This window comes from Pseudophryne corroboree, chromosome 8 (genome assembly GCF_028390025.1).
Source record: "Pseudophryne corroboree isolate aPseCor3 chromosome 8, aPseCor3.hap2, whole genome shotgun sequence".
NCBI classification, from domain to species: Eukaryota; Metazoa; Chordata; class Amphibia; order Anura; family Myobatrachidae; genus Pseudophryne; species Pseudophryne corroboree.
In genome coordinates this window covers 186,570,900-186,642,988 of record NC_086451.1, presented here as the reverse complement: position 1 = coordinate 186,642,988, position 72,089 = coordinate 186,570,900, and positions in this window count along the sequence as shown.

Sequence of the window (72,089 nt, the reverse complement as noted above, 5' to 3'; positions counted from 1 at the left end):
TTGTGTCGGCCACTAGGGTCGCTTATCTTACTCACACAGCGACCTCGGTGCAAATTTTAGGACTAAAAATAATATTGTGAGGTGTGAGGTATTCAGAATAGACTGAAAATGAGTGTAAATTATGGTTTTTGAGGTTAATAATACTTTGGGATCAAAATGACCCCCAAATTCTATGATTTAAGCTGTTTTTTAGTGTTTTTTGAAAAAAACACCCGAATCCAAAACACACCCGAATCCGACAAAAAAAATTCGGTGAGGTTTTGCCAAAACGCGTTCGAACCCAAAACACGGCCGCGGAACCGAACCCAAAACCAAAACACAAAACCCGAAAAATTTCAGGCGCTCATCTCTAATTTTCACACGTGCATTGAGATTGATAGGGAGAGGACGTGGCTGGCGTCCTCTCCATTTAGATTATAAGATACTGAGAGAGATTTACTGGAGCTGACTAGGAGGAGTACTGTTACTGTAGAAGTGTAGAGACTGAGTGGAGAGAGTTTACTAGTGAGGACAGTGCAGTTTACTTTATAATCCGTTCTCTGCCTGAAAAAAGCGATACACAGCACACAGTGACTCAGTCACATACCATATCTGTGTGCACTGCTCAGGCTCAGGCCAGTGTGCTGCATCATCTATTATCTATATATAATATTATATATATCTGTCTGACTGCTCAGCTCACACAGCTTATAATTGTGGGGGAGACTGGGGAGCACTACTGCAGTGCCAGTTATAGGTTATAGCAGGAGCCAGGAGTACATAATATATTATATAGTGAGTGACCACCAGACACACAGTGCAGTTTATTTAATATATCCGTTCTCTGCCTGAAAAAAGCGATACACACAGTGACTCAGTCAGTCACATACCATATCTGTGTGCACTGCTCAGGCTCAGGCCAGTGTGCTGCATCATCTATTATCTATATATAATATTATATATATCTGTCTGACTGCTCAGCTCACACAGCTTATAATTGTGGGGGAGACTGGGGAGCACTACTGCAGTGCCAGTTATAGGTTATAGCAGGAGCCAGGAGTACATAATATATTATATAGTGAGTGACCACCAGACACACAGTGCAGTTTATTTAATATATCCGTTCTCTGCCTGAAAAAAGCGATACACACAGTGACTCAGTCAGTCACATACCATATCTGTGTGCACTGCTCAGGCTCAGGCCAGTGTGCTGCATCATCTATTATCTATATATAATATTATATATATCTGTCTGACTGCTCAGCTCACACAGCTTATAATTGTGGGGGAGACTGGGGAGCACTACTGCAGTGCCAGTTATAGGTTATAGCAGGAGCCAGGAGTACATAATATATTATATAGTGAGTGACCACCAGACACACAGTGCAGTTTATTTAATATATCCGTTCTCTGCCTGAAAAAAGCGATACACACAGTGACTCAGTCAGTCACATACCATATCTGTGTGCACTGCTCAGGCTCAGGCCAGTGTGCTGCATCATCTATTATCTATATATAATATTATATATATCTGTCTGACTGCTCAGCTCACACAGCTTATAATTGTGGGGGAGACTGGGGAGCACTACTGCAGTGCCAGTTATAGGTTATAGCAGGAGCCAGGAGTACATAATATATTATATAGTGAGTGACCACCAGACACACAGTGCAGTTTATTTAATATATCCGTTCTCTGCCTGAAAAAAGCGATACACACAGTGACTCAGTCAGTCACATACCATATCTGTGTGCACTGCTCAGGCTCAGGCCAGTGTGCTGCATCATCTATTATCTATATATAATATTATATATATCTGTCTGACTGCTCAGCTCACACAGCTTATAATTGTGGGGGAGACTGGGGAGCACTACTGCAGTGCCAGTTATAGGTTATAGCAGGAGCCAGGAGTACATAATATATTATATAGTGAGTGACCACCAGACACACAGTGCAGTTTATTTAATATATCCGTTCTCTGCCTGAAAAAAGCGATACACACAGTGACTCAGTCAGTCACATACCATATCTGTGTGCACTGCTCAGGCTCAGGCCAGTGTGCTGCATCATCTATTATCTATATATAATATTATATATATCTGTCTGACTGCTCAGCTCACACAGCTTATAATTGTGGGGGAGACTGGGGAGCACTACTGCAGTGCCAGTTATAGGTTATAGCAGGAGCCAGGAGTACATAATATATTATATAGTGAGTGACCACCAGACACACAGTGCAGTTTATTTAATATATCCGTTCTCTGCCTGAAAAAAGCGATACACACAGTGACTCAGTCAGTCACATACCATATCTGTGTGCACTGCTCAGGCTCAGGCCAGTGTGCTGCATCATCTATATATATTATATATCTGTCTGACTGCTCAGCTCACACAGCTTATAATTGTGGGGGAGACTGGGGAGCACTACTGCAGTGCCAGTTATAGGTTATAGCAGGAGCCAGGAGTACATATTATATTAAAATTAAACAGTGCACACTTTTGCTGCAGGAGTGCCACTGCCAGTGTGACTGACCAGTGACCTGACCACACTGACCACCAGTATAGTTAGTAGTATACTTATATTGTGATTGCCTGAAAAAGTTAAACACTCGTCGTGTGACTTCACTTGTGTGTTTTTTTTTTTTTTATTCTATAAAAATAAAACTCATTCTGCTGACAGACAGTGTCCAGCAGGTCCGTCATTATATAATATATAATATATACCTGTCCGGCTGCAGTAGTGATATATATATATTTTTTATATCATTTATCATCCAGTCGCAGCAGACACAGTACGGTAGTTCACGGCTGTGGCTACCTCTGTGTCTCTGCACTCGGCAGGCAGTCCGTCCATAATTGTAATACCACCTAACCGTGGATTTTTTTCATTCTTCTTTATACATACATAGTTACATAGACATCTTCTCTTTATCAACCAGTCTATATTAGCTGCAGACACAGTACAGTACGGTAGTTCACGGCTGTGGCTACCTCTGTGTCTGCACTCGGCAGGCAGTCCGTCCATAATTGTATACCACCTAACCGTGGTTTTTTTTCATTCTTCTTTATACATACATAGTTACATAGACATCTTCTCTTTATCAACCAGTCTATATTAGCTGCAGACACAGTACAGTAAGGTAGTTCACGGCTGTGGCTACCTCTGTGTCTGCACTCGGCAGGCAGTCCGTCCATAATTGTATACCACCTAACCGTGGATTTTTTTTCATTCTTCTTTATACATACATAGTTACATAGACATCTTCTCTTTATCAACCAGTCTATATTAGCTGCAGACACAGTACAGTACGGTAGTTCACGGCTGTGGCTACCTCTGTGTCTGCACTCGGCAGGCAGTCCGTCCATAATTGTATACCACCTAACCGTGGATTTTTTTCAGTCTTCTTTATACATACATAGTTACATAGACATCTTCTCTTTATCAACCAGTCTATATTAGCTGCAGACACAGTACAGTACGGTAGTTCACGGCTGTGGCTACCTCTGTGTCTGCAGTCGGCAGGCAGTCCATAATTGTATACTAGTATCCATCTCCATTGTTTACCTGAGGTGCCTTTTAGTTGTGCCTATTAAAATATGGAGAACAAAAATGTTGAGGTTCCAAAATTAGGGAAAGATCAAGATCCACTTCCACCTCGTGCTGAAGCTGCTGCCACTAGTCATGGCCGAGACGATGAAATGCCAGCAACGTCGTCTGCCAAGGCCGATGCCCAATGTCATAGTACAGAGCATGTCAAATCCAAAACACCAAATATCAGAAAAAAAAGGACTCCAAAACCTAAAATAAAATTGTCGGAGGTGAAGCGTAAACTTGCCAATATGCCATTTACCACACGGAGTGGCAAGGAACGGCTGAGGCCCTGGCCTATGTTCATGGCTAGTGGTTCAGCTTCACATGAGGATGGAAGCACTCAGCCTCTCGCTAGAAAAATGAAAAGACTCAAGCTGGCAAAAGCAGCACAGCAAAGAACTGTGCATTCTTCGAAATCCCAAATCCACAAGGAGAGTCCAATTGTGTCGGTTGCGATGCCTGACCTTCCCAACACTGGACGTGAAGAGCATGCGCCTTCCACCATTTGCACGCCCCCTGCAAGTGCTGGAAGGAGCACCCGCAGTCCAGTTCCTGATAGTCAGATTGAAGATGTCAGTGTTGAAGTACACCAGGATGAGGAGGATATGGGTGTTGCTGGCGCTGGGGAGGAAATTGACCAGGAGGATTCTGATGGTGAGGTGGTTTGTTTAAGTCAGGCACCCGGGGAGACACCTGTTGTCCGTGGGAGGAATATGGCCGTTGACATGCCAGGTGAAAATACCAAAAAAATCAGCTCTTCGGTGTGGAGGTATTTCACCAGAAATGCGGACAACAGGTGTCAAGCCGTGTGTTCCCTTTGTCAAGCTGTAATAAGTAGGGGTAAGGACGTTAACCACCTCGGAACATCCTCCCTTATACGTCACCTGCAGCGCATTCATAATAAGTCAGTGACAAGTTCAAAAACTTTGGGTGACAGCGGAAGCAGTCCACTGACCAGTAAATCCCTTCCTCTTGTAACCAAGCTCACGCAAACCACCCCACCAACTCCCTCAGTGTCAATTTCCTCCTTCCCCAGGAATGCCAATAGTCCTGCAGGCCATGTCACTGGCAATTCTGACGAGTCCTCTCCTGCCTGGGATTCCTCCGATGCATCCTTGCGTGTAACGCCTACTGCTGCTGGCGCTGCTGTTGTTGCCGCTGGGAGTCGATGGTCATCCCAGAGGGGAAGTCGTAAGCCCACTTGTACTACTTCCAGTAAGCAATTGACTGTTCAACAGTCCTTTGCGAGGAAGATGAAATATCACAGCAGTCATCCTACTGCAAAGCGGATAACTGAGGCCTTGACAACTATGTTGGTGTTAGACGTGCGTCCGGTATCCGCCGTTAGTTCACAGGGAACTAGACAATTTATTGAGGCAGTGTGCCCCCGTTACCAAATACCATCTAGGTTCCACTTCTCTAGGCAGGCGATACCGAGAATGTACACGGACGTCAGAAAAAGACTCACCAGTGTCCTAAAAAATGCAGTTGTACCCAATGTCCACTTAACCACGGACATGTGGACAAGTGGAGCAGGGCAGGGTCAGGACTATATGACTGTGACAGCCCACTGGGTAGATGTATGGACTCCCGCCGCAAGAACAGCAGCGGCGGCACCAGTAGCAGCATCTCGCAAACGCCAACTCTTTCCTAGGCAGGCTACGCTTTGTATCACCGCTTTCCAGAATACGCACACAGCTGAAAACCTCTTACGGCAACTGAGGAAGATCATCGCGGAATGGCTTACCCCAATTGGACTCTCCTGTGGATTTGTGGCATCGGACAACGCCAGCAATATTGTGTGTGCATTAAATATGGGCAAATTCCAGCACGTCCCATGTTTTGCACATACCTTGAATTTGGTGGTGCAGAATTTTTTAAAAAACGACAGGGGCGTGCAAGAGATGCTGTCGGTGGCCAGAAAAATTGCGGGACACTTTCGGCGTACAGGCACCACGTACAGAAGACTGGAGCACCACCAAAAACTACTGAACCTGCCCTGCCATCATCTGAAGCAAGAAGTGGTAACGAGGTGGAATTCAACCCTCTATATGCTTCAGAGGTTGGAGGAGCAGCAAAAGGCCATTCAAGCCTATACAATTGAGCACGATATAGGAGGTGGAATGCACCTGTCTCAAGTGCAGTGGAGAATGATTTCAACGTTGTGCAAGGTTCTGATGCCCTTTGAACTTGCCACACGTGAAGTCAGTTCAGACACTGCCAGCCTGAGTCAGGTCATTCCCCTCATCAGGCTTTTGCAGAAGAAGCTGGAGGCATTGAAGAAGGAGCTAAAAGGGAGCGATTCCGCTAGGCATGTGGGACTTGTGGATGCAGCCCTTAATTCGCTTAACAAGGATTCACGGGTGGTCAATCTGTTGAAATCAGAGCACTACATTTTGGCCACCGTGCTCGATCCTAGATTTAAAGCCTACCTTGGATCTCTCTTTCCGGCAGACACAAGTCTGCTGGGGTTGAAAGACCTGCTGGTGACAAAATTGTCAAGTCAAGCAGAACGCGACCTGTCAACATCTCCTCCTTCACATTCTCCCGCAACTGGGGGTGCGAGGAAAAGGCTCAGAATTCCGAGCCCACCCGCTGGCGGTGATGCAGGGCAGTCTGGAGCGACTGCTGATGCTGACATCTGGTCCGGACTGAAGGACCTGACAACGATTACGGACATGTCGTCTACTGTCACTGCATATGATTCTCTCAACATTGATAGAATGGTGGAGGATTATATGAGTGACCGCATCCAAGTAGGCACGTCACACAGTCCGTACTTATACTGGCAGGAAAAAGAGGCAATTTGGAGGCCCTTGCACAAACTGGCTTTATTCTTCCTAAGTTGCCCTCCCACAAGTGTGTACTCCGAAAGAGTGTTTAGTGCCGCCGCTCACCTTGTCAGCAATCGGCGTACGAGGTTACATCCAGATAATGTGGAGAAGATGATGTTCATTAAAATGAATTATAATCAATTCCTCCGCGGAGACATTGACCAGCAGCAATTGCCTCCACAAAGTACACAGGGAGCTGAGATGGTGGATTCCAGTGGGGACGAATTGATAATCTGTGAGGAGGGGGATGTACACGGTGATATATCGGAGGGTGAAGATGAGGTGGACATCTTGCCTCTGTAGAGCCAGTTTGTGCAAGGAGAGATTAATTGCTTCTTTTTTGGGGGGGGTCCAAACCAACCCGTCATATCAGTCACAGTCGTGTGGCAGACCCTGTCACTGAAATGATGGGTTGGTTAAAGTGTGCATGTCCTGTTTTGTTTATACAACATAAGGGTGGGTGGGAGGGCCCAAGGACAATTCCATCTTGCACCTCTTTTTTCTTTTCTTTTTCTTTGCATCATGTGCTGATTGGGGAGGATTTTTTGGAAGGGACATCCTGCGTGACACTGCAGTGCCACTCCTAGATGGGCCCGGTGTTTGTGTCGGCCACTAGGGTCGCTAATCTTACTCACACAGTCAGCTACCTCATTGCGCCTCTTTTTTTCTTTGCGTCATGTGCTGTTTGGGGAGGGTTTTTTGGAAGGGCCATCCTGCGTGACACTGCAGTGCCACTCCTAGATGGGCCCGGTGTTTGTGTCGGCCACTAGGGTCGCTAATCTTACTCACACAGCTACCTCATTGCGCCTCTTTTTTTCTTTGCGTCATGTGCTGTTTGGGGAGGGTTTTTTGGAAGGGACATCCTGCGTGACACTGCAGTGCCACTCCTAGATGGGCCCGGTGTTTGTGTCGGCCACTAGGGTCGCTAATCTTACTCACACAGCTACCTCATTGCGGGGTGGTCTTCTGTTTGCCGGCGGTCGGGCTCCCGGCGCTCAGTATACCGGCGCCGGGAGCCCGTCCGCCGGCTTACCGACACTTATTTTCCCTCGTGGGGGTCCACGACCCCCATAGAGGGAGAATAAAATAGTGTGGCGCGCGTAGCGCGCCACCGTGCCCGTAGCGTGGCGAGCGCAGCGAGCCCGCAAGGGGCTCATTTGCTCTCGCCAAGCTGTCGGTAAGCCGGCGGTCGGGCTCCCGGCGCCGGGATGCTGGTCGCCGGGAGCCCGACCGCCGGCCACCCGTAGTGAACCCCTCATTGCGCCTCTTTTTTTCTTTGCGTCATGTGCTGTTTGGGGAGGGTTTTTTGGAAGGGCCATCCTGCGTGACACTGCAGTGCCACTCCTAGATGGGCCCGGTGTTTGTGTCGGCCACTAGGGTCGCTAATCTTACTCACACAGCTACCTCATTGCGCCTCTTTTTTTCTTTGCGTCATGTGCTGTTTGGGGAGGGTTTTTTGGAAGGGACATCCTGCGTGACACTGCAGTGCCACTCCTAGATGGGCCCGGTGTTTGTGTCGGCCACTAGGGTCGCTTATCTTACTCACACAGCGACCTCGGTGCAAATTTTAGGACTAAAAATAATATTGTGAGGTGGGAGGTATTCAGAATAGACTGAAAATGAGTGTAAATTATGGTTTTTGAGGTTAATAATACTTTGGGATCAAAATGACCCCCAAATTCTATGATTTAAGCTGTTTTTTAGTGTTTTTTGAAAAAAACACCCGAATCCAAAACACACCCGAATCCGACAAAAAAAATTCGGTGAGGTTTTGCCAAAACGCGTTCGAACCCAAAACACGGCCGCGGAACCGAACCCAAAACCAAAACACAAAACCCGAAAAATTTCAGGCGCTCATCTCTAGTGCACATTACTATAAAAACGCCCCAAACCGTCCGCACCTCGTGGGTTTAGCTAGTGGAGAGGAGAGAGGAAGGTGTATTAGGAGTTGGTGAGTTTGGTGGAGTTTTTGGTGGATTTGGAGCGGAGTTTTGCGATTGTTGAGTGCTGTACTGTGTGTGTAAGTAGTCTTGTCATACTTGTGTAGTTTTTTCAAAGTTTGTCTACTTTTTTGTCCTTGTTTTTCTTTTCAAGTCTATTGTCATTGTTTGTGAGTGAGTGAGTGAGTGAGTGAGTGAGTGAGTGTGTGTGTGTGTGTGTGTGTGTGTGTGTGTGTGTGTGTGTGTGTGTGTGTGTGTGTGTTGGGTGTGTAGTGTGTAGTGGTAGTGGAGGAGTGTGTTTTCTGTTTTTTTTTCTCTGTGTTTTTTGTAGTTTGTGGGGATTATGTCTCAGTCAGAGGTCAGTGTGGTGGAGGAGGTTAGTGAGAGGGAGGAGGTGAGTGAGGTGGAGGAGGTGAGTGAGAGGGAGGAGGTGAGTGAGGTGGAGGAGGTTAGTGAGAGGGAGGAGGCGAGTGAGGTGGAGGAGGTTAGTGAGGAGGAGGGGGTGCCTGTTGCTGCGTTCTCCAGTGATAGTGATGGGCGCAATGTTAAGTTCAGCTATGCTGAAAACATGGCTTTGGTGCGGGAGCTGATGAGGCATCATCGCCAATTGTTTGGGCAGGATGCTGCCAAGGTGTCCTCACGTAGGAAGTCTGTCCTGTGGGCTAAAGTTATAGCGGCAGTGAATAGTGAGGGTGTGGTGAGGCGGACTGAGGACACGTGTCGTAAGCGTTTTTATGACATAAAGCGCCGTGTCAAGGCCAAGATGGCCAAGGAGGCCAAATTAGCCCGCCAAACCGGGGGTGGACACCCCTTCCGGGCTACTTATCGTGATTGGGAGGAGCCTGTGCGGTCCCTTATTCCTGCCGAAGTGGTGTCTGCGACTCATGTCCGGGATTCGGACCGACCAAGGCTGGATGGTGAGTTTGTTTAAATTATTTGTTGGTTATTGCATTGTTTTAATTGTTAATGCTGCTAATTGTTACTGTGTTTTTAAAAATGGAAACATTGTGTTGCTGATGTCGTGCAGGCCTGTGCAACCTGTAGCTGTAAATGTGTTTCCAAACTACAAGTCCCATCATGCATTGGCTGAGTTTTGTTATTAGTGAATGGTACATATGTTGCAGTGCATGCTGGTATGTGTAGTTCTAATACATAATCAGAGATCTTGCTTGTCCCTAACTGTTTTATAAAATATTTATATATTTTTTTTATTGATGTTTATTGTGTGTTTGTTTGTTTTTATTTTTGTTGTTTGTGTCAATTTGGGTTTACAAAATAAATGCAATATATTGTGCAGAAATAGCCAATGTTTCTGGATTATTTAGTGCAACACCATCTTAATTTAAGAATACACACCCAATTAAGTAATCCAGAATAGCTTAAACATAAAAAAGTTTACTTAACATTAGGTTCAAGATGTTTACATCACAATAAGGTTTTTCAGATAACAATGAGTATTCAAAGCATGGTCATAATGTTTTTTTAAATTTTTCAGTACAGTACGCCAGAGAAGCGCCACAGACACGACACAGCCAACTGATGAAGATGGTGGGAATGCAGGTAAGAATTCACTGTAGTCACATATTCTGCAAACACATAGAAGCACAAAATATTAATGTTTATATTTTCACATAGGTTCTTCTTCTGCAAGCCGCCCTCCTCTAAGGCGCCCATCACAGGGCTCTGTGAGTTTACCTAGGAGGCCCAGTAAGACACGTCGTGTGGAGTCTGAGTCTGCGGCTCCATCTTCACCACCCAGGCGGCGCATCTCCGCAGTGTTGCCCCAGCCACCACAGGCAATTTTGGCAAGTCCACAAAGTGATGAGCTACGATCACCTCAGCTGTCTGGTGAGTAAAAATTTAAACAAAACAAATTCAAAAAGTTTGACACAGTACATTTACTAAGATGTGAGTTCTATTTGAGATGGCATGTTGCCCGTAGCAACCGTTCAGATTCCAGGTATAGGCCCTCATTCCGAGTTGTTCGCTCGGTATTTTTCATCGCATCGCAGTGAAAATCCGCTTAGTACGCATGCGCAATGTTCGCACTGCGACTGCGCCAAGTAACTTTACTATGAAGAAAGTAATTTTACTCACGGCTTTTTCATCGCTCCGGCGATCGTAATGTGATTGACAGGAAATGGGTGTTACTGGGCGGAAACACGGCGTTTCAGGGGCGTGTGGCTGAAAACGCTACCGTTTCCGGAAAAAACGCAGGAGTGGCCGGGGAAACGGTGGGAGTGCCTGGGCGAACGCTGGGTGTGTTTGTGACGTCAACCAGGAACGACAAGCACTGAACTGATCGCACAGGCAGAGTAAGTCTGAAGCTACTCTGAAACTGCTAAGTAGTTAGTAATCGCAATATTGCGAATACATCGGTCGCAATTTTAAGAAGCTAAGATTCACTCCCAGTAGGCGGCGGCTTAGCGTGTGTAACTCTGCTAAATTCGCCTTGCGACCGATCAACTCGGAATGAGGGCCATTATCTTCTTGAAGGTGCAAAATAAAAGAGAATTAAAGTCTGATTGGTTGCTATGGCCAACATCCCATTTTAAATTTAACACCCATCTTAGTAAATTGATCCCACAGGCGTGCACAGAAAATGAATAGCGGGTTTCGCACCGGACTTAACCCCCCCCCCCCCCTCCACAGCATTATAGTGTTCTCACACCTCCCCTGTCCTGGATGTAGACTGCTTACCTGATCCGCTCCTCTGGGCCGTCCAGGTGAGCAGTCTATATCCAGGACAGGGGAGGTGAGAGAACACTATAATGCTGTGGAGGGGGGGAAGTTCGGTGCGGAACCCGCCAGTCAGTCCCTGTGCACGCCTGTGAAGGCACATATGTGTTTGTAAAGGAAAGATTCCTAGTTTTTTTTAACACACCAAAAAAAAAAGAATTTCATGAGTATTATTAAGTATGGCATGTTTAGGACAAGCAAAGAAATTTAATTATAACTAAACAGTGCCTGTTGGCCACCCCATACAGAACCAACCATCATGGGCGAGGACGACCAGTAGGAACCTGAACAACAGCCAACCTTTACACTGCACCTTACGCCCGTTGATCCTACCCAGCCAACCCAGCAGCAGGATATGCCCCAAGCCTCAGTAAGCCCCCAATTGATCCCAACTCCACCCCAGCAACAAATGTCCGCAGACTTTTGGAACAGTTGGGCCACACAACAGGCCCAAAACACTGCCTACCTGAACACACACACACACACACAACACCTTGCCAGTCTGCCCCATCATCTTCCGCACATTAGTCGGAACTCGGGCAGACTGATTGTTCAGGTAGGCAGAATTGCTACATCAATGGAGCAAATCAGGGCGGACAACACGCAAATGCTTGCCAATTTAACGCGAATCATCGATGAGCAACAGCGGCAGCAACAAGCCCTAACACAAGTCATCCAGCACAATCAGGTAGTGAATGAAACTTTGTCTAGGATTGTGGCCAGCCACACTGCCACAAATAATCAGCTGAATGCCAGTATTCATAACCTGAGCCAAAGCATTACTCTGATGGCAGCACAACAAGTCAGCTCCAGCTCCGGAACGACTACCCCTAGCCAGACCCCAGTTACCTCCCCTGTTCGACGATCAAGCAGAACACGGGCCAGCGACCCGGGTCAAACCTCTGCACCCAGCACACACAAAAAAAAAATATGAATAATACATGAAATTTGTGTAACACAATATAATTGTTACTATTGTATTCTCAAAAATTCCTGTGTCCGTGTCAAACATTGTAAAACACGCTATGTGTGTATGGTTTAATGGGGTAATGAGTGACACTGTTTTTTTTAATTTCATATCCAAAAATGTACAGACCAGTATAAAGAACAAACTCTAACAAAGAAAACACACATTCACACCTACAATACATTTAAGCAAAGTGGTTAGTCAAGGTGAATTATAAAAAAATAATACTTACAGGTAAAATACCGCTGAATCACTTCTTGCCTTACCTGCCTCCCTACATCTGTACTCACACTGTCACCAGATGTTTCTAACTCCTCTGCTTGCTGACTGTTTTCTTCATCATCATGTGGCAGATGTTGTTTCAAACACAGATTATGGAGAAAACAGCAGCAGAACACAATCCGAGTCACCTTTGAGGGACTATACAACAAAAGCCCAGCAGATTTATCCAGACACCGAAACCGAGATTTCAGCACCCCAAAACATCTTTCTATCACATTCCGCGTAGACTTATGTGCATGATTGTAACTGTGTTCAGCAGGAGAATCAGGTTGGGACAATGGAGTAAGTAGCCAAGAGTAGCAGCCATAACCACCATCACCTGAAAAACAGATATAGGCAACATTAGTGCATGTGTATGATGAATAATAACCCTAAAAAACAATGGAGTTTGAAGTTAACACACATACACACAACACACTTGGAACATACCCAGCAGCCAGCCATCAGGCATTTGTCCGTCCTCAAATTTATCGAAGAGAGATGACTGACTGAGGATGAAGGAGTCATGGCAGCCGCCAGGGTAACCTGCAACCACACTCATAATTTTAAGATTTGCATCACAAACCACCTGGACATTAGTAGATTGGGCCAGATGTCGATTGGTATATATATATTGGCGGCCCCTAGGTGGTCTCAGCTCAATGTGTGTGCAATCTATGGCCCCCAGCACATTGGGCATGCCAGCAAGCTCATAGAAAGCTACCCTGACAGCATACCACTGCGACTCCTGGGTAGGGAAGCAGATAGAGGCATTTATATGGGGTTCCAAGACATCCAAAACCTGAGTGGACATTAATAAATCTAAGGTGAGTGTCATGATCTGTATTCAATACAATACTGTGTTCTAAGACCTAACAGAAGCAACACTTAGATATAGACGTGTATATATATTTCAACTCACCTGATTCAAATATTTTGAAAAGGTGGGCTGGGAGATACCAATGACGTCGCCTGTCACAGCCTGGAAGCTCCCAGTAGCCATAAAGTGCAACACAGCCAGGAGTTTGTGCAGGCCTGAGACAGAGCGAGAGCGTGCTGTCTCAGGGTCTAGTCCCAGTTTGACAAGGTCATACAGACGGAAAATGTTGGTTCTATTTAGGCGAAACATCTGGATGACCCTATCATCAGACAATGCGTTTAAGTTTAAACGTCCCCTAAAAAAACGTGGCTGGCGCAGCCTCAGCGGCACTTGTTCAACCTGCTGACCATGTTTACTTACCTGGCCCTGATTTATTGAAGAGTCATGGAGCACTCTCAGGTATTTCCCAGCAACCAAAAAATCGGTAGCACACACCACAGCCGCCATTTCAGAGTGAGAGATATTCAAAATGTGCCTTGGACCCTTTTATAGGGCCAAACATTCAGGTGTGACTAATGGATAATTGAATACACATGTAAACACGCTTCTCAAAAGCAGGTCTACTTTTTTTTAGGACTTTTTTACGAATTGTATTTTTTCACGACCGCAAATGCATTTTCACGGTAGACATTACAAATACGAATGGTTAGTAAATGACCGAGATTCAAACCTAAACATCCGCGTTTTGACTGATGGTGTATTCATTCGTATTTTTAAACATGAACTTCCACAAAAATACGAATGGCCTCATCACTGCCGTGATTTGAGTTTAGTAAATTCCCGAGATGACACTTTGAAGAAAAAACGGCATCTCGGTCAAAATCGGGACCTTAGTAAATATACCCCATAGCTCCCCTACACCACATCAGCAAGTATCAACAGTTTAAATGATTCCAGGACTAAGGGATTCACCTTTGCATGATAGGAAGGGACAGACAAAGGTTATAAGGTGATGTCTAGTATCCAGCTGTAGGGTATTTTAATGGTAACATTCCGGTGTTGGTTAGAGAAAGATTGCATGATCCTGCGTATAGTTATGTGCAGAAGTAGAATATAGATATAAACTGTATTTACTGTATATTATGTATGCTGAGGGAATCCAGAGGATACCACCCACAAGAGCAGTTGAGAAAGACATCGCCCACCATTTCAAATCAACCTATGACCTCTCCTGTAATGTAAAGGTGGATCTCAGTGTCCAATAGACAAAGGGATTACAGTGACCATTGTATTGTATATGGAAGTTGTGTATAAAAAGCCTGTTGTTGCCTGGCCGGGCAGAAGACTCTGAACGCTTTCTACCTGATAAGCGGACGACCGGCCGGGTTGCACAAGCGAACATTCTCACGTATGTACATTGACTCTAGCCATTATTCTGTTGTAGATTTATCTTGTTAGCCTGTAGTGTATAATTTGTACTGTTTTACCTTTTGAAATAACCCACTATGGCCTTAGAACCCTGTGGTTCAACTACATATCGGTGTTGTGTCCTCATTTCCCTGCTAGGGTTTAAAGCGTATTTAACTGTATAAGGTTTATAAGTATTGATAAGGTGAACGCACTGCGGGTACTTTATACCGTCAGCGCTACTTAAGGTTTAAGGTATAACATCATTGCAGTGCTTTGCTGCATAAAGGTTTAAAGTGTAACCATATTATTACATTGTATCACTAATAAGGTTTAAAGTTTATCAAGAGTGTGCGCGCGCTGTGCGTACTCTATACACCCAGCGCGGCGTGTGTACGCTAAGTACGCACGACGTACGGGACTCTGTATGCAAATAGCGTGCAAAGTGCGAAGCGTGTGTATTAAGTCTAGCGGCCGTAACGGCTCCATGGTAAAAGTGTGTTTAAAGGTATAGCTTTATGGTTTAAGATAATATCAACATTATCAATTGGGGGCATCGTCCAGTTTTTCCTCATACCCGCAGCCTAGCAGGTTTACGCAGACTTCATCTATCAGCAAAGGGCGGAAAGGTATCCCACGTAAGCCTTCTCCTGGTTGGTGGATACACTGAAAACCCTAAATTTAGTGCTGATTAGATGGCGTCTGCTCTGCATGGTTTGTAGGGATGCTGGTGGGATCCGAAAGGTAAATACACAAAGCTATTTTTAAAGTCTGTGAATTTCTGTTTGGCGCCAAATGCGCACACAATACAAGCATACACCTGTACTCTGCATATCTGATCATATTGTTGCAAAAAAAGGTTCAAATGAGTCATATTGTGTTTGATTCAGATTGGATTGCTTATCTGTTAAGTAGGGTAAAAGTACATTTAAAAGTTGCTGCAAAAGCCTTGATATAGTGTTTTTTTTTTTACTCAGGCCTAAAATAACTTCAGGGGCTTGCATGGTGTGTGATTTCTTTGTGACAAAGGAAGCCGCATGGTCTGTCCTCCATTTTGGACTAACCACATGGCTTGTCCACCATTTTCTGTAACCCTCATGGATGTGGAAGGGGGAGGAGCAGCGGCCATGTTGGGAAGGTCATTTTTCTAAATGGCTGATTTTCACTGCCCGGAATAATCAGCCCTCCTTGGTCAAAAAGAAATCACCATTTATGAGTTACCAATGCATTTATTTAACCCATGCCATAGTCAATTACAAATAGTTTCAGCTGGGCCTAGTGAAAAGTTAATAGTAAGATGAATATTTGATGTAAGAAGTACACACAGATAAAAAATAAAATAAAGAAAAAGTTGTTTTTCTCTAAGATTCAGTTAACTCTGCTTACTATAAGATAGCCATTGAAATGCAAATTAACCTGTGTAACTGCTTTTTCTTAGCAGTGAACAACCCTCTTGAACAGGCAGTCAAAAAGCACACAGCATTGATATGCAAATTAGAGACTTTAAAGGAAATGCATTCATTTCAGTAGGTGTGTACTGTGTGGGGGGTTCTATGAGAGTCAAGTTATATATATTATATAAATATATATAATAATATTATAATTATGTGTATATTTATATCAGTGTATGTTCTGCAAGATAGCTATCCAATCTGAATCATACCATTTGAATTATTGATGATTATTAGATTCATTTTGACCTGTGCTGAGAAATTTGTTATTTAGTTAAAACATAGACTAGATATTAAGGGAGTAAAACGTAAAAACACAAATACAGTCTGGCCTAGTTAAACAGGTTTATACAGAAAGATACTGTGTTGTGTTAAGTAAACGATTATAGATAGTATCGCTTACATTTATAGAAGTGTGGTATTTGTACTACTCCGGACGTACGGTCTTTGTACACGTGTCTTGGACAAAGTAAGTACGGGACTGCGTACGCAACATAAAGACGTACGCACGGTCGAATGTTTACACAATGTGCGTAAGGATACATCCGCTAAGTACAAATTACACAATAGCAGTGTTTAGTTTAGGCGCGAAACGGTAGCTATGCGGTAATAGCACAAATTGATCCGTTTCCAATATTTAGCTTAAAAACTTTTTTTACTGCATTACCTCTGGTACTAAGGCTGGTTTATCTGAATGAAAGTTAATTTTCTGTACAGAAAAACCAAAGTGTATATGAGTGAACGAGCGTGAGTGCAAACAATAAAGGTTTTGTGGACCCAGGGAATTCGGGATCCCGTAGGAGACCACACCAGGTGAGCGGACACTTGGTGGCGTGAGAGTGGCTTGCTCACGTTAACATTGATTAAAGTAGAAAGGAGCAAGGTAGTAGATATCGCAGACTAAAGGTCAGCAAAGGTTTAGAGTACCGCAGACCAAAGGTCAGTGAGGTTTTTGTTTAGATACCGCAGCCCAGGTGGTTGGCGAAGAACCCAAAGAGGCCCGTTCAGATACGCTCCGGCTAAGGTTTCGCAGCCTGAAAAACGATTCTATTGGTCGTACGGCGGATAAGTAACAGTTACCTATACTCTGTGCGATTGGACCGCGCGTTCGTGGGTGCAATACTTAGCTCAACGTGATACCCTTTTTAATAGCTTTGCGTAAAATCGCAGGATCATTAGCGCTGGGTGTAGCATACACAAGCGTGATTTGTGTCAAAAGTTTTTTTGTTTTAAAGGGAGTTTCACTGGTCACTCAGGAAATCTCCAACAACCAATATTTACTGGAAAGGGTAAGTCACTCCCAGATACTTTCAGTGAATAGAGGTTACACAGGGGCCCTAGGTTGGGTACATTGCCTGCGCTATCAACAGTGTATGGTAGTATTGGCCAACGTGGGCGTGAGTGGGTGAGAGCACTCGTTGAACTTTCACCGTTGCCTTATATTGAGTATTTTGTTTTTTTGTAGGAATTAGCTGAGAAGGCAATACCTGCAAAATATGGGGGCCAGTTGATCAAGTAAGGTTGATGTTCCGCGGCCCAGAGGGTCAGCGAGGTACATAATGTGTGAGAAGTACGGATCACACACAGAGGTTTTATGCAATGAATGGGAACGTATGACTGCGGAAGATAGGGAACCATTCCCTAAGGTAGGCAGTTTTGAACCAGAGGTGTTGCAGAATTTAAGGGTTAGGATATGTCTGATAAAGTCCCAAAAGAAAAGGGTGAGACACACAAACTGTTTAAATTTATGGCAGCAAGAGGGCGATATGCAAGAGAAATTAACATATGCAACCGGTTCCAAACCTAGCGGGAATGAGAACACAAACACACCATTGTCGACACAGGTCGAAGGGGAACAGAAGGCTACAGTCAATGATACATCCGTAAATGATAGTAATATGAAAGAGCAATGTATTAACCCTAACTTTTGCAAAATGTATCCTGTTTTGAAGTCTCTCCAAATTTTTAGGTCACAGGAAGATGAAGGATTCAGCCTAATCGCAACTCTCCTCCAAGCAGTCACTTTGCAGGACACTTAGGTGGGGCCTGTCCAACCAGGTAGCGCAGTAATAATATTCCCTAATGAAAGAACTGGTGAGGTCACAGCTACCGGTAAGTATGAGACATTTCATTGCACAGAAACAACAACACCACACAGTAAACAGATTAGGAACGGAATGGTAGGATTACACCCTGTTTTGGAAATAGTAACTCCCAATGGGGGAACCGATAGACAGGAAGTAGTCCTCACCAGGAATAATGCACTGTATTGTCCGTGGCCCAGACATGAGCTGTGATCAATCATTTCAGAATTCCCCGACCCTCAGAAGCATTTAGCCAAATGTCAGAAATTTATCAGAGATCTGGGTAATGTGTATGAACCGACAAACCAACATTGGCGAAGCCTGACCAAGGTGAAACGCGTAGAGTGCAGAACACATCGATCCCTCACAACGCCGTTTAGCGCTAAGAGCGGCGTGTAAGGGTATCCGCCGGCGGACTCCGTACCAGATCCATCTTTGGGACACCATATGCACGGACATCATACACTTTAACTGCTGTGGAGAGACCCTATAAGGTATTGACAGTTGCTACTGTAAGACTTACGGAATTATCCCTGCGATCCTAATTGACCTATGACTGTGCACAATTCTCAGTCCCCCTTTTTGGAATCATCAGATATGGGACATTGATCTAGATAAATATTCTTGAAGATCACCCGATGTGGATTTCCCAATAAATATTGGGATTAAAATAATATAGGAGAGGAAATAAGTCGCTACACAGTGCCTTTCTCCCCTTTTCTTGTTGTGGTAGTTACCATATAAAGTGTGTATATCCACTAGTACTGTATCCTGTGGTATTCTGCCCACTATTACACACAATAATACATGTTGCTTGTAGTCTGTCTTTGTTGATGTTTACCGGTAATAGGTTGTTCACATATAGTTATTTTTAATGCATGATTCATACCAATATTTTATTTAATAAAACTTTCATTGGACAATCAAAGCTTTTTAGTTTCCATTATCCTTTTTTGCGCTGGGGACACTCTGTTTTTTATTCCTTGAATTTATTAGTGAAGCTAGGTAGTGGCTTCACTCCTTTCAGCAGCAATTCTGGATTAACTTGCCTTCTTTAGCGCAGTGTCACTACCCCTTTTCTGTTTGTATATAAACCAACATTGGCGGACATTTTTGAAAGCCTGCCTACCCCCTAATATTGACACCCTAAAATTAATCACTGATTGTAGATTAGAATTGGATAGTCCTATGACTGACAGAAACAATCAGGAAAATATAGAACGAATTAACAGACAACTAGAGTTGTATTTCCCCACAACTGCTAAATGGAGGAAAATTTTCTCCATAAAGCAGAGGGAAAACGAAATGGCATCTGAATATTTCCATCGGGCCCTACACATAATGGATAGATACATAGGGGTATTGGATGCAGGGAATGATAAAATTACAGAGAGGTGGTTGTCTCTGCGGTGATGGATGGACTCGATAAAACAGTGAGGGACAGAGTACAAACCTCTTTGCCTGGTTGGAGAGGGGTCACAGTAGCTTGCCTTAGAGAGTGCGCAACTGAACACCATAGGAATATTGCTAGGCGTAGAAAACTGCGAGAGGAGAGGCTGAGGATTGAAAGTATGCAGGCTCTTACACCAAAGTCTCATCAGCCCAAACCCCAAAACCCTAGTAGTAACAAAAGACCTAAGATATGTTACATTTGTAAAAATGAAGGACTTTTGCTAGAAATTGTAGGAGTAGTAGAGCACATAGCCAATATAGACCCCTAGATTGAATAAATTAGCCACGTTATTAAACACATAGACAGGATCAAGGGACATATAGTAAGGAATCACGATACAGTATAGAAAAACACAGATTCGGTTAATGGGAAAAAATAGGATTTTGGTACTCACCGTTAAATCCTTTTCTCCTAGTCCGTAGAGGATGCTGGGGACTAAAAAAAGGACCATGGGGCATAGACGGGATCCGCAGGAACTTAGGCACACTAAAAGACTTAAGACTGGGTGTGAACTGGCTCCTCCCCCTATGCCCCTCCTCCAGACCTCAGTTATAGGAACTGTGCCCAGGAGAGATGGACATTACAAGGAAAGAATTTTGTCTTAACTAAGGGCTACCAAATAACCAGCCCACACCATAAACATACCATACAAACGGAATGACACCAAACCAGATAACAGTATGCATAAAACTCCAGCAACCAGCTGCAACAAACCAATACACAAGTCGTGTATAAACTAACTTAACCAGTAAGAAAATAGATAATGCAAGTAATAGTCCGCACTGGGACGGGCGCCCAGCATCCTCTACGGACTAGGAGAAAAGGATTTAACGGTGAGTACCAAAATCTTATTTTCTCTTACGTCCTAGAGGATGCTGGGGACTCCAGAAGGACCATGGGGATTATACTAAAGCTCCAGAACGGGCGGGAGAGTGCGGACGACTCTGTAGCACCGATTGAGCAAACGCCAGGTCCTCATCGGCCAGAGTATCGAACTTATAGAATTTAGCAAACGTGTTCGAACCCGACAAAGTAGCTGCCCGGCAAAGCTGAAGTGCCGAAACACCGCGGGCTGCCGCCCAAGATGAACCCACCTTTCTGGTAGAGTGGGCTTTAACCACTTTCGGCACCGGCAACCCCACCGAGGAATGAGCCTGTTGGATCGTATTACAAATCCAGCGAGCAATAGTCTGTTTTGACGCGGGATGACCAACCTTGTTTGCCGCATACAAAACAAACAACGCTTCAGTTTTTCTAGTAACAGCTGTCCTAGAAACGTAAACCTTTAGCGCTCTTACAACATCCAGAGATTTTGGAATTGCCACTACATCCGAAGCTACCGGAAACGACAATAGGCTGGTTAATGTGAAATGACGAAACCACCTTTGGTAGAAATTGTGGACGAGTCCTCAATTCCGCTCTATCCGCATGAAAAATCAAGTACGGACTCTTATGCGATAAAGCCGCTAATTCCGAAACTCGTCTGGCAGATGCCAGTGCCAAAAGCATAACCACCTTCCAAGTGAGAAATTTTAATTCAACCTTCCGCAAAGGTTCAAACCAGGAGGACATGAGGAATCCATCGGTAACAGAGTGAAAAGGACCCTAATTTGCACACCTTAATTAGGTAGTGAGGTGCTACTCTGCTTGAGACTTAGTAAAGTGTACAAAGAGGAAAAGTAGCAGGTGCACAATCTCACACTAGCTCTACCTGTAGTAACCAGAGGCATTTAGCATATTCCTGGCCAGGGCTATGAGCTTACACACCGCATCAAGGTAGCCTCTCATTGGGTAAGTCCCGAACACTAACTATAGGGGTTCAGGTCCGGGGGGCAGGACACCCCAGAGCCACCCAGCCAGACAACCCCAGGGCATCGCAGGAGTGATAAAATTATAGGGTTAAAGTGATAGGAGCAGCTGTTGCTGCATGTGTGAATAATGTGAGCAGTAAAAGAAAATTATGTGAAGGTGTTACATATATATAAAACAAACTAAGTGCCATGGAGTGATGACATAATGTTAAATTGCGATGCCCCAGAGACACCCAGCTACGGGTTACTACAGGTAGAGCTAGTGTGAGATTGTGCACCTGCTACTTTTCCTCTTTGTACACTTTACTAAGTCTCAAGCAGAGTAGCACCTCACTACCTAATTAAGGTGTGCAAATTAGGGCCCTTTTCCCTCTGTTACCGATGTATTCATACATTTTTGTAGGTAGGAGACGCCTTCATCCTAATTTAGCACCCTGCCCCACCCACCCCTCTGATTTTAAATAGTCTAACACTCTAGCCTTTACATTTGGAATGAGCACACTGTGGTAAGACTCCTACATTTTGTTTAATATGGCAGTCCATAATGGGGGGAATTCTCTGGGGTGCGGGGCTCCCTGTGCCTGCCGTAGCTGGGTGTCTCTGGGGCATCGCAATTTAACATTATGTCATCACTCCATGGCACTTAGTTTGTTTTATATATATGTAACACCTTCACATAAGGTGTAACACCTAGAGATGAGCGCCTGAAATTTTTCGGGTTTTGTGTTTTGGTTTTGGGTTCGGTTCCGCGGCCGTGTTTTGGGTTCGACCGCGTTTTGGCAAAACCTCACCGAATTTTTTTTGTCGGATTCGGGTGTGTTTTGGATTCGGGTGTTTTTTTTAAAAAACACTAAAAAACAGCTTAAATCATAGAATTTGGGGGTCATTTTGATCCCATATTATTATTAACCTCAAAAACCATAATTTCCACTCATTTTCAGTCTATTCTGAATACCTCACACCTCACAATATTATTTTTAGTCCTAAAATTTGCACCAAGGTCGCTGGATGACTAAGCTAAGCGACACTAGTGGCCGACACAAACACCTGGCCCATCTAGGAGTGGCACTGCAGTGTCACGCAGGATGTCCCTTCAAAAAACCCTCCCCAATCAGCACATGACGCAAAGAAAAAAAGAGGCGCAATGAGGTAGCTGACTGTGTGAGTAAGATAAGCGACCCTAGTGGCCGACACAAACACCGGGCCCATTTAGGAGTGGCACTGCAGTGTCACGCAGGATGTCCCTTCCAAAAAACCCTCCCCAATCAGCACATGACGCAAAGAAAAAAAGAGGCGCAATGAGGTAGCTGACTGTGTGAGTAAGATTAGCGACCCTAGTGGCCGACACAAACACCGGGCCCATTTAGGAGTGGCACTGCAGTGTCACGCAGGATGTCCCTTCCAAAAAACCCTCCCCAATCAGCACATGACGCAAAGAAAAAAAGAGGCGCAATGAGGTAGCTGACTGTGTGAGTAAGATTAGCGACCCTAGTGGCCGACACAAACACCGGGCCCATTTAGGAGTGGCACTGCAGTGTCACGCAGGATGTCCCTTCCAAAAAACCCTCCCCAATCAGCACATGACGCAAAGAAAAAAAGAGGCGCAATGAGGTAGCTGACTGTGTGAGTAAGATTAGCGACCCTAGTGGCCGACACAAACACCGGGCCCATTTAGGAGTGGCACTGCAGTGTCACGCAGGATGTCCCTTCCAAAAAACCCTCCCCAATCAGCACATGACGCAAAGAAAAAAAGAGGCGCAATGAGGTAGCTGACTGTGTGAGTAAGATTAGCGACCCTAGTGGCCGACACAAACACCGGGCCCATTTAGGAGTGGCACTGCAGTGTCACGCAGGATGTCCCTTCCAAAAAACCCTCCCCAATCAGCACATGACGCAAAGAAAAAAAGAGGCGCAATGAGGTAGCTGACTGTGTGAGTAAGATTAGCGACCCTAGTGGCCGACACAAACACCGGGCCCATTTAGGAGTGGCACTGCAGTGTCACGCAGGATGTCCCTTCCAAAAAACCCTCCCCAATCAGCACATGACGCAAAGAAAAAAAGAGGCGCAATGAGGTAGCTGACTGTGTGAGTAAGATTAGCGACCCTAGTGGCCGACACAAACACCGGGCCCATTTAGGAGTGGCACTGCAGTGTCACGCAGGATGTCCCTTCCAAAAAACCCTCCCCAAACAGCACATGACGCAAAGAAAAATAAAAGAAAAAAGAGGTGCAAGATGGAATTGTCCTTGGGCCCTCCCACCCACCCTTATGTTGTATAAACAAAACAGGACATGCACACTTTAACCAACCCATCATTTCAGTGACAGGGTCTGCCACACGACTGTGACTGATATGACGGGTTGGTTTGGACCCCCCCCAAAAAAGAAGCAATTAATCTCTCCTTGCACAAACTGGCTCTACAGAGGCAAGATGTCCACCTCATCATCACCCTCCGATATATCACCGTGTACATCCCCCTCCTCACAGATTATCAATTCGTCCCCACTGGAATCCACCATCTCAGCTCCCTGTGTACTTTGTGGAGGCAATTGCTGCTGGTCAATGTCTCCGCGGAGGAATTGATTATAATTCATTTCAATGAACATCATCTTCTCCACATTTTCTGGATGTAACCTCGTACGCCGATTGCTGACAAGGTGAGCGGCGGCACTAAACACTCTTTCGGAGTACACACTTGTGGGAGGGCAACTTAGGTAGAATAAAGCCAGTTTGTGCAATGGCTGCTAATATAGACTGGTTGATAAAGAGATGTAGTAGTATGTATGTATGTATGAAGAAGAAAGAAAAAAAAACCACGGGTAGGTGGTATACAATTATGGACGGACTGCCGAGTGCCGACACAGAGGTAGCCACAGCCGTGAACTACCGTACTGTACTGTGTCTGCTGCTAATATAGACTGGTTGATAAAGAGATGTCGTAGTATGTATGTATAAAGAAGAAAGAAAAAAAAACCACGGTTAGGTGGTATACAATTATGGACGGACTGCCGAGTGCCGACACAGAGGTAGCCACAGCCGTGAACTACCGTACTGTACTGTGTCTGCTGCTAATATAGACTGGTTGATAAAGAGATGTAGTAGTATGTATGTATAAAGAAGAAAGAAAAAAAAACCACGGGTAGGTGGTATACAATTATGGATGGACTGCCGAGTGCCGACACAGAGGTAGCTACAGCCGTGAACTACCGTACTGTGTCTGCTGCGACTGGATGATAAATAATGATATAAAAAATATATATATATCACTACTGCAGCCGGACAGGTATATATATTATATAATGACGGACCTGCTGGACACTGTCTGTCAGCAGAATGAGTTTTTTATAGAATAAAAAAAAAAACACCACACAAGTGAAGTCACACGACGAGTGTTTAACTTTTTCAGGCAATCACAATATAGTATACTACTAACTATACTGGTGGTCAGTGTGGTCAGGTCACTGGTCAGTCACACTGGCAGTGGCACTCCTGCAGCAAAAGTGTGCACTGTTTAATTTTAATATAATATGTACTCCTGGCTCCTGCTATAACCTATAACTGGCACTGCAGTGCTCCCCAGTCTCCCCCACAATTATAAGCTGTGTGAGCTGAGCACAGTCAGATATATAATATATACATAGATGATGCAGCACACTGGGCTGAGCAGTGCACACAGATATGGTATGTGACTGTCTTGTACTCCTGGCTCCTGCTATAACCTATAACTGGCACTGCAGTGCTCCCCAGTCTCCCCCACAATTATAAGCTGTGTGAGCTGAGCACAGTCAGATATATAATATATACATAGATGATGCAGGCATGCAGCACACTGGGCTGAGCAGTGCACACAGATATGGTATGTGACTGAGTCACTGTGTGTACCGTTTTTTTCAGGCAGAGAACGGATATATTAAATAAAACAACTGCACTGCTGGTGGTCACTGTGGTCAGTCACTAAACTCTGCACTCTCTTCTACAGTATCAGCCTCAGGTCAATCTCTCTCTCTCTCTCCTAATCTAAATGGAGAGGACGCCAGCCACGTCCTCTCCCTATCAATCTCAATGCACGTGTGAAAATGGCGGCGACGCGCGGCTCCTTATATAGAATCCGAGTCTCGCGAGAATCCGACAGCGTCATGATGACGTTCGGGCGCGCTCGGGTTAACCGAGCAAGGCGGGAAGATCCGAGTCGCTCGGACCCGTGAAAAAAAACATGAAGTTCGTGCGGGTTCGGATTCAGAGAAACCGAACCCGCTCATCTCTAGTAACACCTTCACATAATTTTAACTATAGGGGTTCAGGTCCGGGGGGCAGGACACCCCAGAGCCACCCAGCCAGACAACCCCAGGGCATCGCAGGAGTGATAAAATTATAGGGTTAAAGTGATAGGAGCAGCTGTTGCTGCATGTGTGAATAATGTGAGCAGTAAAAGAAAATTATGTGAAGGTGTTACATATATATAAAACAAACTAAGTGCCATGGAGTGATGACATAATGTTAAATTGCGATGTCCCAGAGACACCCAGCTACGGGTTACTACAGGTAGAGCTAGTGTGAGATTGTGCACCTGCTACTTTTCCTCTTTGTACACTTTACTAAGTCTCAAGCAGAGTAGCACCTCACTACCTAATTAAGGTGTGCAAATTAGGGCCCTTTTCCCTCTGTTACCGATGTCTTCATACATTTTTGAAGGTAGGAGACGCCTTCATCCTAATTTAGCACCCTGCCCCACCCACCCCTCTGATTTTAAATAGTCTAACACTCTAGCCTTTACATTTGGAATGAGCACACTGTGGTAAGACTCCTACATTTTGTTTAATATGGCAGTCCATAATGGGGGGAATTCTCTGGGGTGCTGGGCTCCCTGTGCCTGCCGTAGCTGGGTGTCTCTGGGGCATCGCAATTTAACATTATGTCATCACTCCATGGCACTTAGTTTGTTTTATATATATGTAACACCTTCACATAATTTTCTTTTACTGCTCACATTATTCACACAAGCAGCAACAGCTGCTCCTATCACTTTAACCCTATAATTTTATCACTCCTGCGATGCCCTGGGGTTGTCTGGCTGGGTGGCTCTGGGGTGTCCTGCCCCCCGGACCTGAACCCCTATAGTTAGTGTTAGGGACTTACCCAATGAGAGGCTACCTTGATGCGGTGGGTAAGCTCATAGCCCTGGCCAGGAATATGCTAAATGCCTCTGGTTACTACAGGTAGAGCTAGTGTGAGATTGTGCACCTGCTACTTTTCCTCTTTGTACACTTTACTAAGTCTCAAGCAGAGTAGCACCTCACTACCTAATTAAGGTGTGCAAATTAGGGCCCTTTTCCCTTTGTTACCGATGTATTCATACATTTTTGAAGGTAGGAGACGCCTTCATCCTAATTTAGCACCCTGCCCCACCCACCCCTCTGATTTTAAATAGTCTAACACTCTAGCCTTTACATTTGGAATGAGCACACTGTGGTAAGACTCCTACATTTTGTTTAATATGGCAGTCCATAATGGGGGGAATTCTCTGGGGTGCGGGGCTCCCTGTGCCTGCCGTAGCTGGGTGTCTCTGGGGCATCGCAATTTAACATTATGTCATCACTCCATGGCACTTAGTTTGTTTTATATATATGTAACACCTTCACATAATTTTCTTTTACTGCTCACATTATTCACACAAGCAGCAACAGCTGCTCCTATCACTTTAACCCTATAATTTTATTACTCCTGCGATGCCCTGGGGTTGTCTGGCTGGGTGGCTCTGGGGTGTCCTGCCCCCCGGACCTGAACCCCTATAGTTAGTGTTAGGGACTTACCCAATGAGAGGCTACCTTGATGCGGTGGGTAAGCTCATAGCCCTGGCCAGGAATATGCTAAATGCCTCTGGTTACTACAGGTAGAGCTAGTGTGAGATTGTGCACCTGCTACTTTTCCTCTTTGTACACTTTACTAAGTCTCAAGCAGAGTAGCACCTCACTACCTAATTAAGGTGTGCAAATTAGGGCCCTTTTCCCTTTGTTACCGATGTATTCATACATTTTTGAAGGTAGGAGACGCCTTCATCCTAATTTAGCACCCTGCCCCACCCACCCCTCTGATTTTAAATAGTCTAACACTCTAGCCTTTACATTTGGAATGAGCACACTGTGGTAAGACTCCTACATTTTGTTTAATATGGCAGTCCATAATGGGGGGAATTCTCTGGGGTGCGGGGCTCCCTGTGCCTGCCGTAGCTGGGTGTCTCTGGGGCATCGCAATTTAACATTATGTCATCACTCCATGGCACTTAGTTTGTTTTATATATATGTAACACCTTCACATAATTTTCTTTTACTGCTCACATTATTCACACATGCAGCAACAGCTGCTCCTATCACTTTAACCCTATAATTTTATTACTCCTGCGATGCCCTGGGGTTGTCTGGCTGGGTGGCTCTGGGGTGTCCTGCCCCCCGGACCTGAACCCCTATAGTTAGTGTTAGGGACTTACCCAATGAGAGGCTACCTTGATGCGGTGGGTAAGCTCATAGCCCTGGCCAGGAATATGCTAAATGCCTCTGGTTACTACAGGTAGAGCTAGTGTGAGATTGTGCACCTGCTACTTTTCCTCTTTGGACATGAGGAATCGCAAGACAACCTCAAGGTCCCACGGCGCTACAGGCGGTACAAACGGTGGATTGATATGCATGACACCCTTCACAAAAGTCTGCACCTCTGGGATGGTAGCTAACTCTCTTTGAAAGAAAATAGACAAAGCTGAAATTTGCACCTTGACGGAACCCAACTTCAGGCCTGAATCTACACCCGCCTGTAAAAAGTGGAGAAAACGACCCAAGCGAAAAACCTCCACAGGGACCTTTTTAACCTCACACCAGGAAACATATTTCCTCCAGATACGGTGATAATGTTTCGCCATAACCTCCTTCCGAGCCTTAATGAGAGTTGGGAAGACCTCGCTGGGAATCCCCTTACGAGCTAAGATCTGGCGCTCAACCTCCATGCCGTCAAACACAGCCGCGGTAAGTCCGGAAACACGCATGGACCCTGTAACAACAGATCCTCCCTTAGAGGAAGCGGCCAAGGATCCTCCACCAGCAAGTCCTGAAGATTCGGGTACCAGGCCCTTCTTGGCCAGTCTGGAACGACGAGAATTGCCTGAACTCTTGCTCGACGAATGATCCCCAGCACCCTTGGAATGAGAGGAAGAGGAGGGAACCCATACACCGACTGGAAGACCCACGGAGACACCAGGGCGTCCACTGCTGTGGCCTGTGGGTCCCTTGACCTGGAACAATACCTCGGGAGCTTCTTGTTGAGCCGAGACGCCATCATGTCTATCATCGGAATTCCCCAGCGTCCTGTCATTTCTGCAAAAACCTCTTGGTGCAGGGCCCACTCTCCCGGATGAAGGTCGTGCCTGCTGAGAAAATCCGCTTTCCAGTTATCCACCCCTGGTAGGAAAACCGCTGACAGTGCGCTGAGGTGTTGTTCCGCCCAGCGAAGTATCTTTGTTGCCTCTGCCATTGCCGCTCTGCTCCTTGTCCCGCCTTGCCGGTTTATATGGGCCACCGCTGTGATGTTGTCTGACTGTACCAGGACCGGATGACCCCGAAGAAGACTACTTGCTTGGAGCAGGCTGTTGTAAATGGCTCTTAACTCTAGAACATTTATGTGGAGACAGGCTTCCTGGGGCGACCATTTTCCCTGGAAATTTCTTCCTTGGGTGACTGCGCCCCAGCCCCGGAGACTTGCATCTGTTGTCAGAAGTACCCACTCCTGGATACCGAATCGGCGTCCCCCCAGGAGGTGATTCACTTGTAGCCACCACAGGAGAGAGATTCTGGCTCTGGGAGACAGACTGATCTTCTGGTGAATGTGTAGATGAGACCCTGACCATTTGCTCAGCAAGTCCCACTGAAAAAAACGTGCGTGAAATCTGCCGTACGGAATGGCTTCGTACGCCGCAACCATCTTTCCCAGAACCCGAGTACAATGATGTACCGACACACTTGACGGCTTCAGAAGTTCCCTGACCATCAACAGCAATTCCCGACCCTTTTCTTCTGGAAGGAATACCTTCTGTAACTCCGTATCCAGAATCATGCCCAGAAACGTAAGTCGAGTGGTCAGAATCAACTGGGATTTTGGCAAATTGAGGACCCAACCGTGTTGTCGCAGGACCGATAGAGACAACTCCACACTCTTCAGCAATTGTTCCTTGGACCGTGCCTTTATCAGGAGATCATCCAAGTACAGGATAATTGAAACCCCTTGTTTGCGAAGCAGCACCATCATTTCCGCCATGACCTTGGTGAAAATCCTCGGAGCCGTGGAAAGCCCAAACGGCAACGTCTGAAATTGGTAATGAGAATCCTGTATCGCAAACCTGAGGAAAGCCTGATGCTGAGGATATATCGGGACATGTAAGTAGGCATCCTTTATGTCGACTGACGCCATAAAATCCCCCCCTTCCAGGCTGGCGATGACAGCTCGAAGGGTTTCCATCTTGAACTTGAAAACTTTCAAGTATGGATTGAGGGGTTTTAAATTTAGAATTGGTCTGACCGAACCGTCCAGTTTCGGTACCACAAAGAGGCTCGAGTAGAACCCCTCCCCCCTCTGAGATGAGGGAACGGGAACAATGACCCTCTGCAGACAGAGTTTTTGAATCGCTGTTAGCACTACCTCCCTGTCCGGAAGCCCAATTGGTAATGCCGAAATGAAGAACCGGTGAGGGGGCATCTCCTGAAACTCTAGTTTGTATCCCTGAGACACGATCTCTAGTATCCAGGGATCCAGGCCTGATCGAAACCAGACCTGACTGAAACTTTGTAGACGGCCCCCCACCGGTTCGGACTCCCCCAGGGAAGCCCCAGCGTCATGCGGTGGCCTTGGTAGCAGCAAGGGAGGACTTTTGGTCCTGGATACTTGAACCTGCAGAAGGTTTCCTTCCCCTCCCTCTACCTTTAGAAGCGAGGAAGGATGAGCCTTTTCCACGCCTGTATTTGTTGTGACGAAAGGACTGCATCTGATGATGTGGTGCCTTTTTCTGTTGTGTGGGAACATAAGGAAGAAAAGAGGACTTACCCGCAGTCGCGGTCGAGACCAGGTCAGCCAAGCCGTCCCCGAATAAGACAGTACCTTTGAAGGGTAGCGCTTCCATATTTTTCTTGGAGTCGGCGTTCCATTGATGGATCCACAGGGCCCTCCTGGCTGATATCGACATGGCATTGGTTCTTGAACCCAAGAGACAGATGTCCCTCGCCGCATCCTTTATGTAATCTGCAGCGTCCTTAATATAACCAAGAGTTAGCAGCACATTATCTTTATCCAGAGTATCTATATAATTTGCTAAATTATCAGCCCATTTAGCAATGGCACTACTCACCCATACTGACGCCACAGCAGGTCTGAGCAATGCACCCGAATTAGCGAAAATGGACTTCAGAGACGTCTCCAGCTTGCGATCCGCCGGATCTTTGAGAGCTGCCGTCTCGGGAGACGGAAGCGCCACTTTTTTAGACAAACGAGATAAAGCTTTGTCAACAGACGGGGATGTCTCCCATTTTTCCCTGTCCTCAGAGGGAAAGGGATACGCCATGTAAATTCTCTTGGGAATCTGCCATTTCTTATCCGGCGACTCCCAAGCCTTTTCACAAAGAGTATTCATTTCATGAGAGGGGGGAAATTTTACCTCAGGTTTTTTACCCTTGAACAAGCAAATCCTTGTTTCTTGTACCGCCGGTTCATCAGAAATGTGTAAAACGTCCTTTATAGCCACAATCATGTACTGAATACTCTTAACTAAGCGTGGATGTAACGCTGCCTCAGTGAAATCGGAATCAGAGTCCGTGTCGGTATCAGTATCCCCCACCTGATTAAACGGTCGCTTTTGGGACCCAGATGGGGTTGAACCTGAGACAAAGCCTCTTCCATGGACCGTCTCCACACCTGGGTCTGCTCCTCAGACTTATCTAACCGCTTGGACAAAGAAGTTACACTCGAGTTTAACGCACTGAGCAATGTCATCAACTCTGGTGCCGGCTGCGTCGACATTCCCAAGTCTAGTCCTGTATCCACTCCCCCAATAACCTCCTCCGGTGAATAGGCTTCCGCCTCAGACATGTCGACACACAGTACCGACACAACACAACACCCAGAATGTCCCTGTTAGGTTACAGGCCTACAAGAGATTCCAGATAGAGGACACAGAGGGAAAATGCCAGCCCACACCCCAGCGCTCATATATCGTAAAAACGATATATGCACCAGCGCTGTCTATTCTAAAAAGCACCAACCACTGCTGACCCTCAGTAAAACAGCCCCCCGTTAACTTTTACCACCATGGAAGCTTGGAGGTCCCGCAGCATCTCACTCCGTCCTCGTGGAGCAGAGAAAATGGCGCCGGTGAGCTGCGGACCGAAGCTCCGCCCCCTTCCCGGCGCGCTCCGGCCCGCCAAATTCAAAATGTAAGAAAATGCCGGCGGGGGTCTGCGATGAGTGCCGAGGCCCTCAGAATCCATATGCCGCCCCAAAACTTCAGTTGCATGCTGCCCAGGGCGCCCCCCCCCCAGCGCCCTGCACCCAGTAAATACCGTTGGTGAAGTGTGTGGGAGCATGGAGCACAGCGTGACCGCTGTGCTGTACCTTGTCACTGAAGTCTTCTGCCGTCCTGATGTCTTCTGTTCTTCTCATACTCACCCGACTTCTTTCTTCTGGCTTCAGTGAGGGGATGGACGGCGTGGCTCCGGGAACAAGCAGCTAGGCGCACCAAGTGATCGAACCCTCTGCAGCTAATGGTGTGCAGTAGCCGAGAAGCAGAGCCTTGGAACTCACAGAAGTAGGTCCTGCTTCTCTCCCCTCACTCCCACGCTGCAGGGAGCCTGTAGCCAGCAGGTCTCCCTGAAAATAAAAAACCTAACAAAAGTCTTTTCTAGAGAAACTCAGTAGAGCTCCCCTAGTGTGTGACCCATCACTCCTGGGCACAAAGTGTAACTGAGGTCTGGAGGAGGGGCATAGGGGGAGGAGCCAGTTCACACCCAGTCTTAAGTCTTTTAGTGTGCCTAAGTTCCTGCGGATCCCGTCTATGCCCCATGGTCCTTTTGGAGTCCCCAGCATCCTCTAGGACGTAAGAGAAACAGAATAAATGCAACTTTACCCTTTTGACATAATTTACGGAGATTAGAAGGAGGATTCTAAACTTCTGCTTCTCTCTCTCCAGCAGAAGTGACCTCTAAGTAATTTAACAGGAGTTTTGTTAGAGACGGTATACATATAGAGTGCTCCCACCCAGGAAGCACAAAATGTTAAAATACCCACGAAGACTAATATTGCATTTCACTGTTTTAGAAGCATGTCCATCACAGGTAGAGGAAATTATCTCAAAGATACCAGGTTCCCTATGAACTTAGAATGGACAAGACACTGGATTGATGGCTGGGATAGTCCCAGTAGAGATATAACACACACAGAATTTTTTTTTAAGGGAACAGACTGATTAGAGAATCATTCCCCGTAGTGCCCAATCCAGATGTCAAACTTTGTAAAATCTTCTTTGTTACTAAACTGTGTGATTTGTCTTCAAAGTTTCCTCTTCATCTCTGACGTTCACCGACAGAATTACAGCTCAAACGTCACATGTCTACTCGGTCTTTTCAGAGGTCTGCCCAAACCCAGTGTATCTCACCAGCATTACTCTGCCTGGCCATGCACAAAGGGTGGAGAGTGGAAATACTGGTGAAGGGATACTGTGCATAGATACCGATAGACATGATGATGTGACAGCCTGATGGTAAACGCAAATCTGACAAATTTTATTATTTTCTCTCTCTTTTTCACTTTCCACGGATGGTTCACTTCACACAACTGATAATACACAACAGTTAATCACATTGTAATGCAAGATTTATGTTTCCTACAGAAAGGTTGCTGACTCGGAGAGAACATCGTATCACTGGAGTGTCTGTTCCGGGAAGGCTGAGAGGCAGGACTGATGTCATGGCACCTGAGCGCGGAGAACAACAAGACCAGAGGCGGTTGTCGCACCAGTTTTCTTTTTCCTTTTTATTATTTTCTCCATCTCCCATTACCCTCCTTTCCTCCCCCTTCTTGTTCCCTTTTCTCTCCTCTTAACAAGATGGACTTACCCCAAGAGACTGCATTCCGGGTTTTCCTGGTAATCCTGTTGTAGACAAGAACAGTCTGTTTCAGGGAGAGTACCAGAGAGGTCGAGAAAGGATCTGGAATGGGTTCTGATGGCAAGGACGGATTTGTAGAATTCCAAGAGCAACACATCCATCGAGCAAAGGCGAGTATCAGAAAACGATCTGGTAATCAGGAAACTAGGAGGCACTGTGAAGGGTTATTGGCTGAGGAAGAATGCATTTGTAGGAATTGTGAAAACATAGTTGAGGATGGGTGCATACAGAGATGTCAGTCCAGCCTTAATATCAACATGGACCGGCATCCATTGAGTGATTACCACTCACTAGTGGGTAAGGTCTTAAACCAGACAGAATGCTGGGTGTGCTCACAAGTACCTCAAGGTCAGAGCAAGTCAGGATTAGTACCATACCCTTTAGCAGTAGATGAGGTACTCGAATTACCGGGTGGGAGACCGGTGGACAAGAAATTTTATATTTCTAGGCCCCCTAGTTTGAAGCTCCACCAGTACCATGTAGATAGATCCTTAGTATGTTTCAACATTTCCAATTCCCGAAAGCCGGGAAATTGGGAGGTGACATGGAATAACCAAACCATGGCATTTTCACACAGAGCTGATAGGATACCCGTAGACTCTGAACTTATACGCCAAATAGCCAACAGTGGAAGGTATTTTCGGTATAGGTATACTCAAGGAAGTAAGACCATACGAGTTGGAGAAGTATCACGAGGGTACTGTGCGCATATCATACAGTCTGATACGTGTACTGAACAGATGAGAGAACTAGGGATTAGGTTTTTCACTTGGAAAGTTTGCAATATGGTAATGTCATATTCTGTCCCATATGTTCTCCCCGATGATGCCTATTTCATATGCGGGAGGAAGGCGTATAAATGGCTTGCCCCAAACTCAGAGGGATTGTGTTACATTGGAAGAGTGTTGCCAGAAGTAATGACCATCACCAGTGGCGGATCTTGCCACGGGCAAGCAGGACTTTTGCCCGGGGCGCCGCCTTCCGGAGGGCGCCGCACCGTGGCAAGATCCGCCACTGCTGCCCGCTGTGTCCCTGTCCGCCTCCGCTGCCGTCCCCATCCCCGTCCCCGTCCCCGTCCGCCTCCTGAAGGGAACTAGACGCTATGCGTCTAGTTTCCCTTCCTGGAGAGTAACTTTGCTGAGCGGTGCGCGATGACGTCATCGTGCACCGCACAGCAAAGGTCCTCTCTACGAAGGGAACTAGACTCATAGCGTCTAGTTTCCCTTCATGGAGAGGACCTTTTGCTGTGCGGTGCGCGATGACGTCATCGCGCACCGCTCAGCATTCAAGCGGCGCTTTTAATGTACAGGGGGCGTAATTGACCACGCCCCCTGTATTAGGCCACGCCTCATTTCCTGCCCGGGGCGCAGAGCGCCCTTGAACCGGCCCTGACCATCACCCATAATAAGATGAAAGACGTTCATCGCAGTGCTCAAGCTCCTTATACTCATAGGCCCTCATTCCGAGTTGTTCGCTCGCAAGCTGCTTTTAGCAGCATTGCACACGCTAAGCCGCCGCCTACTGAGTGAATCTTAGCTTATCAAAATTGCGAACAAAAGATTTGCAATATTGCGAAAAGACTTCTCTGTGCAGTTTCTGAGTAGCTCGAGACTTACTCTTCCAGTGCGATCAGTTCAGTGCTTGTCGTTCCTGGTTTGACGTCACAAACACACCCAGCGTTCGCCCAGACACTCCTCCGTTTCTCCAGCCACTCCCGCGTTTTTCCCAGAAACGGTAGCGTTTTTCACACACTCCCATAAAACGGCCAGTTTCCGCCCAGAAACACCCACTTCCTGTCAATCACATTTCGATCATTAGAATGAAGAAAAAACCTCGTAATGCCGTGAGTAAAATACCAATCTTCATAGCAAATTTACTTGGCGCAGTCGCAGTGCGAACATTGCGCATGCGCAATTAGCGGAAAATCGCTGCGATGCGAAGAAAATTACAGAGCGAACAACTCGGAATGACCACCATACTAACTATGAACACATCGTTAAGAGACACCTCATAGATAGGACAGAGCACGCAGCCTCTGATTTAATCCACAAATCCACCGGGATTCAAATCCTACTCGCGTTAGACATCACCCGTACCGCCAGAGGAATTATAAATTATAGGTATATCCACGCTCTAGCGAACCTGATAGATAATATCACTGAGATGTATGATGACACCTTCAGGTATACAGGAAGGGAGTTGCAAGCTTACAAAACGGAATTGATCCAGCACAGGATGGTCCTCAATTATATCACAGCGGTGACAGGCGGGTACTGGCAACTCAGTATGGTGTGAAGTGCTGCACGTATATTACAAACAGCACTGATGACCCAACCGAGGTCATTGATCAAAAGATGGACGATATCTCACAGTTGAAATGGGAGTTCCGAAGGAGACACAACCTTACCCTGACTGCTGTGAATAATGAACTGACCGGCTGGGTCTTATGGTTGAACCCACGCAATTGGTTCTCAGGTTTAGGAGAATGGGCTCAAAATGTTATCATGAGTGTAGGAAAGTTTCTCCTTTGTATCCTGGGAGTCGTCATAATTATTGGCTTGATATTTAGGTATGTTCAAATTTTAATGCGGCGCAAGCGCAGTACAAAATTGATGAGTATAAGGAGCGGGGGCATTGGTACAGCAGCAGATTTAATTTATGATCCATCTATAGAAACGATGTTGTGATAAGGATTGCAAATGAATTCCACGGCCCGTTTCTTTCACCCGTTTTTCCTATGTTTTTCCCTCAGCAAAAATACTCCCATCCGGAAGAGACTTCGATCAACACCCAAGAATGATTACGCAAATGTTATGCGAATGTATTGTACATATGTGTCTTATCTTCATCTCTACAACCTTCAGGTAGTGACACACATAGTCGACAGGTGATATATATATATATATATATTAGCACTCACATATGTTCCCCCTCCATGTATCATCATCTAAATGTGCACCCCATTTGTTGGAACAAGAAGCCGAAAAGAGCTCGGTAGTGTTTGTTGGCCCACTTACAGACCCTTAATACGGGATGAGAAGGATTTAATGTATACTTCGCAATACCTCGAAACTTATCTAGAACATATACGGCATGATGATACATGCCCCTCAGACATGGATTCATATATACATGCTTTTACTATCTCACTAGGTCATATTTCCCACCTACACCTCTCCTAATACCGTCCAATCATCTGTAGACATGTATTGTATATTTTTCTGTTTAATGTTTAGATAGTGGAAGTTATTGTTGACTGCCAAAGGGTGGACTGTCAAAGTCGAAAAATATTGTAATGCATACACCATGTACTAACCCCATACACATGCCCGCCGTGCGTGCACATATCCGCAATTTGCGTAGGATCGCTCCTGCGATCATGCGCGTGGTATGGGTATTTACGGCGGAGTTTGTGAGCGCATAGAGGGTTATCAGAACATTACATATTTAACCCAAATAGTGCATTTTGTATACATAGCTCCCCTACACCATATCAGCAAGTATCAACAGTTTAAATGATTCCAGGACTAAGGGATTCACCTTTGCATGATAGGAAGGGACAGACAAAGGTTAGAAGGTGATGTCTAGTATCCAGCTGTAGGGTATTTTAAGGGTAACATTCCGGTGTTGGTTAGAGAAAGATTGCATGATCCTGCGTATAGTTATGTGCAGAAGTAGAATATAGATATAAACTGTATTTTCTGTATATTAAGTATGCGGCGGGAATCCAGAGGATACCACCCACAAGAGCAGTTGAGAAAGACATCGCCCACCTTTTCAAATCAACCTATGACCTCTCCTGTAATGTAAAGGTGGATCTCAGTGTTCAATAGACAAAGGGATTACAGTGACCATTGTATTGTATATGGAAGTTGTGTATAAAAAGCCTGTTGTTGCCTGGCCGGGCAGAATACTCTGAACGCTTTCTACCTGATAAGCGGAGGACTGGCCGGGTTGCGCAAGCGAACATTCTCACGTATGTACATTGACTGTAGCCATTATTCTGTTGTAGATTTATCTTGTTAGGCTGTAGTGTATAATTTGTACTGTTTTACCTTTTGAAATAACTGTGGCCTTAGAACCCTGTGGTTCAACTACATATCGGTGTTGTGTCCTCCTTTCCCTGCTAGGGTTTAAAGCGTATTTAACTGTATAAGATTTATAAGTATTGATAAGCTGTACGCACTGCGGGTACTTTATACCGTCAGCGCTACTTAAGGTTTAAGGTTGCATCATTGCAGTGCTTTGCTGCATAAAGGTTTAAAGTGTGATCATATTATTACATTGTATCACTAATAAGGTTTAAAGTTTATCAAGAGTGTGCGCGCGCTGTGCGTACTCTATACACCCAGCGCGGCGTGTGTACGCTAAGTACGTACGACGTACGGGACTCTGTACGCAAATAGCGAAGTGCGTAGCGTGTGTATTAAGTCTAATGGCCGTAGCGGCTTCATGGTAAAAGTGTGTTTAAAGGTATAGCTTTATGGTTTAAGATAATATCAACATTATCACATAGTAGCACCACTCAGACACTACACACAATTTCTGCTTGTTAGCAGAAATTAAGGATGACTCCTGTCGGCGCAGCTTAGCTGCGGCCGCAGGAGTCCTGGCGCCATTTTTGTTGTTGCAGCGGCTGCGTGTGACGTCACGCAGCCGCTGCGGCCACACAACCCCGACACGGCCCCGTTCGCACGTACCAGCACACCGTTTGGGCTGGCACGCCCCCACAACGCTCCGTTTCCACCCAAAAAACGGAGCGTTGCCGCCCCCCCTCCCGCCCCTTGACCGCCTCTGCCTGACAGGCAAAGGCAATTATAATTTCTGCCACCCCCCATAGAAATTGCGGGCGCATGCGCAGTAGGGCCTGCTGCGCATGCGCCCGCTCAGCAAAAATTCCGTACAAATCGCTACTTGCGATTCATACTGAATTTGCCTCTTAGTTGGCTCATGGTACTAATAAGCAAACCCCACCAGAACTATTTAATGTGAACAGAGTAATCCCATAACAAACCGTACCATGTACAGTTCACGTGGTTCCTAAAAGTAACTCCTTAAAAAATGGTTACATATAATAGGATTTCGGTTACCTACCGGTAAATCCTTTTCTCGTAGTCCGTAGAGGATGCTGGGGTCCACATAAGTACCATGGTGTATAAACGGGTCCACCAGGAGCCATTGGCACTTTAAGAGTTTGAGAGTGTGGGCCGGCTCCTCACTCTATGCCCCTCCTACCAGACTCAGTCTAGAAACTGTGCCCGAGGAGACGGACATCTTCGAGAGAAGGATTTAACACAGATAGTGACGAGATTCACACCAGCTCACACATACAAGGCACATCAAGCTAACTTAGCTTGAAAACTCAGCAACCGCTGAAACATTACTTATCAAGTAACAATGCAATACTCAACTAAAACGAAGTTGTACTGAACCAAATAATGAAAGCAGGAAAACGAAGCGCTGGGCTGGCTCCAGCATCCTCTACGGACTACGAGAAAAGGATTTACTGGTAGGTAACCAAAATCCTATTTTCTCTCACGTCCTAGAGGATGCTGGGGTCCACATTAGTACCATAGGGATGTATTAAAGCGCCAAGATCGGAAGGGATAGCGCGGAGGCTCCTGCAGAACTGCTTAACCTCTGATGATCTGAAGCTCATTCAAAGTATCAAATTTGTAGAACTTTGCAAACGTGTTCGACCCAGACCAGGTTGCACCTCGGCAAAGTTGTAACGCCGAGTCACCCCGGGCAGCCGCCCAGGAAGACCCCACTTTACGAGTAGAGTGGGCCTTGACAGACGTAGGATATGGCAAGCCTGCCATAGAATACGCATGCAGGATAGTAAAGCTGATCCAGTGAGAGATCGTCTGCCTAGAAGCAGGACACACAATTTTCTTGGGATCATGCAGGACAAACAGAGAGTCCGATTTTCTGTGACGAGCAGTCCTCCTCACATAGATATTCAGAGCCCTTACAACATCCAAGGACTTTGATGACATTGAGGAGTCAGTAGCCACTGGCACCACAATAAGTTGACATGAAATGACAACACAACCTTCGGAAGAAACTGCTGACGTGTCTGGAGTACATCCCTATCTTCGGGGGAACATCAAGTATGGGTTTTTACAGGACAAAGCCCCTAACTCCGACACACGTCTAGCAGAAGCTAAGGCCAACAACGTGACAGCCTTCCACGTAAGAAATGTGACCTCAACCTCCTGTAGAGGCTCGAACCAGTCCGATTAGAGGAACTGCAACACCACGTTAAGGTCCCAAGGCGCCATAGGCATAGGTACAAAGGGAGGTTGGATGTGCAGAACTCCCTTCAAAATGGTCTGAATCTCAGGGAGGGCAGCCAGTAGTTTCTGGATGAAAATGGATAAGGCCGAATTCTAGACCTTCACAGATCCCAACTTCAGGCCCATATCCACACCGGCTTGTAGGAAGATGAGAAACCATCCCAGTTGAAACTCCACCGCAGGAAATTTCTTGGACTCACACCAAGATACACATTTTTTCCAAATTCGATGGTAATGTTTAGACGTTACTCCCTTCATAGCATGTATCAGGGTAGGAATAACATTGTTTGGAATGCTCTTCCGAGCTAGTATCAGGCGTTCAACCTCCATGCTGTCAAACGTAGCCGCGGTAAGGCTTGATAGGCTAACGGTCCCTGCTGCAGCAGGTCCTCCCGAGGAGGAAGAGGCCTCGGCTCTTCTTGCAGTAGATCCGAAGATCCGCGTACCAAGCCCTTCTTGGCCAGTCTGGAGCATTGAGGATCGCTTAAACCCTTGTTCTCCTTATGAGCTTTAGAACTCTTGGGATGAGTGGAAGTGGAGGAAACACGTACACCGACTGAAACACCCACGGAGTCACTAAGGCGTCCACTGCCACTGCTTGTGGGTCTCTCGACCAGGAACAATACAGCCAAAGCTTCTTGTTGAGACGAGAGGCCATCATGTCGATCTGGGGTACGCACCAAAGATCTGTTACCACCTTGAACACCTCCGGATGGAAACCCCACTCCCCTGGATGGAGATCGTGTCTGCTGAGGAAGTCCGCTTCCCAGTTGTCTACTCCCAGAATGAAGATTGCTAACAGCGCCAACGCGTACTTTTCTGCCCAGAGGATGATTCTTGTTACCTCTGCCATTGCAGCTCTGCTCTTCGTTCCACCCTGTCGGTTTATGTAAGCCACTGTTGTCACATTGTCGACTGCAATTGAATGTCCCGATTTCTCAGAAGATGGGCCGCTTGGAGAAGACCGTCGTAGACGGCTCTTAGTTCCAGAATGTTTATCGGTAGGCTGGCTTCCAGACTTGACCACCTTGCTTGGAAGGTTACCCCTTGAGTGACTGCGCCCCAGCCCCGGAGACTTGCATCCGTGGTTAGAAGGATCCAGTCCTGAATCCCGAACCTGCGGCCCTCCAGAAGGTGAGGTAATTGCAGCCACCAGAGGAGTGAAATCCTGGCCTTTGGCGACAGACGTATTCTCTGGTGCATGTGTAGATGGGATCCCGACCACTTGTCCAGGAGATCCAGTTGAAAGGACAGAGCGTGAAACCTCCCGTACTGCAGAGCCTCGTGTTATGATTCCCGTACTCCAGACCAGAGGAGATCTTTATGGCAGAGGTCTGAGTACTGGAAGGATATGCTGGTACGGGAGCAGGAAAGCCTAGTAACCCCTGGCGCCCTAACTCCGTTGTCTCGCCCGTGTTATCAGAAATCCCCTGCGAGACTATGGTTGCTTGAGCCCATGGCAGCCGCGTTCGAAGGGCGGATTATGTCTGCCCAACCCCGATGCCCCCTCAGGTCTTAATGGGAGACAAAGGGAAATCCGAGACAGGGTGATAACAAGGGGCCCTCTGACTAAGCAACCAGGCCAGGGGTTACAAGCTATCTAACTTAAACCAAAAGTATGTGCGGACAAACCGCCAGGGAAAAGGACAACCAAAGATCCACTGATCCGTTACTCCTATCCAGCACCGCTGGATACCAGAGTGGATTTGTGGGAGCGGAATCCTCCGCAAAAGCTCCAGAACACAATAAACTAAATAATAAATAGTAGCGGTCAAGCCGCAACACACGGCTACGCCGCGACTCACGAACACCACAGGATGTTAAAGGTGCTCGGTCGGACTCCAGGAATAGATGACAAATTCCGAGTACTGGATCACTGAGGACAGGAACAACCGGGTTGAGCAGGACTGGAAACTCTCTGTAACTGACACAGCAAACAGGAAGCTATCACCGGCGTCTGTGAGAAGTCCTGAGAGTGCTTAAATTTGGGAGCCCTCCAATCATGATCCAGACAGGGTAATCACATAATGATGCCGTGCAGCTGCATGCTGCACGGCCAGAATACACAAGCACTGATTAATTAAGACCCAGCAACGGGGAACGCGGTCTGACCGTGGCGTCCCCGTTGCTAGGGTCTGAGCGGCTCCGTGCGCCCGGCGTCTAGCGTTGCTAGGGAGCCGGCGGCTGTCTGCCTGCGGCGTCCCTAGTTGCTAGGCGCCGGGCCGCACTGACGGGCGGACCCTCGGCGCCTAACAGTACCCCCCCCTTGAGGAGGGGTCAAGGAACCCCTAAGGCCAGGTTTCTGAGGAAATTCTCGAAAAAATGCCCTTTTGAGCCTCGGGGCATGGAGATCCTCATCCAGGACCCAAGACCTTTCTTCTGGACCATAACCTCTCCAATGTACCAAAAAATAAAGCCGACCCCGGGACAACTTGGAATCGAGAACCTTCTCCACTAAGAACTCCTGCTGACCCTGTACATCTATTGGTGATTTCCCCTGAGAGATCTTGCGAGGAAATCTACTGGACGAAACATATGGTTTTAACAAGGAGCAATGGAAGGTATTTCCGATCCGTAAAGTTTTTGGTAAACGTAACCGGAAAGCCACTGGATTGACTTTTTTGATAATATGAAATGGTCCAATAAATTTAGGACCCAATCTGGCTGAGGTTTGTCGAAGTTTAATGTTGCGAGTCGACAACCATACCCTATCTCCAACTTTAAAAGTGCACGGCCGCCGGAGCCTGTCAGAAATTTTTTTCTCCCGAAATGCCGCTTTTCTGAGAGCCAGGTGCACTTTTCTCCAAATGAGTCTGAGATGAGAGGTCAAGGTCAGTGAGGAGACAGAGGAATGTTGAAAAAAGGAATTAGCTCTGGGGTGAAAACCAAAAACTGTAAAAAATGGAGATACATTGGTGGAGGAATGACAGGCATTGTTGTAAGCAAACTCTGCAAACGGAAGAAACTCAGACCAGTCATTTTGGAGTTTGGCCGAGTACAAACGCAAATATTGTTTTAATGATTGATTAACTCGCTCAGTCTGCCCGTTGGATTGGGGATGGTAGCCAGACGTTAAAGATAATTTCATCTTTAATGAGGCACAAAAAGACTTCCAAAATTGTGCAATGAATTGTGGACCCCGATCAGAAACAATATCAGTGGGTAACCCATGGAGTCTGAAAACATGGCGGAGGAACAAGACTGCCAATCCCTGGGCAGATGGCAATCGGGGAAGAGCAATGAAATGGGCCATTTTGCTAAAACGGTCCACTACCACCCATATGACTCGGCATCCGGCTGACAGAGGGAGGTCCACCACAAAATCCATGGAAATATGAGACCATGGCCTAAGAGGAACATTCAAGGGCATAAGTTGACCGATAGGCAAGGAACGGGGAACCTTATGCTGTGCACAGACCTGACAAGAAAAAACAAACTCCTTAATGTCTTTGGAAAGACCAGGCCACCATACCGAGCGGGAAACTAATTCAAAAGTTTTAGCGATCCCCGGATGCCCGGCAACCTTGCTATCATGAAACTCCGTCAAAACCGTTGCTCTCAAAAACTCGGGGACAAAAAGACGACCAGCAGGAGTATTTCCAGGAGCTTGATGTTGAAGCTGCTTTAACTGGGTAAATAAATCTTGTGTGAGACCTGCCCGAATGACTGAAGACGGAAGTATGGGAGTAACAGGACTGTTGTCTTGAACTGGAAGAAAACTGCGTGACAGGGCATCTGCCTTGGTATTCTTGGAACCTGGCCTGAAGGTGATAATGAACTTGAAACGAGTAAAAAATAAAGCCCAACGAGCTTGCCGGGCATTCAGCCGTTTAGCTGATTCAATGTATTGAAGATTTTTGTGATCAGTCAAAACTGAAATGGTATGAGTGGCTCCTTCAAGCCAATGCCTCCACTCCTCAAAAGCCCATTTAATAGCCAGTAATTCCCGGTTACCAACATCGTAGTTGGATTCAGCAGATGAGAATTTCCTGGACATAAAGGCACAAGGATGTAATTCCAGGGAATCCGGATCCTTCTGAGATAGGATAGCCCCTACTCCAACCTCCGAGGCATCAACCTCAACAATGAAAGGCAATTCTTGGTTGGGATGTCTGAGGACCGGGGCTGAGACAAAGGCTTGTTTCAAGGCCTGAAAAGATAACTCCGCTTCACGTGACCAGTTGGTAGGATCTGCTCCCTTTTTAGTCAGTGCCACAATGGGAGCAACTAGGTCAGAGAAAGAGTGAATAAATCTTCTATAGTAATTCGCAAACCCTAAAAAGCGCTGAATTGCTTTTAAATTGGTGGGTTGCGCCCAACTAAGGATGGCTTGGAGCTTCTTTGGTTCCATACAGAATCCCCGAGGGGAAATAATGTACCCTAAAAAGGATACCTCCGTGACATGAAATTCACACTTCTCCAGCTTGGCATATAGGTGATTTTCACGTAATTTTTTTAGAACCTGACGCACCTGGGTAACATGTTGTTCAATAGAGTCAGAATATATCAATATATCGTCTAAGTAGACTACAACGAATCTTCCAAGAAATTCACGGAGCACATCGTTAATGAGATCCTGGAAAACTGCCGGAGCGTTGGACAGGCCGAATGGCATAACCAGATACTCATAGTGGCCTGATTGAGTACTGAATGCCGTTTTCCACTCATCCCCTGACTTGATTCTGATGAGGTTATATGCTCCTCTCAGGTCAATCTTAGAAAAAAATCACAGCCGAACGTAGCTGATCAAAGAGGACAGAAATCAGCGGCAAAGGGTAAGTATTCTTTACTGAGATTTTATTCAAGGCTCTAAAGTCAATGCAAGGTCTGAGTGATCCATCCTTCTTCTCCACGAAGAAGAAGCCTGCACTTAAAGGGGATTTAGATGGCCTGATAAATCCTTTCCCTAGGCTTTCTTTAACATACTCATTCATGGCCACAGTTTCAGGTCCGGACAATGCATATAACCTTCCCTTAGGCAAAGTGGCACCAGGAATTAACTCGATAGCACAATCATAAGGCCTATGGAGAGGCAGAATATCCGCATTGCCCTTGGAAAATACATCAACAAAATCCTGGTATTCCACAGGAATGGGTGCGGGAATGACAGCAGCTATTCTGATGGGAAGCGTAATACATTCCTTATTACAGATGGTACCCCATTGTAAGATCTCCCCCGATTGCCAATCAATGATGGGATTATGAAAGGCCAGCCAAGGGTGACCCAGAACCACAGGAACTGCTGGGCAATGGGTAAGGAAAAACTCAATCTTTTCAGAATGCAGAGCTCCTACCGAAAGTAGAACAGGAGGTGTACAGAGAGAAATAACCCCATTGGACAAGGGACTCCCATCTAAACCATGCATGGTGATACACCTACCCAAGGCTAATTGAGGAATACCTAAGGCCTTAGCCCATGTTAAATCCATAAAGTTCCCTGCAGCTCCACTGTCCACAAAAGCCGAGACCGAGGAACAGAGGCTGCCAAAGGAAGCTTTAGCTGGAACCAACAGTGAATTATTTGAGGAGATAAGCTGCAGACCAAAGTGAACCCCCTCACAACTCACTTGGTCGAGGCGTTTCCCGACTTGTTCGGACAACTACGGGCAAAATGTCCCTTACCCCCACAGTATAAACAAAGACCAGAATTTTGCCTTCTGGTTCTTTCTTCAGGAGACAGTTTGGAGAGGCCTATCTGCATGGGCTCCTCTATGTCCACAGGAATGGAAAAAACACAAGGAGAAGACCCGACAGATGCTCCTTTTTCAGCCCTCCGCTCTCTGAGACGACGATCAATCTTAATAGAGAGCTCCATGAGTTTATCGAGAGTCTCAGGAGCGGGATACTGAAGGAGACTGTCTTTTATAGACTCGGATAAGCCGAGGCGAAACTGACTGCGCAGGGCTGGGTCATTCCATCCACAGTCGTTCGACCAACGGCGAAACTCCGTACAATAAATCTCTGCGGGATTCCTACCCTGTCTGAGAGCACGCAACTGACTCTCGGCGGATGCCTCTCTATCAGGGTCGTCATACAATAGCCCTAAAGACCCCAGAAAGGCGTCTACAGACAATAAAGCCGGATCGTCTGTCTTTAAGCCAAAAGCCCAGGTCTGAGGATCCCCCTGTAGCAAAGAAATAATAATTCCTACCCGCTGAGATTCCGTACCTGAGGAGACTGGTCTTAAACGAAAATACAGTTTACAAGACTCTTTAAAATTAAAAAACTGCTTTCTATCCCCAGAAAAACGGTCAGGCAGATGCATTTTTGGTTCAGGAATGACCCTCGGGGAAGTCCGTAACAGATCTTCCTGTGACATCACCCGAAGGGACAGATCTTGAACCATCTGAGTAAGCTCTTGAATCTGGCTAACTAAAAGCTGGCCAGGATTTGGCCCAACACCGGAGGGATTCATGAGGCTGACAAATCTCCCAACAGAATAAGGGAAAAAATTAACTCCTGTTTAATTTTAAATTTTAGTTTGGCCGTTGATAATGTTATGATTCCCGTACTCCAGACCAGAGGAGATCTTTATGGCAGAGGTCTGAGTACTGGAAGGATATGCTGGTACGGGAGCAGGAAAGCCTAGTAACCCCTGGCGCCCTAACTCCGTTGTCTCGCCCGTGTTATCAGAAATTCCCTGCGAGACTATGGTTGCTTGAGCCCATGGCAGCCGCGTTCGAAGGGCGGATTATGTCTGCCCAACCCCGATGCCCCCTCAGGTCTTAATGGGAGACAAAGGGAAATCCGAGACAGGGTGATAACAAGGGGCCCTCTGACTAAGCAACCAGGCCAGGGGTTACAAGCTATCTAACTTAAACCAAAAGTATGTGCGGACAAACCGCCAGGGAAAAGGACAACCAAAGATCCACTGATCCGTTACTCCTATCCAGCACCGCTGGATACCAGAGTGGGTTTGTTGGAGCGGAATCCTCCGCAAAAGCTCCAGAACACAATAAACTAAATAATAAATAGTAGCGGTCAAGCCGCAACACACGGCTACGCCGCGACTCACGAACACCACAGGATGTTAAAGGTGCTCGGTCGGACTCCAGGAATAGATGACAAATTCCGAGTACTGGATCACTGAGGACAGGAACAACCGGGTTGAGCAGGACTGGAAACTCTCTGTAACTGACACAGCAAACAGGAAGCTATCACCGGCGTCTGTGAGAAGTCCTGAGAGTGCTTAAATTTGGGAGCCCTCCAATCATGATCCAGACAGGGTAATCACATAATGATGCCGTGCAGCTGCATGCTGCACGGCCAGAATACACAAGCACTGATTAATTAAGACCAAGCAACGGGGAACGCGGTCTGACCGTGGCGTCCCCGTTGCTAGGGTCTGAGCGGCTCCGTGCGCCCGGCGTCTAGCGTTGCTAGGGAGCCGGCGGCTGTCTGCCTGCGGCGTCCCTAGTTGCTAGGCGCCGGGCCGCACTGACGGGCGGACCCTCGGCGCCTAACACTCGTAAGAGGCCACCATCTTCCGCAGAAGGCGAATGCACTGATGAACTGACACCCGGGCTGGCTTCAGGACATCCCGGGCCATCGTTTGAATCACCAACGCCTTTTCCTCTGGGAGAACCACCCTCTGCAACTCCGTGTCGAGGATCATTCCCAGAAAAGACAACCTCCTGGTTAGTTCCAAATGGAAGATTCAGGATCCAACCATGTTCCCTGAGAAGCTGGGTCGTGAGTGCTATCGACCGTAACAGCTTCTCCTTGGATGATGCCTTTATCAACAGATCGTCAAGATACGGAATTATGTTTACCCCCTGTCTGCGGAGGAGAATCATCATGTACGCCATCACCTTGGTGAATACCCTTGGTGCTGTGGAGAGGCTGAATGGGAGGGCCTGGTATTGAAAGTGACAGTCCAACAGTGCGAATCGAAGATAAGCTTGATGCGGCAGCCAAATCGGAATGTGGAGGTACGCATCCTTGATATCCAGGGATACTAGGAATTCTCCCTCCTCCAGACCTGAGATCACTGCCCTTAGAGACTATTTTGAACATGAACTCCCTCAGAAAAGGGTTTAGTTATTTTAAGTTCAGAATGGGCCTTAACCGAACCATCCGGTTTCGGTACCACGAAAAGGTTTGAATAGTAACCCTTGTTTTGCATATGAAGCGGTACTGGCACAATGACCTGTGCCTCCACCAACTTCTGGACGGCTTCTTGCAGGAGAGTCCTGTCTGCCAGCAGAGCTGGCAAGCCTGATCTGAAAAATCGGTGAGGGAGATTTTGAAATTCCAGCCTGTACCCCTGGGACACAATATCTTGCACCCAGGGGTCCAGGCAGGAGAACACCCAGACATGACTGAAATGTCAGAGTCTCGCTCCCACCGGCCCCACCTCCGGGGCGTGCAGTCCACCATCATACGGAGGACTTTGGTGTACCTGAAGCAGGTTTCTGTGCCTGGACACCTGCAGCCGCAGGTTTCTTGGACTTGGCTGACCTCCCCGAAAGAAGGTATTGGACGGCTTGGCCTTTCTGGGCTTGGTAGACCGAAAGGGCTGTGATGTAACTGAAGAAAAGGGTTTCTTCGGAGCAGGTGTACCTGAGGGAAGAAAAGGTGACTTACCAGCCGTAGACATGGAGATCCACGCATCTAACGCTTCCCCAAAGAGAGCCTGACCTGTGTAGGGTAGGGTCTCCACACATCTTCTGGATTACGCGTCGGCAGACCACTGGCGCAACCACAGTTTTCGACGAGCTGATACTGACATGGAAGAAATTCCCGCAGACATGAAACCCAGGTCTTTCATGATTTCTACCAGAAATCCTGACTGTTACGTAAAACAATTCAAGATCACATCTCTCCATAGTATCCAAATCCTCAAGTAACGCACCTGACCACCTTACTATAGCTTTGTCAATCCAAGCACTGGCAATAGTGGGACGTAGCATAGCCCCAGAAGCAGTGTACATGGATTTGAGCGTATTATCTATTTCACGATCAGCCGGCTCTTTCAAGGTGGTAGATCCTGGAACAGGTAAAACCACCTTTTTTGAGAGTCTGGATACTGACGCATCAACAATAGGCGTGTTTTCCCCATTTTTTCCTATCCTCTACCGGGAAAGGTAACGCTACCAGAACCCTTTTAGGTATATGGAATTTTTTATCCGGGTTTTCCAAAGCTTTTCAAAAATGTAATTTAATTCCTTTTACGCAGGGAAGGTTAGCGAGGCTTTCTTATTTTCAGTGAAGTTAGCCTCCTCAACCAGCTCGGGTGTTGTATCAGCAATATTCAACACATCCCTAATAGACTATCAACTGCACCCCTTTTGCAAGAGATGCTGCCCCCTGGCAACACATCCCTGTCACCGTCTGCAGCATCAGAATCGGTATCATCCTGCATGATCTGTGCAAGAGGACGTTTATGTGAATATACAGCAGGGAGCCTTGATGTATCTGAAATGGGCCATACTGCCATAGAGTTCTGTAAAGCCGGATTCATTTTTTGCAACCCTATTTGAAATCTGAGAAATCATAGATTTGATAGAGGATAACCACTCAGGCTCCCTTGCTGGAATCTGTGCTAAATCAGTGCAATCCTGATTACATGGAATGGGATCCTCCTGAGAGGACATATCCTCTGCAGCATATGCCACAGAGTCCCTGGACATTGCTTATTGGAGAACACAGACACTCCACACACACAGGGGAGGACAGAGTTTCACCACCAAGAATGGCAAAGGAGACACAGAGATTGGAGCCAACCCACACACAGCGCTTTTAATATAAAGGGAGACCTCTTAGCAGCACTGACTGTGCACCTTAATAGGTTACACAGTCGTTTTGCAGCCTCCCCCCTTCTACAACTCCCTGGTACCATGAGAGATAGCTGGAGTTGCTGTGGTGGGACTTGCTCTTCCTGGACAGCGCTGTGCAGGCAGGACAATGGCGCTGAACGCTGCCGTGTCCGCTCTGAGAAGCTCCGCCCCCAAAATGGCGCTATCTTCCCGCTCTACATAGGATTATACTGGCCTGAGGATTTATGCTGGCTGAGATCCCGGGACCCCGACAGGCTGTGTGACCAGTGTAGGGTGTAGGCGCTGGCTCAGGTCGTACCTCACAGCACCGCACTATGTACCGCTGAGCCTAACTGCGCTCCTACCCTGATGACGCCATCTTCACACTGGCCCTCAGCTTGCTAGCAGGGGGGGTGGGGTGGGGGTGGGCTGACTCACTGCATGCTGCTGGTGCGAGCGATCCCCTGTGGCGGGGAACGATCTATCCCCTCAGGAGCTCAGTGTCCTGACAGCGGAGACAGTGGCTCAGATCCCGCAGGGCGGACACTACTCCCCCCTCCTTAGTCCCTCGCTGCAGTGAGGCTGTTGCCAGCAGCCTCCCCGTAAAATAATAAACTCTAAAAATAAACTTTACCAGAGAAACTCTGTAGAGCTCCCCTAGCTGCGACCGGCTCCTCCGGGCACATTTTCTAAACTGCGGAGACAGTGGCTCAGATCCCGCAGGGCGGACACTACTCCCCCCTCCTTAGTCCCTCGCTGCAGTGAGGCTGTTGCCAGCAGCCTCCCTGTAAAATAATAAACTCTAAAAGTAGGATTTTAATACCTACCGGTAAATCCTTTTCTCTTAGTCCGTAGAGGATGCTGGGGACTCCGTAAGGACCATGGGTTATAGACGGGATCCGCAGGAGACATGGGCACACTATAAGACTTTGAATGGGTGTGAACTGGCTCCTCCCTCTATGCCCCTCCTCTAGACCTCAGTTAGAAAACTGTGCCCAGGGAGACGGACATTTCAAGGAAAGAATTTATTGTTTAAACACGGTGAGTGTCATACCAGCTCACACCACATACCGCAAAACGTGGCACTCAATAGAATACCTGCCAACGGCATGAAAAAATATACAGACACATGCTGAGAGAATATGTAACACAACCTGTGTGTCAACACAACCAACAACAAGACACCGCATGTCATGTCATGAACAATGTCAGCAACAACCTGACAGAAAAGAAACACCTCAAGAGTGTAACCATAAAAACCAATAACTGCAGACACAGTACGCACTGGGCGCCCAGCATCCTCTACGGACTAAGAGAAAAGGATTTACCGGTAGGTATTACAATCCTATTTTCTCATACGTCCTAGAGGATGCTGGGGACTCCATGAGGACCATGGGGTTTATACCAAAGCTCCAGACCGGGCGGGAGAGTGCGGATGACTCTGCAGCACCGATTGAGCAACAAAAGGTCCCCATCAGCCAGGGTATCAAACCCGTAGAGCAAAAAGTGTTTGAACCCGTCCAAGTAGCCGCTCGGCAAGATTGAACCGCCGAGACTCCTCGGGCATCCGCCCAAGAAGAGCCCATCTTCCTATTAAAAGGAGTCCCCACCGACTTCGGTAATGACAATCCAGCCGTAGAACGAGCACGCCGAAACGTATCACGGATCCAGCGTGTAACAGACTGCAAAGACGCAAGCGCCCCAATCATGCTGGGAGCATACCAGACAAACAGAGCCTCTGTTTCCCCAATCTGAGCCAAATTGGCGACCTAAATATTCAAAGCCCTGCCTACATCGAGATACTTTGAATCGGCTAAAGCCTAAGTGACCAGCAGCATCAAAATAGGCTGATTTCTGCGAAACCCAGAAAACACATTTGGCAGAACTATTATCTGAGTTCTCAATTCCTCTCTATCCACATGGAAGACCAAACAGGGATTTTGTGAGACAAAGCCGCTACTTCGGACACCCGCCTTGCGGACGCCAAAGCCAATAGCATGCCCACTTTCCAAAAGAGAAAATTTTAACACAACCCTTCACAAAGGTTCCAAACAGTGTGACAGAAGAAAACGCAACACCACGTCAAGGTCCCACGGTGCCAACGAGGGCACAAATGGAGGTTGGATGTGCAGTATTCCTTTCACGAAAGACCGAATTTCCGGAACTGGTGCCAATTCTTTCTTGAAAGAAAATTTATAAGGCCAAAACCGTACTTAAATGGATCCTAACTTTAGGCCTGCACCCACACCTGCTTGCAAAGAACGGAGAAGAACGACCCCACTGAAAGTTTTCCGTAGTAGCCTTATTGGATTCACACCAAGACACATATGGTCTCCAAACACGTATGGAAGGCTTTGCGTTACTCCTTTTCTAGCCTGAAGAAGTGTGAAAATGACTTCACTGGGAATAGCCTTTTTTGGCTAAGATATGACGTTCAACCGCCACGTCGTCAAACGCAGCCGCGGTAAGTCTTGATACACGCCCAGATCTTGTTGTAACAGTTCCTCACGTAGAGGAAGAGGCCATGGATCGTCTATGAGTAAATCTTGAAGAACTGGATACCAAGCCCTCCTTGGTTAGACCGGAACAATGAGGGTCGCCCGAACCTTTGTTCTTCTTACGTTTATCACCTACCGAAGAGTGAAAATGGAGGGGACACATAGACCGACTGAAAACACCCAAGGTGTCCCGAGGACATCCACTGCTATAGCTTGAGTGTCCCCTGACCCTGAACAATATCCCTGAGATTTCTCGTTGAGGCGAGACGCCAACATGTCGACTTGAGGCACCCCTCACAGACTTGTCACTTCAGTGAAAACTTCTCGATGACGACTGTATTACACCTGGATGGAGATCGCGTCTGCAGAGGAATCTATTTCTCCGTCGTTCACATGCGGAACGAAGGCTGCTAATATAGCGTTTACCAGTCTTTTCCCCCAGCGGAAAACCTTTTTCAGCTTCTGCCATTGCCGCTTTTTCTCCTTGTTTCACCCTAGCAGCTTACTTACACCACTGCTGGCAATTCGTCCGACAGAATTAACACGGGCAGATCACGAAGCATATGATCATTGAAAATAGCTCTTAATTCAAGAAAGCTTATTGCTGACAAACTTCCCAGCTTGACCTTTTCCTCTGGAAATACTTCTCTTGCAAGGACTGCTCCCCAGTCTCGGAGATCTGCATGCATGGACACCAGGATCTCATCCTGGATTCCGAACTTTCGTCCCTCTAGGAGGTGAGAGCTGAGCAGACACCACAGGAGCGATATCCTGGCCATTAGGATTATAATCCGCATGTGTAGGTGAGACCGGACCACATTTCCAACTGGCCCCGTGAAAACCACCCTGGCAGTTGACCTGCTCACCGAAAAGCCCCTTAGGCCGCACCAACTCCATCATCAACGGAACATAATGATGGATTGTCACTGTAAAACTGATCCGACTCTGAATCCTCAGACCTCTTTCCACAGGAACCGTTCAGTATCTACTCTAATACCCACCTCCGACATCTGCGTCATTGGGAACAACAGCTATACCCTGTGTTGAAGAACAGTCAGAGAGAAACAACTATTTGCACCACTCGTTTCTTGACCTCGTCTTAACCAGGAGAGTGTCTCAGTACAGAATAACAACGGCTCTTACTATTAAAAGGAACCCAGCATACTGCCATCACTCCGGGGAAATGGCAAAGACAACCTGGATATCAACCTGGGTAAGCTAAATGCGGTGAAAAACGCATTTAACCCCCTTTCTACCTTTACGTGCTGAAGCACCTTCATAAGTAGAAACTTTAGATTCTAAAAATCTTTTTTTTTTTTTTTTTTTTTTAGACAGCAGGACAATGTCCTGAGCCTGACGCAACTCTGGTATGGCGTCGCGTACTACCTCCCCTTCCCGAGGGGAATCGCTAAGATCTATTCAAAAAAATCAGTGAGAGGAATCATCTGTAAACCCCAGCATGTCCCCCTTTTTTTTTCTATGAGTAACTCACAGGTCCAAGCCCAGTCTCGGACTGACTGAAGAGTAGTAGACGAGTTCCCACCGGAGTGAGCTCCAGCCAGATAGACCCAGCGACATGCGTTGGATGTGGAGACAACAGACAACAACATCCGCTTATGCGAACCTAATAAGGCTGCAGAACTCTTACCTTACCACCTTCCACAATCTGCACCGAAAAGGAAAAAAGAAAAGTATCAAACCGGTTAAAATGACTGCATCCCACAACCGAATGCATCAACCACCGTTGTGAGGGAATCCAACTCACGTAGTCAGACTTACCCGCGGTATCTGCCAAGACTGACTGAACCGAGGCCTCCCCAACAGCGGTACACCGTCCCAGGGAAATATTCCAGTATCTCTCGGATTAAGCCTCAGCATTGACGCACTGCAACCTGTCGCCATGTTATAGAAAAGGATCAACATAAGACACATCCCCTCTTTCTATAGGGTAAATCTATCGGATGCCTTTCCGAATACCACATTCCCCTCATGTGCAGGCAATGTACATAACTCCAAAGTAAAGAATAAAATATCACTTATCTTCCTGTGTACGATCCTTTGCTGCAGGGCCCTGTGTCGACCAGGAGTTGACTTTCGCAGTATTCTTTCGGGCTTCTTTCTGACACCAACTCGTCACTGCTGACCTAGAGCTTTTCCAACAGAGCGACCAGCACATGAGAAGGAATACTATTATTTCAGTATCCATTAAACATGTAATATGAACATACATAATGTAATACTCAACTACACACATATCCAAAATTATATATATATACACACACACACACACACACACACACACACACACATAAGCGGAGTATCCGGAACCAACGGTTCCCTAATGACATGTGTTCTGACTGTGTATGATCATGTACTGAAGCCCCAGTTGTGGATCTACCAGGAAACATTATGGTCGACAGAAAACCTAGTATTCATTGACAGCAGGGAGTAGTAATCATATAAAATAACATACTTGTAACTCCGAGGGGACTGAAGGAAGATACATAATAAGTTTAATAACACCCCCTTACATGTACTACCATGTCTGCGCACGAGCTACAGGCCCACGGAACCGTACCCTACATATACATATAACATATATACAGGTATAGGTAGTTACCGCATGTTAATTAACACCCAGTAATAACATTCGGTACCGCGCGCATACTACTGTGTCTCCCATACAGTGTTTACTATTGACAAGTATATAACTACCGATTTGCTGACACTGCATTTACAGAATCAAGTACCAACAGTAGTCGGCGATGTCGACTGTGATCCGCATAAATGACAGAGCACTCACACCTGTCGACCTATGTCGACTAAACTATAGTGGGTATCCGACAGGGAACACACAGATATAAATATATATTTATAAACATACAGTATACAAGCCCCTTTGTCTAAAAACAGTGCTATCTTTCTCTAAATAGCACTAAACATTGTGCCCCCTCATTGCTTTTGGCGGGGACAGGCAAGAAAATGGCGCTGTAACTGAAGTGAGGGCTAAGCCCCGCCCCCCGGAGCGCTTCAGCCCGCAAAAACATAACTTTGTGCATGCCAACGGAGGTCCCTATTAGAGATGAGCGGGTTCGGTTTCTTTGAATCCGAACCCGCACGAACTTCACTTTTTTTTTCACGGGTCCGAGCGACTCGGATCTTCCCGCCTTGCTCGGTTAACCCGAGCGCGCCCGAACGTCATCATGACGCTGTCGGATTCTCGCGAGACTCGGATTCTATATAAGGAGCCGCGCGTCGCCGCCATTTTCACACGTGCTTTGAGATTGATAGGGAGAGGACGTGGCTGGCGTCCTCTCCATTAGAATAGATTAGAAGAGAGAGAGAGAGAGAGAGAGATTGTGCAGACAGAGTTTACCACAGTGACCAGTGCAGTTGTTGTTAAGTTAACTTTTATTTAATATATCCGTTCTCTGCTATATCCGTTCTCTGCCTGAAAAAAACGATACACAGCAGTCACACAGTGTGACTCAGTCTGTGTGCACTCAGCTCAGCCCAGTGTGCTGCACATCAATGTATAAAAGCTTATAATAATTGTGGGGGAGACTGGGGAGCACTGCAGGTTGTTATAGCAGGAGCCAGGAGTACATAATATTATATTAATTTAAAATTAAACAGTGCACACTTTTGCTGCAGGAGTGCCACTGCCAGTGTGACTAGTGGTGACCAGTGCCTGACCACCAGTATAGTAGTATATTGTTGTATACTATCTCTTTATCAACCAGTCTATATTAGCAGCAGACACAGTACAGTGCGGTAGTTCACGGCTGTGGCTACCTCTGTGTCGGCAGTCGGCACTCGGCAGGCAGTCCGTCCATCCATAATTGTATAATTATATACCACCTAACCGTGGTATTTTTTTTTCTTTCTTTATACCGTCGTCATAGTCATACTAGTTGTTACGAGTATACTACTATCTCTTTATCAACCAGTGTACAGTGCGGTAGTTCACGGCTGTGGCTACCTCTGTGTCGGCAGTCGGCAGGCTGTCCGTCCATCCATAATTGTATTATTATAATATATACCACCTAACCGTGGTTTTTTTTTCATTCTTTATACCGTCATAGTGTCATACTAGTTGTTACGAGTATACTACTATCTCTTTATCAACCAGTGTACAGTGCGGTAGTTCACGGCTGTGGCTACCTCTGTGTCGGCAGTCGGCAGGCAGTCCGTCCATCCATAATTGTATTATAATATATACCACCTAACCGTGGTTTTTTTTTCATTCTTTATACCGTCATAGTGTCATACTAGTTGTTACGAGTATACTACTATCTCTTTATCAACCAGTGTACAGTGCGGTAGTTCACGGCTGTGGCTACCTCTGTGTCGGCAGTCGGCAGGCAGTCCGTCCATCCATAATTGTATTATAATATATACCACCTAACCGTGGTTTTTTTTTCATTCTTTATACCGTCATAGTCAGTCATACTAGTTGTTACGAGTATACTACTATCTCTTTATCAACCAGTGTACAGTGCGGTAGTTCACGGCTGTGGCTACCTCTGTGTCGGCACTCGGCAGGCAGTCCGTCCATCCATAATTGTATTATAATATATACCACCTAACCGTGGTTTTTTTTTCATTCTTTATACCGTCATAGTGTCATACTAGTTGTTACGAGTATACTACTATCTCTTTATCAACCAGTGTACAGTGCGGTAGTTCACGGCTGTGGCTACCTCTGTGTCGGCACTCGGCAGCCCGTCCATAATTGTATACTAGTATCCAATCCATCCATCTCCATTGTTTACCTGAGGTGCCTTTTAGTTGTGCCTATTAAAATATGGAGAACAAAAATGCCACTCCTAGATGGGCCCGGTGTTTGTGTCGGCCACTAGGGTCGCTAATCTTACTCACACAGCTACCTCATTGCGCCTCTTTTTTTCTTTGCGTCATGTGCTGTTTGGGGAGGGTTTTTTGGAAGGGACATCCTGCGTGACACTGCAGTGCCACTCCTAGATGGGCCCGGTGTTTGTGTCGGCCACTAGGGTCGCTTATCTTACTCACACAGCGACCTCGGTGCAAATTTTAGGACTAAAAATAATATTGTGAGGTGTGAGGTATTCAGAATAGACTGAAAATGAGTGTAAATTATGGTTTTTGAGGTTAATAATACTTTGGGATCAAAATGACCCCCAAATTCTATGATTTAAGCTGTTTTTTAGTGTTTTTGGAAAAAAACACCCGAATCCAAAACACACCCGAATCCGACAAAAATAATTCGGTGAGGTTTTGCCAAAACGCGTTCGAACCCAAAACACGGCCGCGGAACCGAACCCAAAACCAAAACACAAAACCCGAAAAATTTCAGGCGCTCATCTCTAGTCCCTATACAGTGTTAATACACTGTATAGATGCACTGTCACCCCCAAAAAGATTATAGTGTTCCTTCTAGGCTGTTTCAGCAGGGTGCTGCACCCTGCCCATTTTTTGAAATGTGAAAAAGCACCCTGCCCTTTTTCAGTGCACCCTGCGGGACCATAAATCACCCTCTTGTATACAGAATGCAACAGTTAGAGTGCATGTTACAATGTTATTGTCTACTCCCTGCCCACCTCTGAGATTGGAACACAATTTCTATACTTAGCGAACTGGATGGCAGATGAGGGACTGTAATGGCCTCACTGCTGTGGCTGCCTGCATAACACAGCACTCTCATAAAGAGGGAAAGAACAGGGTAAGCAGTGAGCATGTACTGCTTACAGTATTTCCCTCGTATGATATACTAAGGGGAAAATATATGTACAAAACCTATAAACATATGCGCTATGCTTTTTGCGCAAAGCGTCACATCAAAAATGTGCCCTTCAAAATAAAAATGTGCCCTCCTCAATGATCAGCACCCTGCCCTTAAAAAATCCTAGCGTGAACACAGTGTGTATATACATATATATATATATATATATATATATACACACACACACACATTGCTGCCCAGGGCGCTCCCTCCCTAGCGTCCTGCACCCTCGTAACAATTGTTGGTGTGTGTGAGCAATGGCGTGCAGCGTGACCGCTGCGATATCTGGCGGGGGTATCGTAGCGGTGCCCAGGACCAGAGTCTGCACTTATGCCTGCTGTATTATAAACTTCTAGTAACTTGCTGCCCAGGGCGCTCCCCCCAGCGCCCTGCACCCTGTGAGTGCCGTTGGTGTGTGGGAGCATGGAGCGCAGCGTGACCGCTGCGTGTTACCTCCGTTGCTGAAGTCTTCTTTTCTTCACATACTCACCCCGATTCTTTCTTCTTGCTTCTGTGAGGGAGTTGACGGCGCGGCGCCGGGAACAAGCCGCTAGGCAAACCAAGTGATCGAACCCTCTGGAGCTAATGGTGTCCAGTAGCCTAAGAAGCAGAGCCCTTGAATTAAGAAGAAGTAGGACTGCCTCTCTCCCCTCACTCCCACGCTGCAGAGAGCCTGTAGCCAGCAGGTCTGCCTGAAAATAAAAAAAACTAAAATAAAGTCTTTAGAGAAACTCTGTAGAGCTCCCCTAGTGTGTGACCCATCACTCCTGGGCACAAAATCTAACTGAGGTCTGGAGGAGGGGCATAGAGGGAGGAGCCAGTTCACACCCACTCAAAGTCTTATAGTGTGCCAATGTCTCCTGCGGATCCCGTCTATACCCCATGGTCCTTACGGAGTCCCCAGCAACCTCTAGGACGTATGAGAAATAAACTTTACTAGAGAAATTCTGGAGCTCCCTTAGCTGTGACCGGTTCCTCCGGGCACATTTTCTAAACGGAGTCTGGTAGAAGGGGCATAGAGGAAGGAGCCAGCCAACACTCTCAAACTTTTAAAGTGCCAATGGCTCCTTGTGGACCCGTCTATACCCATGGTACTAATGTGGACCCCAGCATCCTCTAGGACATAAGAGAAAACTGGGATTACTTCTCTACTATTATGAACTTTTATTTTTATGTATCAACAAAAACAGGATTTTATTACTTACTGATAAATCCATTTCTCAGATTCTATAGGGTACACTGGAGCTTATAACAGTGGGGTGTAAACGAGTGGATGAGTGGAGGCGGCACGTTACGTTTTTTTAGGAGTGTGACTAGCTCCTCCTCTTCTATGCCCCATCAGCCCTAGTTATAGATACTCAGCACGAGTGAAGACTGACAAGTAGACAACACATCTAGAGAAGAAGGATACAACAGAAACACAAAAAACGAAGAACAGTCTGATGACCAACTGAAAGAAAAACGCAATACATACTGCAACCCATTACAGGCAGTCACACAAATGAACACAACAGAGGCAGGAAAAACCAGCACTGAGCAGGTGTCCAGTGTCCCCTATGGAACCGAATAAATGGATCAGTAAGTACCAAAATCCTGTTTTCTCCTTCATCCACTGGATCCCTCAGTACAAATGCAGTATATATTAGAGATGAGCGCCTGAAATTTTTCGGGTTTTGTCGTGTTTTGGTTTTGGGTTCGGTTCCGCGGCCGTGTTTTGGGTTCGACCGCGTTTTGGCAAAACCTCACCGAATTTTTTTTGTCGGATTCGGGTGTGTTTTGGATTCGGGTGTTTTTTTCAAAAAACACTAAAAAACAGCTTAAATCATTGAATTTGCGGTCATTTTGATCCCATAGTATTATTAACCTCAATAACCATAATTTATACTCATTTTCAGTCTATTCTGAACACCTCACACCTCACAATATTATTTTTAGTCCTAAAATTTGCACCGAGGTCGCTGTGTGACTAAGATAAGCGACCCAAGTGGCCGACACAAACACCTGGCCCATCTAGGAGTGGCACTGCAGTGTCACGCAGGATGGCCCTTCAAAAAAATACTCCCCAAACAGCACATGACGCAAAGAAAAAAAGAGGCGCAATGAGGTAGCTGACTGTGTGAGTAAGACTAGCGACCCTAGTGGCCGACACAAACACCGGGCCCATCTAGGAGTGGCACTGCAGTGTCACGCAGGATGTCCCTTCCAAAAAACCCTCCCCAAACAGCACATGACGCAAAGAAAAAAAGAGGCGCAATGAGGTAGCTGACTGTGTGAGTAAGACTAGCGACCCTAGTGGCCGACACAAACACCGGGCCCATCTAGGAGTGGCACTGCAGTGTCACGCAGGATGGCCCTTCCAAAAAACCCTCCCCAAACAGCACATGACGCAAAGAAAAAGAAAAGAAAAAAGAGGTGCAAGATGGAATTGTCCTTGGGCCCTCCCACCCTTATGTTGTATAAACAAAACAGGACATGCACACTTTAACCAACCCATCATTTCAGTGACAGGGTCTGCCACACGACTGTGACTGATATGACGGGTTGGTTTGGACCCCCCCCAAAAAAGAATCAATTAATCTCTCCTTGCACAAACTGGCTCTACAGAGGCAAGATGTCCACCTCATCATCACCCTCCGATATATCACCGTGTACATCCCCCTCCTCACAGATTATCAATTCGTCCCCACTGGAATCCACCATCTCAGCTCCCTGTGTACTTTGTGGAGGCAATTGCTGCTGGTCAATGTCTCCGCGGAGGAATTGATTATAATTCATTTTAATGAACATCATCTTCTCCACATTTTCTGGATGTAACCTCGTACGCCGATTGCTGACAAGGTGAGCGGCGGCACTAAACACTCTTTCGGAGTACACACTTGTGGGAGGGCAACTTAGGTAGAATAAAGCCAGTTTGTGCAAGGGCCTCCAAATTGCCTCTTTTTCCTGCCAGTATAAGTACGGACTGTGTGACGTGCCTACTTGGATGCGGTCACTCATATAATCCTCCACCATTCTATCAATGTTGAGAGAATCATATGCAGTGACAGTAGACGACATGTCCGTAATCGTTGTCAGGTCCTTCAGTCCGGACCAGATGTCAGCATCAGCAGTCGCTCCAGACTGCCCTGCATCACCGCCAGCGGGTGGGCTCGGAATTCTGAGCCTTTTCCTCGCACCCCCAGTTGCGGGAGAATGTGAAGGAGGAGATGTTGACAGGTCGCGTTCCGCTTGACTTGACAATTTTGTCACCAGCAGGTCTTTCAACCCCAGCAGACTTGTGTCTGCCGGAAAGAGAGATCCAAGGTAGGCTTTAAATCTAGGATCGAGCACGGTGGCCAAAATGTAGTGCTCTGATTTCAACAGATTGACCACCCGTGAATCCTTGTTAAGCGAATTAAGGGCTCCATCCACAAGTCCCACATGCCTAGCGGAATCGCTCCGTGTTAGCTCCTCCTTCAATGTCTCCAGCTTCTTCTGCAAAAGCCTGATGAGGGGAATGACCTGACTCAGGCTGGCAGTGTCTGAACTGACTTCACGTGTGGCAAGTTCAAAGGGCATCAGAACCTTGCACAACGTTGAAATCATTCTCCACTGCGCTTGAGACAGGTGCATTCCACCTACTATATCGTGCTCAATTGTATAGGCTTGAATGGCCTTTTGCTGCTCCTCCAACCTCTGAAGCATATAGAGGGTTGAATTCCACCTCGTTACCACTTCTTGCTTCAGATGATGGCAGGGCAGGTTCAGTAGTTTTTGGTGGTGCTCCACTCTTCTGTACGTGGTGCCTGTACGCCGAAAGTGTCCCGCAATTCTTCTGGCCACCGACAGCATCTCTTGCACGCCCCTGTCGTTTTTAAAAAAATTCTGCACCACCAAATTCAAGGTATGTGCAAAACATGGGACGTGCTGGAATTTGCCCATATTTAATGCACACACAATATTGCTGGCGTTGTCCGATGCCACAAATCCACAAGAGAGTCCAATTGGGGTAAGCCATTCCGCGATGATCTTCCTCAGTTGCCGTAAGAGGTTTTCAGCTGTGTGCGTATTCTGGAAAGCGGTGATACAAAGCGTAGCCTGCCTAGGAAAGAGTTGGCGTTTGCGAGATGCTGCTACTGGTGCCGCCGCTGCTGTTCTTGCGGCGGGAGTCCATACATCTACCCAGTGGGCTGTCACAGTCATATAGTCCTGACCCTGCCCTGCTCCACTTGTCCACATGTCCGTGGTTAAGTGGACATTGGGTACAACTGCATTTTTTAGGACACTGGTGAGTCTTTTTCTGACGTCCGTGTACATTATCGGTATCGCCTGCCTAGAGAAGTGGAACCTAGATGGTATTTGGTAATGGGGGCACACTGCCTCAATAAATTGTCTAGTTCCCTGTGAACTAACGGCGGATACCGGACGCACGTCTAACACCAACATAGTTGTCAAGGCCTCAGTTATCCGCTTTGCAGCAGGATGACTGCTGTGATATTTCATCTTCCTCGCAAAGGACTGTTGAACAGTCAATTGCTTACTGGAAGTAGTACAAGTGGGCTTACGACTTCCCCTCTGGGATGACCATCGACTCCCAGCAGCAACAACAGCAGCGCCAGCAGCAGTAGGCGTTACACGCAAGGATGCATCGGAGGAATCCCAGGCAGGAGAGGACTCGTCAGAATTGCCAGTGACATTGCCTGCAGGACTATTGGCATTCCTGGGGAAGGAGGAAATTGACACTGAGGGAGTTGGTGGGGTGGTTTGCGTGAGCTTGGTTACAAGAGGAAGGGATTTACTGGTCAGTGGACTGCTTCCGCTGTCACCCAAAGTTTTTGAACTTGTCACTGACTTATTATGAATGCGCTGCAGGTGACGTATAAGGGAGGATGTTCCGAGGTGGTTAACGTCCTTACCCCTACTTATTACAGCTTGACAAAGGGAACACACGGCTTGACACCTGTTGTCCGCATTTCTGGTGAAATACTTCCACACCGAAGAGCTGATTTTTTTGGTATTTTCACCAGGCATGTCAACGGCCATATTCCTACCACGGACAACAGGTGTCTCCCCGGGTGCCTGACTTAAACAAACCACCTCACCATCAGAATCCTCCTGGTCAATTTCCTCCCCAGCGCCAGCAACACCCATATCCTCCTCATCCTGGTGTACTTCAACACTGACATCTTCAATCTGACTATCAGGAACTGGACTGCGGGTGCTCCTTCCATCACTTGCAGGGGGCGTGCAAATGGTGGAAGGCGCATGCTCTTCACGTCCAGTGTTGGGAAGGTCAGGCATCGCAACCGACACAATTGGAGTCGGACTCTCCTTGTGGATTTGGGATTTCGAAGAACGCACAGTTCTTTGCGGTGCTACTGCTTTTGCCAGCTTTAGTCTTTTCATTTTTCTAGCGAGAGGCTGAGTGCTTCCATCCTCATGTGAAGCTGAACCACTAGCCATGAACATAGGCCAGGGCCTCAGCCGTTCCTTGCCACTCCGTGTGGTAAATGGCATATTGGCAAGTTTACGCTTCTCCTCCGACAATTTTATTTTAGGTTTTGGAGTCCTTTTTTTACTGATATTTGGTGTTTTGGATTTGACATGCTCTGTACTATGACATTGGGCATCGGCCTTGGCAGACGACGTTGCTGGCATTTCATCTACTCGGCCATGACTAGTGGCAGCAGCTTCAGCACGAGGTGGAAGTGGATCTTGATCTTTCCCTAATTTTGGAACCTCAACATTTTTGTTCTCCATATTTTAATAGGCACAACTAAAAGGCACCTCAGGTAAACAATGGAGATGGATGGATTGGATACTAGTATACAATTATGGACGGGCTGCCGAGTGCCGACACAGAGGTAGCCACAGCCGTGAACTACCGCACTGTACTGTGTCTGCTGCTAATATATAGACTGGTTGATAAGGAGATAGTATACTCGTAACTAGTATGTATGTATAAAGAAAGAAAAAAAAACCACGGTTAGGTGGTATATACAATTATGGACGGGCTGCCGAGTGCCGACACAGAGGTAGCCACAGCCGTGAACTACCGCACTGTACTGTGTCTGCTGCTAATATAGACTGGTTGATAAAGAGATAGTATACTCGTAACTAGTATGACTATAAAGAAAGAAAAAAAAAACCACGGTTAGGTGGTATATACAATTATGGACGGGCTGCCGAGTGCCGACACAGAGGTAGCCACAGCCGTGAACTACCGCACTGTACTGTGTCTGCTGCTAATATATAGACTGGTTGATAAAGAGATAGTATACTCGTAACTAGTATGTATGTATAAAGAAAGAAAAAAAAACCACGGTTAGGTGGTATATACAATTATGGACGGGCTGCCGAGTGCCGACACAGAGGTAGCCACAGCCGTGAACTACCGCACTGTACTGTGTCTGCTGCTAATATAGACTGGTTGATAAAGAGATAGTATACTCGTAACTAGTATGTATGTATAAAGAAAGAAAAAAAAACCACGGTTAGGTGGTATATACAATTATGGACGGGCTGCCGAGTGCCGACACAGAGGTAGCCACAGCCGTGAACTACCGCACTGTACTGTGTCTGCTGCTAATATATAGACTGGTTGATAAAGAGATAGTATACTCGTAACTAGTATGTATGTATAAAGAAAGAAAAAAAAACCACGGTTAGGTGGTATATACAATTATGGACGGGCTGCCGAGTGCCGACACAGAGGTAGCCACAGCCGTGAACTACCGCACTGTACTGTGTCTGCTGCTAATATAGACTGGTTGATAAAGAGATAGTATACTCGTAACTAGTATGACTATTGTGACAAGAACACTGGGATAGTGTTTGAGGGCAGGTATATTTGTCCCAGGTTCTTGTCTTACATGTTTTAGAAAATGTTAACTTCTAGGAAAAATGCTTTTTGTTTTGTCTGAACCTTTTCAGTTTGCTGTAAAAGCTGGGAAAAGGCTCTGAGAGAGAGATAAGGCGAGTTCTAGACATTGGGCCCAGTTCGGGTCTTTGGCCTCACAGAGGGCTAATCAGGGTTTCAGCTGTGTAAGAGTGATATAGTGCTTCTAACCTGATTAGTATGGGCAGACTGCCTGGGAAGGCTGCAGGATCTGTGTGTGAGAGACACGCTTTCTGATGCAAGTAAGCTATACAGTATGTACTGAAGAACTCTGTGTTTTGTTTAGTGACAGTTAGGAACATCTTATGTTTAGTTAGTGCCGGACAGGCAAGGTATTTTTATTTTGGGGTTTGTTTTATTTTCTGTTTCAATAAAACTGGCCGGGGTCAGTTGTACCAGAAACTGGACTTGTGTTGTTCCTCAGCTGCTGCGGGCTGCCATATTCCCCAGGAAAAGGCACCTTGCACCCCTACAGTGTTACACTATAAAGAAAGAAAAAAAAACCACGGTTAGGTGGTATATACAATTATGGACGGGCTGCCGAGTGCCGACACAGAGGTAGCCACAGCCGTGAACTACCGCACTGTACTGTGTCTGCTGCTAATATATAGACTGGTTGATAAAGAGATAGTATACTCGTAACTAGTATGTATGTATAAAGAAAGAAAAAAAAACCACGGTTAGGTGGTATATACAATTATGGACGGGCTGCCGAGTGCCGACACAGAGGTAGCCACAGCCGTGAACTACCGCACTGTACTGTGTCTGCTGCTAATATAGACTGGTTGATAAAGAGATAGTATACTCGTAACTAGTATGTATGTATAAAGAAAGAAAAAAAAACCACGGTTAGGTGGTATATACAATTATGGACGGGCTGCCGAGTGCCGACACAGCAGTAGCCACAGCCGTGAACTACCGCACTGTACTGTGTCTGCTGCTAATATATAGACTGGTTGATAAAGAGATAGTATACTCGTAACTAGTATGTATGTATAAAGAAAGAAAAAAAAACCACGGTTAGGTGGTATATACAATTATGGACGGGCTGCCGAGTGCCGACACAGAGGTAGCCACAGCCGTGAACTACCGCACTGTACTGTGTCTGCTGCTAATATATAGACTGGTTGATAAAGAGATAGTATACTCGTAACTAGTATGTATGTATAAGGAAAGAAAAAAAAACCACGGTTAGGTGGTATATACAATTATGGACGGGCTGCCGAGTGCCGACACAGAGGTAGCCACAGCCGTGAACTACCGCACTGTACTGTGTCTGCTGCTAATATAGACTGGTTGATAAAGAGATAGTATACTCGTAACTAGTATGTATGTATAAAGAAAGAAAAAAAAACCACGGTTAGGTGGTATATACAATTATGGACGGGCTGCCGAGTGCCGACACAGAGGTAGCCACAGCCGTGAACTACCGCACTGTACTGTGTCTGCTGCTAATATAGACTGGTTGATAAAGAGATAGTATACTCGTAACTAGTATGACTATAAAGAAAGAAAAAAAAACCACGGTTAGGTGGTATATACAATTATGGACGGGCTGCCGAGTGCCGACACAGAGGTAGCCACAGCCGTGAACTACCGCACTGTACTGTGTCTGCTGCTAATATAGACTGGTTGATAAAGAGATAGTATACTACTAATATTATATATACTGGTGGTCAGGTCACTGGTCACTAGTCACACTGGCAGTGGCACTCCTGCAGCAAAAGTGTGCACTGTTTAATTTTAATATAATATTATGTACTCCTGGCTCCTGCTATAACCTATAACTGGCACTGCAGTGCTCCCCAGTCTCCCCCACAATTATAAGCTGTGTGAGCTGAGCACAGTCAGATATATATATACATTGATGCAGCAGACTGGGCTGAGCAGTGCACACAGATATGGTATGTGACTGAGTCACTGTGTGTATCGTTTTTTTCAGGCAGAGAACGGATATATTAAATAAAACAAACTGCACTGTCTGGTGGTCACTGTGGTCGTCAGTCACTAAACTCTGCACTCTCTTCTACAGTATCACAGCCTCAGGTCAATCTCTCTCTCTCTCTCTCAACCCTAATCTAAATGGAGAGGACGCCAGCCACGTCCTCTCCCTATCAATCTCAATGCACGTGTGAAAATGGCGGCGACGCGCGGCTCCTTATATAGAATCCGAGTCTCGCGAGAATCCGACAGCGTCATGATGACGTTCGGGCGCGCTCGGGTTAACCGAGCAAGGCGGGAGGATCCGAGTCTGCTCGGATCCGTGAAAAAAACCATGAAGTTCTGGCGGGTTCGGATTCAGAGAAACCGAACCCGCTCATCTCTAGTATATATATATCTCCTCAATCCAGTCCTAATGGGTCCCAGAACATCTGACTGCTATACATAATCATCCTGTGTGCCGAGTTCCCGTGTGCTTCCCCCGTCGGCATTGAAACCCAATTCAAGCACCAGAGTTAGAAATAACAAACAGTGTGCACAGCAGTTAGTAGTGCAGTAATCCAATTAGAGGCTCTTCCCACCTCCACCACAAATATTGCACACTCAAAAAAAAGAGATACCACTCCAGCCACTTAATAACATGGTGTCTTTAATTCCATATACTATCCCCCACTCTTAGGGCACCATAATGCAGGTGTATATCACACCGTGACGGTATCAGATGTTACCGGAAACATAGGGGATAAATAGCAAGAATAGTGTTATAGTGTATGAAACAAAATACACATTTTTTACAAAAAAAATTCAATAAAACATGACCTATATAGACATCCACAATAAAATTACATCCAGGTATAGCAGAATGAATGGTCAATTACAGCCTAACGGAAAGAGCTGGCTCACAGTCAGTTCTTATAAGCATGTGTGTCAAGAGTCCCTCCAGGCTGCAGCTGTGGATTTCTCCTGAATCCAGATTCCTCTCCACAAACGCCGGCTAAGTCCACATCATTCGCCATACATTGGCTGTCAATTTCACAAGCACCAACGTGTTCTAGCCCTCCTCGGGTCTTTTTGAAGATCAGCTCTTAGCGTGCATATCGCACAGTACAAATGCAGGGTATATATCTCCCCAATCCAGTCCTAATTGGTCTCGGCACATCTGACCGCTATACATAATCATCCCATTAGTCCACGATCGTGTGTACCGGGTTCCCGTATGCTTCCCCCGTCGGCATGGAAACCCGATTACTACAACTGGTCACCTGGTCCGGCTTTCTCCGACGCTCAATGTTATACGTTGCCAAAGCAGCTGGAGACGCTGTCAAATTTCCTGCTCTCAAATACTCCCAGTCTCCCTGCGGGGCCATATAACGTATTTCCACAAGTGTTAGTAGTCTTATGTTCCTCAGGTGCTGTTTATCTTTTGACAGGTCTCTTTGATATATCATAAGTATTATGTCAGGTGGTCCCAGGTAATCTATTTGAACTGGAAGCATCCTCCACAAACACTACAAATCTAAAATAAATATAAGCAGAATTAAAATCATTTAAAAAACACAAAAAGTAAAAAATCACAAGAACCACTTAACTTCAAAATCTAAGTTCTGGCCTCCTGGTTGTAACGTTCCCAGTTCATACATAGTCCTCATCTCTGTTTTGGCTAATTGGTTTGCCAAGTCTCTTTTTCGGTAGAAACAGTCCAGTTTTCGGATGAAAATGGGTAGTTTCCAGGGATTTGGCTTCGCGTGCCGGAGGCAGGTGAAACAAAATCCCAGATAAGCAGTGGCTTGCGCCAGTTTATTGGCGCTAATAGGATAGCCCCCAATGGGACAATTAGCTGTGGTAATGAGAGACTGAGGCTCTTAGGGGGCAAACTGTGGTAGTACCGTACATGGTGGGTGGAATGGTTAGTATAGCACATACGTGAGACAGCAGGAGGGGCATGCAAGAAGTGTTATGGACACCTAGCACCTGCTCTCTTGCATGCCCCCCCCCTGCCTTCCAGCTTTTCCCTCAAAATTCTATCTGACACACATGACCCGAGGGTCCCCATGACATGGGGTTATTTCCCTCCAGTATGCCCCCAGCATCTGCCACCCCCCTGCAGCATTGCCTACATGACCCGGAAATGACCACAGCAGTGTGTTCCCCACATGCCCCCTTCATAGGCTTACCAAACTATCCCTTTAAACCGGGACTCTCATGAATTACACAGGTTCTGTGGCTGTCAGTCATCAAGCCTGCATTTTACCCGGTTTTAATCAACCACAGAACCGGTGTAATTCAGGACTGTCCCAGTTTAAAGGGATAATATGGTAAGCCTACCCCTGCACATCAGCATGTTCCCCAAATGCCACCACCATTTGTCTCCCAGCAGTTTGCTTCCACACATGCCTACATTGTCCCCAACATCTCCCTGACAAGCCCCATCAACAGCAGCCTGCTTCCCTATGTGCCACGTGTGCCCCCAACGTCTCAGTCATGCCCCATCACCAGCAACCTACTTTCCAACATGATCGTGTGCCCCCTGCATCTCTCTGACCTACCCCATCACTAAGAGCCTGCATGCCCACATGCCCCGTGACTTCCTGACCTAGCCCATCACCAGCAGCCTTTTATCTCACATGGCCTCCTGTGTGTGCCCCATCACCAACAGCCGCCTTCCCAACATAGAATTTGATGGCAGATAAGAACCACTTTGCCCATATAGTCTGCCACTTTTTCAATCATATTGTTAGTTTAAACCCTATTTGACCCTTTTTTCTTTGTAATAAGCCAGTGTGCCCCATATGACCTCTGAATCTCCTCCGACATGGCCCTTGTTTTCTGTATTTGCCTCCAGTGTTTCTCGGACATGCCCCATCACCAGCAGATTGCTTCCCACATGACCCCAGCATCGTCCTGTCATGCCCCATTACCAGCAGTATGCTTGAACACATGACCCCGTGTATCCACGTCGTCTCCCTGGCATGCCCCATCACCCTGTTCCCCCATTTGGCCTCCTGTGTGCCCCATCTGCCCACAGTGTCTCTCCGACATGGCCCGTGTGCCCTAATCGCCTCTATGATATGCCTTATCGCCAGCAGCTTTCTTCCCCACATGCCTACCTGTGGGCCGTCAGCGTACCCTTGCCCCATCCAGAGCAGCCTGCTTCCCCACATGCCCCATCACCACAGTCTACCTGACATGTCCCAAGACCAACAACTTGATTCCACATGCCCCATTTCCCAGCGCCTCCCTGACTGGGTATGGGACTCAGGGTTAACAGTGTCTAGGTCGACACACATTAGGTTAACACCTATTGGTCAACAGTCAAAACAGGAAAATAGGTTGACACGGCCATAAGGTCAACATGAGTTTTTAATGTTGTTTTGGTGTCGTTTTCTTCGTAAAGTGACGGGGAACCCCAATTAGTGCACTGTGTTCGCTCGCCATGCTTCGGGCAAGGCAAGTTGCTGTTCCCAATTGTAGTCCACGTGGAACGTAAAGTATGAAGAGTTCAAAAAATGAAAAGAAATTAAATGTGAAAAACTCATGTCGACCTTGTTCAAGTCAACCTAATGGTCGTGTCGACCTACTCAATGTTGACCAATAGGTGTCGACCTAGAGTCCGGATGCCCTCCCTGATATGCTCCATATCCAGCAACCTACTTCTCAACATGTCTGTGAACCAACTGCCCCCCCCCCCCCAGACATGGCCTCCTGTGTGCCCCAACTAACCCCAGCGTTTCCCTCACATGGCCGCAGCATCTCTCAAGATACCCTGTGTACCCCAAATGCCCCCGACAGGCCCCAAAACCACCAAATTCCAGTATCTCCCTGACATTCCCCATTACCAGCAGCCAACTTCCCCACATGCCCCTTGTGCTTCAAATGCCCCCCGAATTTCCATGACATTCCCCATCACCAGGAGGCTGTCCAGTGTGGCCCAACTTCTTCCTAACATACCCGATCACCACATGCACCCCCAACCACCAATTGTTTCCCTGATATGCCTTATCGCCAGCAGTTTCAGCCCCTCATGCTCGTGTGCCTCCAGTGTCTCCCTGACCAACTCCATCACCAGCAACCTGCTTTCCCACATGCCAACCAGCTTCTTACCTTGTAAAGTGATTCAACTTGTAAGCAGCCTCAGCCAAAGATAATTATCCCATGGCTACTGCAGCTGAAACACCCGGGTACACACAGTTGGTTTTAAATCCAAGTTGGGGAAGGGACCTCTGACGTCACCAGGGGAGGAGCCACGGCCGAACTGGGTACCCGAAAAGTACGCTCGCCACCTTTCTAAAGGTAGTTGTAGGTGGCATGGATAGTAGAAGAAATATCCCGCTGGCCTAGCTCCTCTCCCCTGGGTAGATGCTAGAATCAAGTGGGCTAAGGGACCTTTTCCGTAAGGGGGAGGAGTTACGACGCAAGGGGGAGGAGCTAGGCCAGCGGGATAGTTCCTCTACTATCTGTATGAATAGACCCCTAAGTGCATTGTCCCATATATATATCTTTATATCCTGCTAAGGAGACTGTTGTGTCTGGACCAGCAATATGTAGCATGTAGACAGGACATGGCATGGGGTGCAATCTTAAACAGTAATAATGTAGACTTTATTATGAATTGTGTTAAAATAGTTTTATTTTTTTTTCGTTAGAGTGATGCCATTTTCAGCATAAACATGTACAGTACATCTGGAGCTGTTTTCTGTGTGTTTTCAACTTGCTGTATGTATTTTTTTGTTTTGTGATGCTAATTGCATTTAAGCATATCTACGCCTTATAGCCTGACATTTATTTTGTGTATGTGTGCATAGATATTGATATAACATGCATATAATACATAAATATGTAACATACCTTAACCTCTTAAGTGGCACTAATGTATTTGATACAACCACAGCCAGGAGTGTGTTACCGGACCAGGTCGTATCCGGTATGTCAGTGCTACCCTGCAGCATTCCAGTATGTATTTAGGAAATCCATTATGCGTAAGTGCTGTTACATCGTGCCTGGGCTCCCTGGTGAGGCAGTTCTGGTTTTAGCAATAGATGTGACCTCTTGTTAGCATATTGATATGGTACCATGACTCCTGGCTTGGCCTTCACTGGACAACAGAACAGAGCAGTTTAGAATTGCCATAGCTATTTTGAATTGTGAGTTAGCTCCCAGCACTATTCAATACAGCGCCAAGTGACACCAATTATCTGGAATTCTTTTCTCACCCCCGGGGGGTGAGAGGGGAAATCCGACAAAAGTGCGGCCGGCGCGAGGCTGATTCTGTCGGGCATCAGCATCGCGGCAGGGAGTTAAGTCTGAGAATGCCCGTTCTCCCGACAATTCAACCTGTTAAGTCGGCGAGAACGGGCCTTCGACAACTTAACATGAGCTGAATTGAATAGAGACGGGAGCTAACTCCCAACGCTATTCAACTGTCGCTGAA